Genomic DNA, 72,089 nt, shown 5'->3' with positions numbered 1-72,089 from the left:
TGCAGGGACCATTTCTGCCATTTTTTGAAACTTTGCTGAATCTGATACACCGTAGCGTAGCGCGAGCCCTCCTGCCTATGCTGTCACGCTACGCGAGCGCCTCATCTGGGCAGAATGTGTGTTTTCAGCAACAGTTCGTAATTTCAGGGGCCAAACTTGCAATTTCTTTGTGTGGTAACCAAGTTACCACCTCTCCAAGGCTTTGCACCTGCTCCTAACACTTGTATGGATGAGATTTATTCCTTAATGGCTAAACAAAACACTTGTTGTGATCCTATGAACTTCCCTCAAGTATAAATAGCCAACACTTTCATTGTTTCATTTGCTCATTCCTCATTTCCTCTCTTCACATCTGCTTTGGAGCTCTCTCTCAAGCATTTGGGACTTGTCTTCTTTGTAGAAAAGATAGCAAGGACTATTGTGAGCCTTCTTTCATTCTTTTTTTCTTGCTTTTTCCTTATATAGTGCAGAAAGTCAAACAGTTTGGCCAACAGTTTGACTTTCGGTTTTGACCATCAATTGGTCAAGTCAAAGTTCAATTGAACTTTGAAACGTGTTTGTAATCACGATAGTTATAATCCTTCGCGATTATAACCGCTGATTACCACGTTATCTAGTTGTAGTGTCGAGTCAAAGTTTCGGTCAAAATGCGTTTTAGCACGCATTTTGCCTCGGAACTACTTTAGGGTATCAAAACACTTTGTTTTGATACCAAATCAGTAGGTTAGACATGTTTTGACATGTCTAACTCGACACTATTAGTTTGTGCTTGTTTAGGGTCGTAAGATAAGCGGACTAAACAACCGCTTATACTTCCGAACCCGACCCGTTTGGTCGATCGTTAGGATCCGACCAAGCTTAGTTAGTGATCATAGTTGCATAGGGAATAACCACTGAGGTTATACCTTATGATCACATAGGATTGGTTAGTCATTTGCTTGTTAGCTTGTATGCCCATAGGAAATGACCAAAATACCCTTTTGAAGCTAAAATCCGTATTTTGCCTATGTGAACATATTTTTGACAAGTAATCTGATTTAGTAACATGTTTAGGGATAATTGGGCATGTAAGACTTGGCATAGCACATAGTTAACCATCCGAACATAGTTTTACGCTAACGACGCCTTATAGTAGCTTATGTTACCATAACGTGTCGAAACGGGTCAAAAGCACTTAGGTAGGCCTTTCAATCAGAATGTAGGGTCTATTAAATCATACCATATGAGTTCAATTACTCATTTGATTTATAGAACCTCATTCTATCCTATCTCCCGATTTAGGTCCGGTTATTTACATAGTTACCTATATAGGGTGCCGTTTGATTCCCTGATCACTCTAGCTTTGCTTGGTTGTTGTTCAAGACTTCTAAGCACCCTCAGGTGAGTACATAGTCCCCTCTTTTACTGTTTTCAAACTGTTTTGGGGTGGAACACATGTACCTACTTGATACTTTCATGTTTCCCATGTTTTTATATCATATACTTACTATGTTCAATAGTACATTATTAGTACACGATTTCATTGTGTTTTGCTATGTATGTTCACGTAACATGCTAGCACATTGATTTCCATATACTACATTTTGTCTCATATGCTCATCCAGCATATGGACACATTGTTTTACATTTTGAACCGTTGTAACCATATGATCATTTGAACCGTTGTAACCATTTGATCATATGAACCGTTGGTAACCATTTGACTATGTGAACCGTTAGTAACCATTGATTATGTGAACCGTTTATAACCGTTGACTAGATGATCCGTTGGATTATGTGAACCGTTTGTAACCATTTGACTATGTGAACCGTTAGTGACTATTTGACTATGTGAACCGTTTGTAACCGTTGATTGACACGAACTGTTTGAATCTGTTTGAACCGTTGGGTTAGGGAAGTGATTAGGTAACGGGGCGGGTATAATGTGTTAAAAGCATGGTGGATACGCCGCTGGTACTTCCTATATATAAGTGCTTTTAATACATTATATATCGTTGCGTTATCTAGATCACTTGGGCAATGGTAAACAAAACAAAGTTGTAATACAAGGTTTTCCAACAATATATTATACTATTCGAGTTTTATTCCATAAACGATTTACAAATCTGGATTTAATTAAACAAATGTTTTGGGGTTAAGAATCATGGCTACGAGATTTTTTTTTTTATGAAATATAACCAATTTGATTTGAGTTGGTTATTTGTGTCGCAATACTATACTTTTCAAAACAAGGTTTTTAAATAAGTATTGCAATATGTAAAACGAGCCATGAATCTGAAACTCATACAAAACCTATGTACTCGCCGGCATTTTTATGCTGACGTACCTATTTTCACATGTGTTTCAGGTACATTAGTTGATGGCATTTGATGATGATATTGGTGTATTCTCACATAGGAATGGACAAGGCCTTAGCGACTTTAAAACTTGGAGGATAATAGTTGTACTTATCTAATTTGTATCAAAACATTTAGTTCAATAATTCAATAAAACGAAACTATTTATTCCATGGTTGTGAAACAATGATTCTGTTACAACACTCCCCGACGTTTCCGCCACGTTTTGTTGTTTTACGTGGTCGGGGTGTGACAGAAAAGTTGGTATCAGAGCCAATGGTTATAGGGAATTAGGTTATTAGTAATGCTTTGACCTAGACTATAACCTTCCTAGGACCCTAACGCGAGTTTACTTGCGTTTAGTCATAAAACAATACCGTCACTTATCCTTAAGTGACAACCACAATAAGAACATAAATTGATCTGCCTTGAAAACTAATCATCTGTTCTAGGATGATTTATTATAAGGTTTTGAACCCTTCCAGTTTGACTCATATTTGGCTTAGTGCCTTTTGAGTTTTCAAACTCGTCAAAGTTTGGGTCTAAATAATGTGAACACGTGCAAACTGGAAGAGTGGATGCCTGTACCCTGGGTCTTCTGTCTAAGGCTAGAGTGTTCGTACAAATCCGCAGTATCGGACCAGTCACTCTTACCTGGGAACTCTTGGGGTGAGTGTCCACTTATAGGCGAGCATGTCTTCGCGATACATTATATTGACCCGCTTACTTTGATTAGTCACTGTCTCATTTGTTTGCCTTTGGTAACAAACAAATGGTCACAATCTTCATGTGTTGTCATTCTATTTTGGCTATCTTTTGCTTGTTTCCTCCTATGCCTTCCATTGTCTTCAAGATGCCTCTTCATCGCAACAACACCCAAATGTCCGAACCAGGTGCTGCAACTACCTAGTAAGTAGGCGTCGTACTCCAGAGGACCGTTGTTTTAGCTATCACCATGACTCGCCTCAGGGATGAAGCCGTATAAGGGAACTGCTCCTTGGTGCAATCAATGCCACCGTCATCACCCAAATCAAATACCCTGTTTCAAATGTACCCACGGTGGACGATGGGGACATTTGGTTAACATCTGCCGCTTTGCGATCAAAAGCAAAGTTGTTACCAATCCTGCTGCTACTCAACCTTCAAATTCTGCTTCATATGTCGCCTTGGCATATCTAGTGCCTCAACCTCATGAACTTTCTACCTTGTGTATCGACGTAAGCACGCCTAGTGCAAGGTGTCGGAACACCTCTCGTTACACAAATTCCAAAATCCATGTAGGATCTTTCTATCCTCATAATTAGATCCTTGTGGATGGGTATCGTTCATCGGAGCCCTTAATTGAATTCTTTGTATGATTCAATACGTACATTACAATTCAATAAGGACAAAGCCGAATTCCTATTAAGATTTTCCTATCTTCATAGATAGATTCTTGAAAATGATTAAAGTGCCAAATGAAATCCACGGATTGGATTCCTGGTATGCTTTAAGTATCCGCGTTCAAAGATAACAATTTAAAGGCCAAATTAAACAATTATGTGATTATATGCTTATGTTCTCCCTTTTATGTTTTTGTGATCCAATTTTGTTATCCAAATCCTCGTAGAATGTTCCATATCTTCGTATAAGGGATTCATAGTAGGATATCCAAAGGTACTATCTTAAATCCTTAATGGACTTCTACGTTGGAGTTGAGTCCCTTGGGTTATGAAGTACTATTCCATAATTAGACCCCTTGAGTGGTCTAGTTAAACAGATTGATCCAAAATTCTGGTTAGGAATATCATGTGATGATATAGCTGAAAAGACTCCTTGAGTGGTCTAATTAAAGAGATCTTTTGTTGATCTAATTAAAAGGACCCTATGGTAGTCTAGCCACACTCATCACAAGTTTGATTTTTCTTCCCCTACACATTATGAAATGAACTGTGCAGACTGTGCAAGGAATTACGTAATTATGGAGGCCTACATAATTATGGAATTTAGTGCACAGAAACCACAGCGAGTTTTGTCATGTGCCTTGAGTGAACCTTGTTCATTTCCAATTCTGATGAAGCACCCGTTGAAGAAAAATGAACTAGCTACTCATTTTTCACTTCTGAAAGAATATCCGTTGATGGAAATGAATATCCGTTTGTTTAATCCTTCATTTCCGTTCTGATGAAGAATCCGTTGAAGAAAATGGATCAACCATTCATTTTCGCTTCTGAAGAATATCCGTTGATGGAAATGAATATCCGTTTGTTTAATCCTTCATTTCCGTTCTGATGAAGAATCCGTTGAAGAAAATGGATCAACCATTCATTTTCGCTTCTGAAGAATATCCGTTGATGGAAATGAATATCGGTTTGTTTAATCCTTCATTTCCGTTCTGATGAAGAATCCGTTGAGGAAAATGGATCATCCATTCATTTTCGCTTCTGAAGAATATCCGTTGAAGGAAATGAATATCCGTTTGAATATCCTTTTCATTTCTGTTCTGATGAAGAATCCGTTGAGGAAAATGGATCATCCATTCATTTTCGCTTCTGAAGAATATCCGTTGAAGGAAATGAATATCCGTTTGAATATCCTTTTCATTTCTGAATCTGAGGAAGCATCCGTTGAAAATGGATCATCCATTCATTTTCGCTTCTAAAGAATATCCGTTGAAGGAAATGAATATCCGTCTGATTATCCTTTTCATTTCCGTTTCTGAGGAAACATCTGTTGAAAATGACTCCGTCTGTTCATTTTCGTTTCTGAAGAATGTCCGTTAAGGAAATGATAGGATTATGCTTTGCATATCTCTAGGGGTTATTTGACACAAAGTCACAGACAGACTCCTACGAATAAATTTCGGGACGAAATTTCCTAAAGTAGGGGAGACTGTGACACCTGTGTCACTGTGACCGTCAAACAAATGCCAAACCAATGAAATTTTGTATTTCATACTTGGGAATTGTGAAAATATGTGTATCATTTGCACATATCAATTCTTGTTCGATTTCGGGCTTTAAGTCGCTTTCTGGAAGGTTATACACGATCTGATGCGTAAATATAACCAGTTTAATGCAACAAACACTCCGGAATAGTGACATAGGCTTAACATACCTTAAATAACCTTTACATAACTTAGAAATAAGTTTTGGATGGTTTGGTATGCCGAAATCAAGTTTATTCGATCGCAGGGACTATTTGTGTCAAACTGCGAAACTATACCGATTCGTATGGTGTCGAACAGTCCGGAACTTGATCATAAGTTAAACATACCATATATAACCTAAATATGGCTTAGAAATAAGCTTTGATAGGTTCGGTGTGTGAAAACATGCTTATATGATCTTACAGGGACTAAAAGTGTCATAAACGGCGTAAGTTTGCATTTTCGCGCATATCTTACGTTCTGGACACATCTGGACATCCAAAATTTTTGTACACACTAAAATATTTTTGTTTTAGTGATCGCCATGCAAAAATTCCATTCGTCGCTTAATTTGGATCGTTTTCGCGTCCGTTCGAGTTTCGTCGTAAATAACCGAACAACGTGACCGTACGACCAAACGAACCGACATCCGAGATATTTTTGAGCATGTTTTGAGTCCCCTATGCTTTAGCTTCATTTTAGAGCCTTGAAATGAGGTTAACGGGGTTTAAACGCATCGAAAAAGGCTTTAAACACGTGCAGGGACCATTTCTGCCATTTTTTGAAACTTTGCTGAATCTGATACACCGTAGCGTAGCGCGAGCCCTCCTGCCTATGCTGTCACGCTACGCGAGCGCCTCATCTGGGCAGAACGTGTGTTTTCAGCAACAGTTTGTAATTTCAGGGGCCAAACTTGCAATTTCTTTGTGTGGTAACCAAGTTACCACCTCTCCAAGGCTTTGCACCTGCTCCTAACACTTGTATGGATGAGATTTATTCCTTAATGGCTAAACAAAACACTTGTTGTGATCCTATGAACTTCCCTCAAGTATAAATAGCCAACACTTTCATTGTTTCATTTGCTCATTCCTCATTTCCTCTCTTCACATCTGCTTTGGAGCTCTCTCTCAAGCATTTGGGACTTGTCTTCTTTGTAGAAAAGATAGCAAGGACTATTGTGAGCCTTCTTTCATTCTTTTTTTCTTGCTTTTTCCTTATATAGTGCAGAAAGTCAAACAGTTTGGCCAACAGTTTGACTTTCGGTTTTGACCATCAATTGGTCAAGTCAAAGTTCAATTGAACTTTGAAACGTGATTGTAATCACGATAGTTATAATCCTTCGCGATTATAACCGCTGATTACCACGTTATCTAGTTGTAGTGTCGAGTCAAAGTTTCGGTCAAAATGCGTTTTAGCACGCATTTTGCCTCGGAACTACTTTAGGGTATCAAAACACTTTGTTTTGATACCAAATCAGTAGGTTAGACATGTTTTGACATGTCTAACTCGACACTATTAGTTTGTGCTTGTTTAGGGTCGTAAGATAAGCGGACTAAACAACCGCTTATACTTCCGAACCCGACCCGTTTGGTCGATCGTTAGGATCCGACCAAGCTTAGTTAGTGATCATAGTTGCATAGGGAATAACCACTGAGGTTATACCTTATGATCACATAGGATTGGTTAGTCATTTGCTTGTTAGCTTGTATGCCCATAAGAAATGACCAAAATACCCTTTTGAAGCTAAAATCCGTATTTTGCCTATGTGAACATATTTTTGACAAGTAATCTGATTTAGTAACATGTTTAGGGATAATTGGGCATGTAAGACTTGGCATAGCACATAGTTAACCATCCGAACATAGTTTTACGCTAACGACGCCTTATAGTAGCTTATGTTACCATAACGTGTCGAAACGGGTCAAAAGCACTTAGGTAGGCCTTTCAATCAGAATGTAGGGTCTATTAAATCATACCATATGAGTTCAATTACTCATTTGATTTATAGAACCTCATTCTATCCTATCTCCCGATTTAGGTCCGGTTATTTACATAGTTACCTATATAGGGTGCCGTTTGATTCCCTGATCACTCTAGCTTTGCTTGGTTGTTGTTCAAGACTTCTAAGCACCCTCAGGTGAGTACATAGTCCCCTCTTTTACTGTTTTCAAACTGTTTTGGGGTGGAACACATGTACCTACTTGATACTTTCATGTTTCCCATGTTTTTATATCATATACTTACTATGTTCAATAGTACATTATTAGTACACGATTTCATTGTGTTTTGCTATGTATGTTCACGTAACATGCTAGCACATTGATTTCCATATACTACATTTTGTCTCATATGCTCATCCAGCATATGGACACATTGTTTTACATTTTGAACCGTTGTAACCATATGATCATTTGAACCGTTGTAACCATTTGATCATATGAACCGTTGGTAACCATTTGACTATGTGAACCGTTAGTAACCATTGATTATGTGAACCGTTTATAACCGTTGACTAGATGATCCGTTGGATTATGTGAACCGTTTGTAACCATTTGACTATGTGAACCGTTAGTGACTATTTGACTATGTGAACCGTTTGTAACCGTTGATTGACACGAACTGTTTGAATCTGTTTGAACCGTTGGGTTAGGGAAGTGATTAGGTAACGGGGCGGGTATAATGTGTTAAAAGCATGGTGGATACGCCGCTGGTACTTCCTATATATAAGTGCTTTTAATACATTATATATCGTTGCGTTATCTAGATCACTTGGGCAATGGTAAACAAAACAAAGTTGTAATACAAGGTTTTCCAACAATATATTATACTATTCGAGTTTTATTCCATAAACGATTTACAAATCTGGATTTAATTAAACAAATGTTTTGGGGTTAAGAATCATGGCTACGAGATTTTTTTTTTATGAAATATAACCAATTTGATTTGAGTTGGTTATTTGTGTCGCAATACTATACTTTTCAAAACAAGGTTTTTAAATAAGTATTGCAATATGTAAAACGAGCCATGAATCTGAAACTCATACAAAACCTATGTACTCGCCGGCATTTTTATGCTGACGTACCTATTTTCACATGTGTTTCAGGTACATTAGTTGATGGCATTTGATGATGATATTGGTGTATTCTCACATAGGAATGGACAAGGCCTTAGCGACTTTAAAACTTGGAGGATAATAGTTGTACTTATCTAATTTGTATCAAAACATTTAGTTCAATAATTCAATAAAACGAAACTATTTATTCCATGGTTGTGAAACAATGATTCTGTTACAACACTCCCCGACGTTTCCGCCACGTTTTGTTGTTTTACGTGGTCGGGGTGTGACATAATATAATTGAGCTTGTGTCTAGTTTGGGATGTGCGGGTAGGCTTGATTCGGTTTCGGGTTCCTTTGATATTAATTGTACCTAATTGTCGGTCTACTAGTGGGTTCTCATCTAGGGAAAGTGGGGAAATTGAAACCGCCAATAATAGTATAAGGGATGCCGTTATAAGCTAAGATCGTTAGAGTTTTTGGTCATTATCTAGTTGGAAAAGAAAAAAAAATGAAATAAACGAGCTAGAAACTAAATGAAAGTAGCCATTCCTATGTAGTCTGTGGTTGGGGATAGCGACTCTACAGCCGGATTACCGCTAGGGTGTGTGAAATCGACCTTGCAAAATAAATAAAAAGTACCGAAGCCTATGTAATCTGTGGTTGGGGATAGCGACTCTACAGCCGGAATGCCTCTGGGTTAGGGAAAGCAACGTCTACGCTTGTAAAAGAAAAAAGAAAAAAATGAGAAAAAGTGATGAAAAAGAAAAAAAAAATGGAAAGAAAAGATTTGATTCTAAACTCTCTTGATCTTGGTATAAGGCGGTTAGGAAATAACCCAGTGGTTGTTCCTTTTGTCCTATAAGCTTGAGGGGGGATTAGGTGGACTTGCAATTCTTAGCGTGAGACCCTAGGTAGATTGACCATACTTGAACTAAAATCACATGATAAGGGCTTGGAACCGGGTTGGGTTTAAGAGGATCGATATGCTTGCAATCGCGGCTAACACGAGTTTTGGTTATAATAAAATAACTTAAGCTTTTGTCCCGATCGATTATTCCGTCTATGATTCCGTTTTGCATAATTCTTTTTCGGGGACGAAAAAAGATTAAGTGTGGGGATATTTGATGTAGGGTAAAATACACATATTTGTCCCGTATAGATTGTATAATTTTTGTATAGTTTATTTTTTATTTTTATTTAGTTTTAGTGTTCTATTATATTATTTTGTGTTTTGGCAGGTCCTGGTGCAAATGGAGCAAAAACGATTAATATGGAAATAACCAGCCAGTTGGGCAGAGTGGGGCGCCAGACCACCAGTTACTAAAGTAAAATTGCAACAATTTTCTGTGAGTGGGCCAAAGTCACTATCTCTATTTCATTTATTGGACATCAGGAGAAAGTGGGTCATAAAAGGCATTAGAGCCATTCACGTTCACAACATTGTTTTGGCCTTTTGAAACAACATAGTGGATTGATATAAACAAAACCTAATGGAGAATTAATTGATAAAAAAAGTTGGACGCACAACTTGGGGGGTTGGCTGCGACTAAAGACAAGAAATAAAAGAGACTATATTATGGACGTGAGTCCATATTTCTTGGGCCGCCCATTAAGGAACATTCAGGCCATGCATAATATTAAATCGAAAACTTGAGGGGGAAGGCGGCATACATTATATTGGGAGAAAATAAAAGGAGCCGCACATCTATAAGAGGAGAAAAAACATCAGACGGCAATTAGGAGAGGCTTTACGAACAGAAGTCAGACGGCGGAAGGTGACCAACAACAGGAGACGAATTTTAGAGCATCTTTGGCGAGGTTTTGAGCCACGGAATCGTTGGTTGAAGCAAGAGGCTTGGAGAGCAAGGAATAACCGGGTTTTGCCATTCGGTTTCTTTTATTTTCTAGTCTTTTGTTTTGATTCAATGAATTCATTATTTGAACCTTGTTTGATTATTTGAGATTTTGTTCGCTATGATTATTGGCTAGACTTTTCGTACTACCTAGGCTAATGACTATGGCATAATAAAGTTTGGATTTTTATTCGGTTTTTGTCGTGGTTGTGGATCTTTCTTGTATTGTAAACGCTATGGTAGTTTATCTTGGTGCGTATGCGTGCTTGTGATTATTTGATTATTGTCTATTGCTTCATTCGATTCTTGGTGACGGTCTTTATCACATAATAGAGTCGGATTAGGGTTCTTGATTTAGGTGAGTGTCTATATCACATAATAAATCTCTAATCCTTTAGGGTGAAAATCATGTAAGTAACCTTAGAAACAATATTCGGTAATTAATTAAAATCAAGTGTGCTGCTAGACTCGTCGCGGAAAGGCTCGAGGATATTAATAGGTCTCGGTGTAGTTATAAGGAATTAACATCCCATTGTCTATTAAGCCAAGATTAAACCCATAGCTGCTTTAGACGTTCGCGCGGCAAAGTAGAGCGTCTTACATAAGCACTTTCAAGAAACTAGAGGACGGAAAAGAAATCTAGAAAACCGGTGAGTTTAACATCCTAGGTAGTGCCACAAGAATCGCCTTGAGAGTGTTTGAGGGGCTTAGTGGTGTCTTAATAGGTTTAGCATTTAAAGATCCCGGTTCCACACCACAAAATCATCGAATAGAAATCCATTCTGAGTTTAGCTTGCGTCTAGCCTAGGTAGTTCCTTCATCATCCTTGAGTTCAACCTTCGTGTGAGTTCGTGTCTAGTTCGTCTAGTTAGTTTGTTTTTAATTATAATTTTAGGATATTTAGAAAACCCCCCATTCAAATAAACAATTAGTTAAAGTCCGTGTCAGTCTAAGTCTAGATAGAGTCGTTAGCGTAATTTAGTAGAGTCTCTTGGGTTCGATACTCGGACTTCCTTAGGCTATACTGCATCGATCGGTACACTTGCCGGTCGTGTGGTTTAGGGTTTAGAGAGTCTTAGTTTTATAAATTTAAAACTTAGAGAGTCTAGAATTAGGGTAAATTTAGTTAGTTTTAATTAACCCATTTTCAGCACATCAGTATATCTTAGTGGTTCCATGCATTAAACTTCCATACTGATCAGGCATGGACATAATCTATGGGACGCACTGGGATACGCCAATCCTCATATGGCGCTTTTGTCAAAAATAGTTGGCATTCGCAGTTGATAGAAATCAAAGAGAAAAGAAAATAATTTAAAATAACATATATTGTTGTACTTTATTCAAAGAAAGAGTACTCTTAGATTTTACAGAAGGATTTATTGCCGATAATAGAAGAATCGGTTACCATGTTTTCCTTGGTAACTCATGTCTTATACTTAGCATCTGAAGCTCTTATGAGTAACATCATAAGATTGCCAGGCTTATGGTCTATGAGAGACTTATTATTGCCTGCGTAAAAAAGGACACTTAGCAGAATTTATCATTGGTAAATGATAAGGAATGTACTTGATGACATCATGTACTGCCTCTTGGCATTCATCAGGTGAGTTCAGACATTTCCTTTCTTAGCCTTTCCAGACTTAGCTGCGCCTTCTTTGGAAACTTAATGGCATTTAGTTCTGATGTGGCCTTTCTCACCACAGTCGTAACCGACTGCATTCTTTATGTCCCTACATTCATGGGACTGATGACCAGTTTCTTTGCAGATGCACACTGCTTTGGTCTTTATCCTATTCGACAATGTTCCCAGTGTCTTTTATAGCAGTTCTTACATACAGGCTTCTTACTGAACTTTCGTCAGTTCTTATTAAGCCCGTACTTGCTCTTTTTCTTAGATTTCTGGGAGTTATCCTCCTTCTTTGGTTCATCCTTCACATTCGAAATGTGAACAAAGCCCTTTTCATGAGCAATTGGGTGTGATTTTGAATGAAATTTAGAGCGAGAAACATTCGGCTCTTTGAACTGTTTCATGACCTTTTCCCTGGCCTTTCAAACTGCTGCGTCAATCACAGTTTGGAGATTAACTCCATTAATATTTAGGCTTACGTTTGTAGTATTATTAGCTTTTGTCTCCTTAATAGAATCGCGACTGTTTTCTACCTCATCCGAGTTTTTCCATACTCGAAACGTGGTACTAATCACCAAATTTAACAATTATTAGTCATCATCCTGATGACCTAACATAAATCAGCCACAGAATCCATAAACCGTATAGGCTATTACTTTCCAAACATTCCTAATGAATTTTATTTGAATGTATATCCATTACATTTAGCCTAGGTCACAAAAGGACCATTAATGGCACTTAAGGTTTGGAGCGAGTCCATTACCTGTTTGACAGAGGATCATAATGTCACAACTGTATTTGTCACAAGGACGATTATGAGTAGCTCGATGTCTTGCCTTACATGACTTTTATTATATATATATATACATATGGCATAGAAGCCCGTCGCGAGGGACGAAGAAAGATATGGCATAAAGCCTAGTCATGAAGGACATAAATGATTTTACGGCACGAAGACCTCGTCTCAAAGGACATTATAAGATATGGAACTAAGGCCTGTCACGGGGGACATTTATCAATTCTGGTACAAAAGGCATGTGACTAGGAATGTTAACACTTAATATGTTAACTTGTCACGAATGACAAACTGTAGCACATTAGCTTGTCATGAATGACTTTAAAATATAACTCCTTGTTTTGTCATCAAGGACATTAGTTTATAAGCCGCAATCTTATTGGATTAGGGGCTTCCAGGTTTGAACATAGTTCTTCACCTTTGGACAGGGAGTCATAGACTACAACTGTCCTTGTCTCTAAAGACGACTTATTTGGCACAAAGGTAACCCAATTGACATCACTAATGGATGTTCATATATCATCATTGCATTTGATGATATTAGTCATGATAATACTGATCATATAGACTGTTAGGGTTGGGTATAACCCACCACTTTGTACAGGGGATCATAAAGACCACCGCTGCCAAATTAATAAACACCGATACCATCAGCTCTGAGTAGCTCGCGGCCGCCCGCCTCCCGGGGCAGGGGTTTGGGGTTGCGACAGAAGGTGGTATCAGAGCTACAGCCACAGAAGTGTTCTGCAAACACCAAAATTTTATCCAGTTTCTTAGGAAATAATCTATGTGATGACATGCATATCTCTATATTATTGTTTTGTGTTATTTGACAATTTGTTAGTTTACAGTATGAGTGATCAAGGTCCATCGGACGCCTATCGTCAATTGTCTAGTTTTCCTAGAGATGAATGAACTTCTTCCCAGCCAACTCCTTTGGGGTATTCACCTGATACAGAAGAGGGAATTTTCATATTTAAGGCACAATCTGAAGAACCATTCCCTACCAAAAAGAGAGGATGGTTCAGTCTTGGGAGCACACGAGCTTAGGAAGAGAATGAGGAAGTTGCAGCAATAACAGGCTTTAGCAGCAGCAAATAGGGAGATGAATGCCCAGACCCAAGACATAATCAATAGGCGATTAGCTAACTTTCACATACTAGCTACCACTGCCGCAGACCCAAACTTAGAACAAATCATTGCACCACAGCCACTACCACTGTTTCCAACTCAACCCATGGAAATAGAACCTAACCCAGGAGACCGGATTCCCATACCCGCCTTCAACCCAAACAAAATCCTAGAGTCCTAGCACCAAATCCTCTAGCTTATGACCCATGGAATGATGAACATAGGGATTATCGAGAACTTTACCCATAGGAGGAACTCATACCAAACCCTGTAGCACCATACCCTAACCTTGACCCTCTAGATCCATATTGGGATGCTGATCAGTATGTTCGAGAAATGCTTGAAAACCCATACCCATATGGAGAACCCGTACCCCAGTACCCTGACCCAATACCACCACCACCACCACCACCACCACCCATGAGTACCGAAAATGTGCAGAAACTCCGCACTTTTGGTGAGGAGTTAGTAGATGAAGGAGAAAGAATCAGAAAGATAGTGGAAAGGCTCGTTTGGAAATACGACGAGCGCAATATGCAGTACTGGATGAACCCCTAGTGATAATAGTAATAATATATATATGTATATATATATATATATATATATATATATATATATATATATAGGATTAGGATCATGAGTGAACAACTTCTTGAGAGTGAACTGAGTGAACTAATCTTGGCCCTTGATCATTTTTTAGATTAAAAGGGTAAGATTGACATTAGTCAAGAACTTTTAATTAAAATCCCTTAATTTTCTCCTCTCTTAACTCTCTCTCTCTCATTTTTAATTATTTCTCTATTATTTTAATATAAAAGATTGAAGGGCTAATGGTTTTTTAAATAAACCGTTATGTTCCTTTTAAAATTAAATATTAAACCTAATTAAATTATGATTTTTACCATATGTGTATACATGTCAGTATATACAAGAGTTATACACTTGTGTATTATTAAATCTTGTTTTCACGGGTTAGTATAAACCAGATTTATACACTTGTGTATTATTCAAGTACATATGTGTATACGGGTCGGTATATACTAGACGTATACACCTATGTATTATTGAAGTACATAGTGTATACATGGCCTGTAAATGAACTGAACGTTCATGAACAGTTCATGAACATGTTCGGCGGGAAGTTCGTATATGTTCGTTCATTTAATAAATGAACGAACATGAACAAAAATATTTGTTCGTTTAACTAAACGAACAAACATGAACACATGCTTTGTTCGTTTATGTTCGTTTATGTTCGCGTATGTTCGTTTATGTTTGTTTGTTCATGTTCGTTCTATTAAATATCAAATAAAATTTCAAATATATATTCGATTTAAAACCCAAATATATATATATATATTTTACTTTTTTAAAATAGTTAAGTAAGGAAGGGTTTAAATGAGAACACCTATTTTTTTGTGAGAACCATGAGAACAATTCTCAGCCACTCATTTATATTCTCTTATGTTTAATTAAAAAGGTTAAATTGGTAATTATGTTTAATCTTATTCCACTATCATACACTCACCTTTCTGATCTATCTTTCATCTTTCAACCACCGCTCTTCCAATCTCTCCCTCCTTCTCTCCACCACCGTGCCAGATTCATCCAATTCCCATATTGAATTCACAACTTTCAAGATCTAACACAACAAACAAACAAACCAACCATCAACATAAATTAACCCTAAAAACCCAATTCCAACAAACAGGTACATAATTTGTAAGCAATTCTTCCAGATGGACTGTTCATTGCGACCCATTCAGTCGACAAACCAGAGTTATTCCTCAAAGCAACCACATTTATCACTTGGGTTCACACAAAAAAAAATTGTGCACTGATATAGAGTTTCTAAACCCTAAAACAGCTCGTATCACTCGTCACCATGGTGAAAGGAGTTTGGTGTAAGAAAGAAGAAGATCTTCCTCATATACGCTACTATAAACACTGGTCACAACTGAAAGGTATTTTAAAAGTTCTCTGATTGATAGCTTCAACTGAAAATTTGTATATGATACGTATTGATGTTGTCAACAAATTGGGTATTTGAAGCATTTGGTATTAATTTTTATGTGTCTGTCGAAAATCTCTTTGAATGTAATGAATTGTTTTGATTTTTTTGTTGAATTTAGGATTTGTTAGTGCTTGACGTTATAAAAGTAAAGCCTAATATTTAGTTTTTACATATAGTTCACAGTTGGATGAACTGTTTTGATCTCTAGTCTTGTTTGCTGTAAGAAACATTTTTTTTCTGTTTTGATCCTCTCGAAGGAGCTAGTTGTTGGTTCGTTGATTTTGACCCGCAAATTTGGAGTAAAAAATAGGATGATCAGGTGGTTAGTTGGTGTGTAAGCAAATTTTGTTTGATTTTGATGGGTCATGAAATTGTCAAGAGGTTAAGTGTTTGATTGATTTCTAAGATTACACTTTGTGATTTAGATAGAAATTTGAGAGATTTAGTATGTATGTCGAGATCCTCCCTGCATATTTTCATGTCCCCTATAGGCATTTGTTAATCAATAAAAATAAGAAATGAAATCAAGGTATTAGATTTTCAGAAATTAATGTATTTTAAACGAGAAAGTGACGTACCCTCTAAATCTACTTCAAAAGTTTTACACCAATGTGTATATGATGGGACCAAAAGTCTCACCACTTGAGGTTACACCTTACTACACTATATAACTTTTAAGAACTGAAAGTGAGAGAACTTATGTTCTGTTATATTAATAACTAGTTAATCTATTTGTTGTGCCTATGCATGAATCCAGTAGTCTATCATTGAAGTTTATTCAACAAGTAACTGGCCATGGTGGAATCAGTAATGCCCACACACCAAATCCACTAGCTTAATGTTCAACATTTTTCTTTATTTTATCCATAGTAAATGTTAGTTTTTATGTACACAATCACTACAATTCCTATTTATCCTTATTTTATTTTTAGTTAAGTGTCATAGTTGCTCAGTTGCATTCAAATAATCTTCATGCTATTTGTTTTATAATGCAATATGGTTTGACATGTTACGCAACTCCTTCAGTTGTAAAACGTTATTTATGAAAAAATCCTCGACTTCTAATTTACTTTAGCCCCCTAAAAAGTTGATCTGTCCCTTGACAGGAGATAAGGCGGGGTAAACGCTGGCTAGGGGATGTTTGATACTGCAAAGGAGGTGATGTGTGCTTATGATGCTTGGGCAATGCGACTAAAATGGTCAAAATCTAGGACCAACTTTAAGATACCAATGGTGTTCCCATTCCCATAGTGGCGAAGCTTGAGATTTCTGACTGGGGGATCGAAAACGTATATACCCAAAAATTTCTATAAAACAGGGGGTCGAAAACGTATATACCCAAAAATTTCTATACGAAAACTACATACTCTCCACTACTGAGTGAAAAGTTCGGGGGGTCGGCCGCCCCTCCCGCCCCCACTATCCTTCGCCCATGCGTTCCTACATCGCCGAAAATAGAAGGAAAAGATGAATTCTAGTGGTTGTAGTATTAACACTAGCAACAAGTGTCAACTAGTGACTTCAGTGGGTCAACTCTTTAGTACCAATGGTTCAACTACGATAATGAAGATGATGAGGCCTAACAGTACCACCAACCAAGCAACTAGTCATAATGATGTAGAAATCGATATTAATCTAGGTGGCCCTTTAAAAAACAGGATAACAAAACAGTTTGTACACCTTATTAATTCGATGCAATTACTACTTACGTCTTATGTTTAATTTGTTGGTGGATTCCACATCTTTTTATATTTTATATGTACGTGTCAATTTATATTTACATCACATATTTGTGTATGTTTTACATATGACTAGCTGAATTACAAGTGTGTAAATTGTGCCCTGTTACATATTTGTGTCTATTTTACATAGGGCAGCTAAATTACACGTGTAAAGTGTTGAGTGTTATATTTACGCTTATTTTTTAATTATTATGATTTACACATGTGTAAACCTTTATATTTATGCTTATTTTTTTAAAGTATTATGATTTACAATTGTGTAAACCTTTGTATATATGATTTACACATGTGTAAAACTTTATATTTACGCTTATTTTTTTAATGATTATGATTTACGCATGTGTAAACCTTCATATTTAAGCTTAATTTTTAAAACCATTATGATTTACACATGTGTAAACCTTCATATTTGTGCGTATTTTTTAAAGTAATATGACTTACACATATGTAAACATCCGTATGTATGATTTACACATGTGTAAATCTTCGTATATATGATTTGTCTTCTGTGTAAACCTTCGTAATTATGCTTATTTTTTAAATTTATTATGATTTACACATGTATAAACCTTCATATATATGATTTACGCATGTGTAAACCTTCATATGTATGCTTACTTTTTTACAATTATTATGATTTACACATGTAGAAACCTTCATACAGATGAATTACATATGTGTAAACCTTCATAGTATCATATTTATGCTTATTTTTTAAAGTATTATGATTTACACATGTGTAAACCTTCATATAGATGAATTACATATGTGTAAACCTTCATATTTGTGCTTATTTTCAAAGTGTTATGATTTACACATGTATAAACCTCCATATTTATTCTTATTTTTAAAAAATATTATGATTTACATATGTATAAACCTTCATATCTATGCTTATTTTTAAAGTACTATGATTTACACATGTGTAAACTTTCATTTATATGATTTACACATGTGTTAAAACATGTGGAAATCCCGGTACCGAAACACAATACCAACACAATTCCCCTTATCACTAAAAGCAGTCACATTGGAATTCCCTGATTTAATTGCATCAATGATTACAACTATGGATCAATTACCACAACCAAATGATTTACACATGTTAATATTGTAATATTTATTTCATTTGTAAACTAGAATCTGTTGTAACATCAAAATGCAACAATGCATTTCAAATTCTTAATAAGTACAACTATACTTCTGAATACTAAAGCCACCAGATTAGCTGTAAAGTTTCTAAGTTCCCAGTGGTTATCAGTTAACTTATTCCCCAAGCTTTTTGCAACTAGGCATGTCATCACAGACGACATCAGTTGGTGCAGCTGAAAAACAAGAAGCAATTAGATACTGCAAGCAAAGCCTTTGTTAGGACCGGTTTGACTCCGAAACGATTGCATAACCGATCGTGTGACGTGCGGAATCCGTACACGAACGTGACCGAACACACAAGACGTAATCTAATCTGTGATTCTATTGAAGAATATGAAATCGTACAAAGCACCTGAATCACGATGTCACTTTCTCTCTCTAGTTTCTCTCTCTAGGATCCAAGCTCTCCAAAGTCTTCAAATGACCAAAGTGACAAAAGTTTCTAATGCTAACCCTAACACATCTATTTATAGGCCAAGGAATAAGGAGGTTCTCCTTATTTACAATTATGCCACCTTGCCTTTTAGTAACTAGATATTACACTATAAGCACTAAACTTCTTATGTTTCTACTACGAACGGAATTGACGGAGGCGATAAACATAAATGCACCAACAGACTCCCCCTTGGATATTGCCGTAGTCAATCCGTAGTCAAGCTCGTAGCTACTTGTCTTTCTCTCTCTGAGTCTTCTTGAAGCTTTAACACGTCTTCATCAACGTAGACTCCCTCTTGCTCGAACAAAATCCCCGTGGATCTGTCTTCAGCTTCAGCTCCCCCTTTCAGTAGACTCTTTTCTTCAGGCTCCCCCTTTCATCAAGCTTCCGTGCTTTTGGGATCGACACCTGGCTTTCCGATTACAAGCTCTTAGAGGATAGTTTCCTGGCTCTTTGAATCCACGCTTCCGTTTGCGTGGAGCTCGTCTTCAGACTCCCCCTTAGAATCGGCTGTCGGGATCGTAGTCTGGTACAACATCTGCAATTCTCAGACATTTATAAGTAACAATGTTTTGATCGTGTAATTGTCCAGGAATTGTAATCTGGCTCTTTTGAACTTTCTAAAACACTCCCCCTATCAACAATCTTTATTGATTTGGTAGTATTTAAGTATCTAAAATCGAAAACTGGCTCTTTTACAGATTTTAACAGTATAAGCATCCAAATCATTCACGGTTAATCATCCAAGTCCAACTTAATGACCTTGGAGATATCACAAACTGTTTTTGAATTTTTGATTTTAAAAATTCAAGTTTCAAATTAATGAACTTGTTTTATTTTCAGAAACACAATCAGCATACTTAGATTTTGAAACTTAGCATTCAGACATCGGTTGTCGAAAATAAAGCAGAATCAAAATCTTTTTGATTTTTTCTGAAACATAAAGCAGTAAAGAAATATTTACAAACATATTTACAGACAATAATTTTTGTTTGAGTTCGTGTCAGAGGATCATATCAGTTTATGACAAATCACTAGTACCGTTGAGCTTTAAACACTTTAAGTTCTAAACGATTCACTTAGATTGCCAGTATACTGATCCACTTAAATTTTCACACAAACTTCAATTGATTCGAGATACGAGATTAGTGTTTTAAGGACTTAAACTTATTCATGTGTACCACCTCAGAATATACTCCCGTATCCAGATCCCAATATTCAGTTTTACAGGTGAGTATACCTAGATGATACCTGTAAGGGGTTAGATGCGAAACCGTGAGAGCTCAGGTCAGAACTTCCGTTTAGCAGAGAGATGACGGTTCGACTTTAGGTGTGTCCCCTTTAGAGGATCTTTTCTTCAACAGCAATGATTATCAATTTTATTGTTTCATCATTTTTGCTGAGGGCGATGCTGTATTTCAAGCAATGCGAAAAGTATTATTCGGGGATTAGGTCAGAACTTCCATTCAGCAGAAGTCCCGGAATAATACCCCAGATATCACTAAGCATAAAGACCTAGTATCTCAGAAAGAGGGGTCTTTCAAACAAGATTTCGGGGGTTACCCATATATCCGAGAGATGTTCCCCACGAGATAAGTAAGTTTGAAATTTAGGTTTATATCTTGAAAACAATCTACTAGGCGTGTAAAAATCTACTGGCATATCATCAGTGAGACCGTTTATCACATTTACACATCTCATTTCTTTAGCGTACTGTGATTGTCTACTGATGTACTATCATTTCCTCTTTTTACACAAAACTCTTTATGAATTTTATCATGTTTTTGGATTTTTCAAATTTTCTAATGTTTTTGGATTTTCTGAAATTTTCTTACTCCCCCTAAAATTCAAAACATTTAAAGAAAATTTGATAACCGGATACTGATAACTTTGTCTCGCCATCCATTTTCTGCCTCTCATGCACTGATTTGCAGAAAATATAATGTACCCCCATGATTTACAACACATTGATTTTTACAGTTTGAAAACCGTTTTTCAATCTTGTGAAATTAATCATGTTTGTTTCGCCGTAAGGGTTTCGGCATATTCAATTAATATATTTTTGAATTTTTGCATTTTTGACAAATTTAAAAACAAACATATTTTTGATTTTTCAAAATTTTGACAAAATAAAAACATACTTTTGGTTTTTAAATTTTTTTAATTTTTGGGGTTTTTGAAATATGGTTTATTTATGTACAGAAAAAACAAATAAACTCCCTGTTTCAACCAACACAGGGTCCAGCAGCCTCCTCTTCTCGTTGTGTCAGGCTGCTCCAACTTTCATTCTCACAATCTTTGATTTTGTTGAGCACCTGCACATTCAAAAATTCAGTCACTTGAACAATTTAGCCCAGGTCTGTTTGACCTTAGGCATTTCAACACAATATGCTTCATTCAACTTCGGAAAATCTTTGTCGTTTTGTACAAAGACTTTTTCAATTTTAGCATCGTCTACCGAAGTCACTTGTTTCTTACCACTCCATGTTTGACCTTTAGGATTACCTCGTTTATAAAAATGTGACTCTTTTTGAACATTTGGACTCTGAACAACAACTTTTGGTTTCCAAAACTGGTTTGGTTTTGTTGCATCAATAGTTGTTTTCCAACTTTGTGTTGTTCTAAATTTGGGAGTCACAGGTTTCCATGTTTGTTGTGAGTCAGCCTTTGACATTTTCGGCTTCCAAATTTGCTTTGAATCAAACTTGGTTGACTTCTGATTCACAACATCAGACTTCTTTTTCGTTTCAACACCAACAGGTTTCAGATTTGGACACTTGTGTGCAAGATGTCCTGTTTGATCACATTTAAAGCATGTTCTCTTTGAGACATCTTTGACCTGTTGTTGTTGCTTTTTCTGAGCATAGAACTCTTCATTAGACTGTCGTCCAAATTTGAGTTCTTTCTCTTCTGCTAAACTTGTTCCTTGAACAAAATTCATCTTTGTTTGATTATCTGGAACTTCATTTCTTTTCCAATTTTGTTTCTTCTTATAACCTAACCCAGCCTTCATGTTTTTCTTCTTGTAACCAGGTTTGTTATAAAAAGTTTTGTGACCTTTTCCAGCAAACTTTGAAATCTCAGACTTTTCAATTTCAACCATCTTGAAAACTTTATCAACCTTTTCTGAAATCACATTCTAAATCGGGAAAACAACATCTAAGAATAATTTGTCCGATCCAATCATGGTATAAACCAATCCTTTTGAATCTTCATTCAAAATTTTCTCGGATTTTGTGTTTTTTAGATATCCATCATGAAAATTACCTTCATTTTCATCCTGTGATTCAGAATTACCTGTATCAACCGACTCTTCTTTCAAGACGCTTTCAACGACTTTACCTACCACCTCTGAATCATGAGAATCATCAGATTTGGAATAGGTTACGTCAATGTTGTCTGGCAATTGATCTACCAGGTTGAAAGCTTTTTCGACCTTTTCTTCATCATAAAATGCAAACTTTTCCGGTGGTGGAACTTGATGAAACTCTGAGCCAATGCCTTTCTTGTTTTGCTCAGACTCACCATCTCCCGGTTTTATATTGAAAATACGTTCAAGCACATATGATGACACATGATAACTTTTTAACTTGTTGTTGTCCTGTTCTAAATCAGCAATCTGTCGCTTTAGCTTAGCAACATCCTCAATATAGGAATTAACAACACCTTGTTTTATTTCATACATTCGTTTAAGCTCTTTAGTTCTTTCAGAAAGATAATTCATTCTTGATTGAGCAAATTTCATTTCATCTTTCACTTTTTCATATGACTCTTTTGTAATGTGATATGCCAATTTCATTGAGTCATATTCTTTCTTCATTTCTTGACAAACATTTTCTTTTTGATCACATTCTTCTGTCTTTTCAAAACATTTTCTTTTTCTAACTTTTTACATTTTTCTGAAAGTTTTTCATCATTTTCTTTTAAAACTTTTTGTTTTTCTAGCATTTCTTTGCATTTTTCTTTGAAAATGTTTTCAATTTTTGTGAATTCAAGATTTCTTGTTCTGAACTTCTCATCTTTTTCAGTACAAGCTCTGCACGTTTCCATGCATTTCTTGCACTGTTCAACGATTTTGATTTGAGTTTCAGAATTAGAATTTACCTCAGTGATTGGCACTTTGGTGTTTATAGCTGCCTCTGTCTGCTTTTGATCAGCATCATTCTGCTTTTCTTCAACACTTACTTCATCACCAGCATTACCAGCTACCAAAATCTCATCCTTTACTTCTTCTTCTTCTTCTTTCTTCACATCTTCTCCAATCTGCTGTTCTTCAGTAACAGCTTTCTCAACTTCTTCATTTTTGATTCCCTTCACAACCTCAGCTTCAACAACTTCTGTGTTAACCTCTTCATCAACCTTCTTCAGATTGTTCACCATCTCTTCAACACTCTTCTTCATTCTCTCTTCATCCCTTTTTCTTAGACACGATAACATGGCATATCTGATTTCTTTTTCATGTCTTTTTGCATATCTGTCAACTTTCAACACATTTCTATAGTACTCGGCTCTTAAAGGAATTATGAGAAGAACATCTTCGAAGATTATGTCTTTCTTTGGAACAACTGGTTCTCCTTCTCTATTGAAGTAGCATTCTTTCTTCTCATCCCATCTCCTGTTGCTGACAGCACTCTCATATTCTTCTTGCATATCATCCATTCTGTTCAAAACAATGTTTCTTTCACGATAAGTTTTCTCACTCAAAATCTCTTCTCGAGTTTTCTATTTGACCTCAACAACAACATTTTCTTCTTTGTTTTCAGCTGTGTCTTTGTCTTTGTTATCTTCTTTAATTTCAGCAACAAAAACAAACTTTCTTTCCTCTGTTATAGCCCTGCCATGAGCTGTTTTTCGAACATTCTCCAAACGATCTTCTTCTGGGAAAATAGAGCTCCAGTCAAAACCTTCATCATCTTGAATTACAAAACAAGCTCTTGATTTCTCTATGGGTTTATCTTCGATCATTTCCGGCTCTTCTCTGCTTCGGTGGTATATTGCCTTTCGATAGTAATCATCATTGAAAGGTCTCTCCATTTCAGCAGCTTCAGAATTTCTACATTCTCTCTTGAAATGACCCTTTTGCTTACATCTGAATCAGGTCACTTTGGATTTATCGAATCCAAGCTTCGTTGACGGACCACCAAGAGATTGTTTCCCGGTAATCTCCATGTATCGTTGAGCTCTGCGAATACAACTTGCCAAACACCAGCGGATGTCAATGCGTTCCATCTCTTTCGGATCAATCTGGTCGTAGTCTTCTTTGGTTAACTCTGAGTTTCCAATTTTGCCAGCTACAAGACCTTCATATGATTCCAAAACCGATGCAAGAAAGCTCATTTGTTGTTTAGCTGCATTAATGCTCATTGCAGGAGAATTCTTCAGTTTTAGAGCAATGTTACACAGTATCTCCTCTGCTTCTTCAGAACTTGCTTTTGAAGCCGATGAATGATAACCTGGATCATAACTTGATGAGCTCTTCTCTGGCTCTTTTATCCTCTCACCACTGAATGCTGTCTTTGGTGAACTATCAACTTTCACCGAAGGTAAACTACCTTTGTAGTACAGACCAACATTCTGTTGATGCGAAGAACTGCTCATCTTGTTCTGTTTCTGCAATTTAAGCTCATGAGTTTCAATCTTTTCAAATAATGTATCAAGAGAAATTGTTTCATACAAAGCATCATTTTTCAATATAAAAACAAACGTTTGCCACTGATCTGCTCGTGGTAACGCTTCAATCACTTTGTCAATAATTTCCTCTCTTGTTTTCATAATCTCAAAACGTTCAAGTTCAATTTTTAAATGACAGAATCTCTCTATCATTTGCCTCACAGACTCTCCTTTAATGCTATCAAACAGATCAAATTCTTTCTTTAATAAAGCAATTTTGTTCTTTTTAATATGTTTAACCCCCTCAGCTTTAACTCGTAAAGCTTCCCAAACAGATTTTGATGACCCATCATGGTTAAGCAATGCAAAAATGTCATTTCTAATTGCCGACTGGATCAACGCAATCATTCTCTGTTCGGCAGCAAACTCAGATTTATCTTCTCTGGATAACTTCTTGAATGAAAGTTCTTCGCCTTTATCATCTTTTGGCCATTCTTATCCAAACTCTAAATAGAACCAGCTTTCATGAGCATACGCTTTCGCCCAGTTAAGAAACCATTCTTTCCACCATGTATAATCCTCAATCACTACAAGAAAAGACCAGTTTTAGCGGCGACACCTTTAGCGGCGACAGGCCATTTGTCGCCGCTATTGGTCGATCCGCGTCAAACCCAACCCCAGCCGTTGATCATTATTCTGATCTAACGGTTGGGGATAAAAGAGGCAATACCGGCGACGCGTTAGGGTTAATAGCGGCGACACCCTGTCTCCGCTAAAGGTAGGTGTCCCACTTTAATCCCCAGCCACACAAATCTTATCCTGGTTAACCCTGGTTAACCCAATACCGGCGACAAAAGGACCAGTAGCGGCGACAAGGCGTCGCCGGTAAAAGTCTTTCCGTAAACTCCCTATACAGCGCCATTTCTTCCCTCCTTCTTCACTTTTTCCCCCAAACTCTTCACCTTACCGCCGGAGAACCGCCTTTTTTCACCAAATCGGTTAGTTTAACTTGTTTTTTTGTTAAATCTCTTCTATATTTTGTTATCTACATGTTATAGACTTTAATTTTTGCTCATTTTTGTGTATACTTATGTTTATGGAAGAAAATTCGGATCACCACCATCACCTCTCCGGTCACCACCATCACTTCTCCGGTCACCACCTCGTCTCCGCGGTCTATATCTACTTGAAAGCTTGAAATTACGGTTAGTTTTATATGAGTTTTTTCAAAGTTTAGATATTGTATAATTTTTTGTTTAGTTATGTAAATGTATATGTAAGAATATATGTATGTATGTAAATGTTTGTGAAAATGTATAATGTAGGTGTATTTGGTGAAAATGAGTATATGTAGGTGTATGTATTTGTGTATGTAGGTGTATGTAAAGATGTATATTTGTATGTAAATGAATTATTGTTTGTTTTAATGTATAGTGTAGGTATATGTTAGTATGTCAAATGTATAATGTAGGTGTATGTAAGCATGTATGTGGGAATGTAAGTGTATGAATGAATGTATGTATGTAGGTGTATGTTAGTATGTTGGTGAAAAATGTGTATGTTAGTATGTATAATTTTGACGACTTATGTTAGTATGTATAATTCTAAAATGTGTATGTTAGTATGTATAATTTTTAGTTTAGGATGTAAATATGTTTAGAAATTGTATAATTTTTAGTTTAGGATGTAAATTGTATTGTTTTTAGTTTAGAAATTGTATAATTTTTAGTTAAATGTATAATGTAGGTGTATTTGGAGATATATGAAACTCTATTTATTTGTGTATTTAGGTGTATGTAAGAATGTATGTGGGTATGTAAGTGTATGAATGAATGTATTTATGTAGGTGTATGTTAGTATGTTGGTGAAAAATGTGTATGTTAGTATGTATGTTTGTATAAAGTATGCAAATGTGTATGTAAGGATGAATGTTTGTATGTCAAATGTATAATGTAGGTGTATTTGACAAATATATATTAGTTAGGAAATGCCCGCCAAAATTGAAATCATCATTTAAATCATAACGAACATAGAAGTATAATGTAGGTGTATTTGACAAATATATATTAGTTAGGAAATGCCTCTTTATATTAAAATCATCATTTAAAACATAACGAACATAGAAAATACCCGCCAAAATTGAAATCATCATTTCAAACATAACGAGCTAAGAAAACACCCAATCGAAATTGAAATCATGATTTAAAACATAACATTCCGCCCAAAATTTAAAACAATCATTAAGAACATAACAAGCTTAAAAAATTGTGCCCGTGTTTGAATTAATCATTTTAAACATAGCGAGCTTAGAAATACCCGCCCGAAATTGATTTAGAAATTAATTTCGGGTTGTCCCCGTTTATCTTGGGACTGCTTTTTGAATACTTTATCTCATTTAGGATGTGAATGTGTATTACATGATTGTTTGTTTAAGAAGGATTCGGTTATCATTTTCTCTTTGCTCCTCGGGTATATATATCATTACATATATACTTGGGAGCTAAGAGGAAATGCTGCCGAATTTTTCTTAAACAAACAATCATGTAATACACATTCACATATGAGATAAAGTGTTCAAAAAGTGGGTTTAGCAGCCTACCCTTGTCTTGTTAATCCTAAATTAGATTTTCTTTCAGTTGCATAATGCCTATCGATAAAAGTTGGATTGATTCCCCACGTCATTCACCTCACTACAAGCAAGGACTCGAGTCATTTATCGAGATGTGTGAAAGAGTGATAAAAAACCACGATGAAGTTAGATGTCCGTGTACCCAATGTAAAAATTCCGGCTTAATAACTATGGCAGAAATGAAATACCATTTGCGTATTAACAGTTTTTGGAAGGAATACACTTCGTGGACCTATCACAGGGACACGACTCCAATTGCACAAGTAAACGATGTTGCGCCACAAGACGGTATGGTAAACGTTATTGAAGACATTAGGGGGGAGCGTATGGAAGAAGATACATACCTTAACCAAGAGAACTCGAATGGAGATAGTAGCAGTGTTGTTGATGATTTTGAAGACCTGATAAAGGAAGCTAAAACAGAATTATATCCTGGTTGTACTAAGTTTTCTTCTATCGACTTTTTAGCAAAGCTTTTGAATATAAAGGATACGTACCATTTTCAAAATGAAGGAGTAGATCGACTCCTCTCGTTGTTGCGAGAGTCAATGCCAGAAGGCAACAAGATTCCCCCTTCGTATTATGTAGCTAAGAAGACATTTAAGAAGATTGGTTTGGCATATGAGATGATAGATGTGTGCACAAATGATTGTGCTCTCTTTTGGAAAGAAAACGAGTCCTTGCAAAATTGTCCCGTTTGTAATGAGAGTCGATGGGTCGTTAAAGACACAAAAGGCACGAAGGTGGCTCGTAAGGTGTTACGATACTTTCCTTTGACGCCTAGACTACGACGTTTGTATTGTTCAAGGCACACAACGAAAGATATGATATGGCATAGTACCGGACGATCTGAAGATGGGACTATGCGTCATCCAGTTGATGGATCTGCATGGCAAGACTTTGATAAAAAGTACCCAAACTTCGCGATGGAGCCACGAAATATTCGCTTAGGGCTTGCAGCTGACGGTTTTAATCCCTTTAACAACGGTAGTGGATCCTCGACTCATAGCACGTGGCCGGTTATACTCACCACATATAATCTGCCTCCCTGGCTATGCATGCGAGAGTCCACATTCATGTTGACCTTGTTGATTCCTGGCCCTAAATCACCGGGGAAAGACATGGACGTTTTCCTTAGACCGTTAGTGGATGAGCTTAAGCAATTGTGGCAGACAGGTGTACGTACTAAAGACGCAGCAACAAACACATACTTCACAATGAAGGCGGCGTTGTTATGGACCATAAATGACTTTCCAGCCCGTAGTAGCCTATCAGGTTGGAGCGGACAAGGCTACATGGCATGCCCAACTTGTAACCAAGACACTCCTTCAATACGTGTAACTGGTAAATGTGCTTATGTTGGTCATCGCCGGTTCTTAGATGCCAACCATCCTTGGAGAACAAGTCTCGACTTTAACGGGAGACCCGAGACACGAGACCCTCCGAGACAGTTTAGCCCAGCTGACATAGAAGCTCAACTAGGTCGTTTAATTAATCGTCTACCAGGCAAGCATCCAGATTTTCGAGGTAGGAGGATAACCCGGTCAGATTTCGAGTTGAACTGGTCCAAAAGAAGCATATTTTTTGACCTTGAGTATTGGTCTTCTCTGCAGCTGAAACATAACTTAGATGTAATGCATATAGAGAAAAATGTGTGCGACAGCTTGCTCGGTACTCTTCTGATGAACGATAAGAGCAAAGACACGCCAAATGCGCGGTCCGACTTGGAAAAACTAAACATTCGGCCGTCACAATGGCTGAAACAATCGGGTGGCAAGTTCTTAAGTTCCCACCCAAAGTACTCATTCAAGTCCGATGATCGAAAACTTTTTTGTCAGTTTATAAAAAATGTTAAATTACCAGATGGGTTTGGATCTAATATCAGTAAGAGGGTGACAGATAACAATGCTAACATTACCGGGTTGAAATCTCATGACTGTCATATCCTCATGCAACGTTTGATACCGATTGGGGTTAGAGGGCTTTTGACTAAAGATGCATCTACACCAATAGTAGACCTTTGTATGTTCTTTAAGCAACTTTGCTCTAGAACACTATCGGTGGATGATATGAAGAAAGCAAAGGATGACATTGTTACCATCTTATGCAAGTTAGAGATGATCTATCCACCTGCGTTTTTTGACATTATGGTTCATTTACTTGTGCATTTACCTGATGAAGCGATTGCGGGTGGTCCAGTAGCTTTTAGATGGATGTATCCATTTGAAAGGTACATGAAAAAACTAAAGAACTATGTTAAAAACCCGGCAAGGCCTGAAGGTTGTATAGCTGAATGTTATGTGTTTGAAGAAGCTTTAACATTTTGTTCAATGTACCTTAAAGATGTTCAGACTAAGTTCAATCGCCCAGATAGAAACGATGATGTCGTTGTTGAAAAAAGAAAGTTATGGGTGTTTGAGTCCAAATGTCGTTATGTTGGCGCAAGAAAGGAGAAATATCTATCATTCATCGAAAAAAGCAAGATGGAATGGTTTGTCCTCGAAAACTGCGCAGAAGTTAGGGAGTACATGAAGTGAGTGCTTCTATCTTTAACATTTCATAATCTGTTAATTGGTATTTTTCGTTCCTTTCTTATATTTGTCATCAGTGTAGTGAATTCAAACATACACATCCCCATGATGATCTTAAAACCAAATTTCCGGGATGGTTTCTCCATAAGGTATAATACATATATAACACTTATTACTCTATACTTGCTAGGTAATACATATATAACAAACATTATTACTATATATTTGTTAGGTCCATTCGATGAAAACACAAAATTCTCCAGAATTCCACCCGGAGTTGTATGCTCTTTCAATTTGTGCGAAAATGACTGCTTACACTTACACTGCTTGCATAGTCAACGGTGTTAGGTTTAAGACACTTGAACGTGATGCAAAATGCGCAACGCAAAACTCTGGGGTGGAAGTGGTTGGAGAGAACGGTGTGAAATTTTATGGCCAATTAGAAGAAATTATTGAGTTGCGTTATACAAATGATTATTCCACTGTCCTATTTCGGTGCAAGTGGTTTGATACTCAAAGGGGTGTAAACCATGACAATAATATCACCAGTATAAGCACTGAACATGAATGGGACAAAGACGATCAACTCATATTTGCTTCGCAAGCCAAACAAGTGTTCTTCATCCAAGAAACGTCTCGAAACCAAAAAAATAAACATAGGTGGGTAGTCGAAAATGTTAATCATCGAAGAATTTGGGATTGGCCATTAAGTGATGACCGCGTCAATAAGGTTCAAAATGTTGGCAAACGCTTAGAAGATAGTGACGTTGTTAACAACAACTCTTCATCTGACTGTCCACTTGTCATTGACTTGACCCAATACTTTCAAATTGGATCTTCTCATGTTACTGCGGGTGAGCCTTCAATTGAAGTTGATCCCCCAACGGCCACCGTCGATGAAGTGTTTGAAGTCGAGACTGATTCTGATGAGGTCGAGGCTGATTATGATGAGGATGATCCCGATTATGTGGAGTCTGACTAAAAGAAAAGTTATTGTAATGTTTATTGATTTGTAATTGATAAACACTTGTTTGAAATATTTATTTGAATTTGAGTTACACTTGTTGTACTTTCCCTTAATTTGTATTAGATACACATGCTGTAACATTTGTAACTTTATAGAGATTATGTTTTCGATACTGTTGATATTCGCGTATCTGATGGCTGATGTGGCCCCCTGGGGACATGGGGGTGACGGCGCTGGTGATCCACCGCTTCCTCCTGGTGGATTTCGTGGCACACACGAGACGGACGGTAAGTCTTTTACTAAATTATTTTGTAGTCCTTATATTTTATATATTATAAATGTTGTTACTAATTATTTTTGTTTTAATTGCAGCGGTTCCCCCGAAGAGGGTTAGGGGGAAAGAAAAAAAACGAGAAACTAAGGCGTCTGGTAAAAGCGGGGGGGGGGGGGGGGGGGCTGTATCGCTTACGTTTGACAGGCAGGTGACGTATACCCCTGTTGGTAAAACAAGGGATATGTTTTCACGGGAGGCCGGCCTGTATATGTGGCGGTCCATCCCCTTCGATAAAATTGGATGGGATAACGTTGAACAACATTACAAGGATGCCCTCATGAACCACTTACGGGTAAATAACTTATATGCATAAAATTTTATCAAATATTTAAGCACATGCAAATCTAATTTATATTTGATATTTGATATTTTTTATTTAATTTGTAGGAAAATTTCAATTTTGATGAAGTGGAACGTGATATAGAGGCCAAAAACTTGACGGGTGGCATTAGGGCTGTGCTTATGAAGCGGTACTCTGACCGCAAGTACGATGCTAAAAAATTATTTAAGAGCAAGGGAGGTTACGATGATCTTGAGAGTGCAAGGGCATTCCATCCCAAGGATATGCCCTATGATAACTGGTTGAGAACCATCGAAGGTTTCCGGGAAGAAAAATATATTAAAAGAAGCAAGGCCAACACACTAGTACGCGAGAAACAACAATTCCCATACCGTGGGGGGACATCTTCGTACGGTAGCACCGCCTATAAAAATGTAATGTTTTATGTATGTGTGCGTGTGTGTAAGCTTTTGTTTATTTAATGTCTAATCTAAGTTTAATGTTAAACAGGATATGGATTGGGTACCTACGTATGCTAAAACCCACACGGACAATCAAGGGAATTGGGTTGATCCGGTTGCTGAACAAAATTACGTAAGTATTTCTTTTAAGTATTATTTTCTATAACAAATATATATATATATACACACACATATATTTAATCATCTTCGTAAAATACAGCGGAACATACAACATGCCACTAGTGAATGGAGCGGTGAGGGTCCGCCAATTGCCCCGTATCAGGAAGCGTTGGGTGAGCGGCGAGGATGGTACCGCGGGATGGGGCCTAAACCTTCTTCCAACACGTCCTCGCACTCGTCATCTAACATGTCGTCTTCGCAAGCTCGGACGCAAGAACCCTTTTCCGAGGTAAACTGCGCAATTTAAAAAATGACAAACGAACGCATGTTTCCTTGTTAAATATATGTTGGTAGCGTTAATTAATATGCTAATATACGTTTTGCTATCTATTATTGTAGGATTTTGTTAACAGCTTGTTCCAAACCCCGTCATTTTTGAACCAACTTAACAACTATCTTGCTTCACAAGGAAAAGGAAAAGGAAAGTCAAAAGACTACGATTCTGACAACTTATTCGATAATGAATCCGACGATGAACCCGACGATAACGATGACGATGAGTGACTTGTTTTTAATGTATGCTTTGGATTTAATTAAACGTTGTAGGATATAATGTACGACTTAAACGTAGTTTTTAATTATATTACCTTTAGTATATGTTGATTATGTTCATTGCGTATGCTTGCGTTGTTTGAAAATAGGCAGGTTTTGTTTTTTTGGCCGTAAAACTGGCTGGGCAGCTGTATATACAGCTGCTGTATTAAAAAAAAAACAGACTTTTAGCGGCGACACGTGTCGCCGCTATTGCTCTTCTCCCTTTACCGACGAAAGTCAATACCGGCGACACTGTTAGCGACGACAACTGTCGTCGCTAAAAGTGCAGCATCAATACCTGCGACAGCAATCATTATCGGCGACAACCGGTCAATAGCGGCCCAGCAATACCGGCGATGCTGTACCGGCGACATGTCGCCGCTAATAGTCAATAGCGGCGACAAAAGGGGTCAATACCGGCGACACCCGTCGCCGCTAAAGGTGCCCTGTTCTTGTAGTGAATGCTTTCCAGAGCTGATGGTTTTGAGTGTGTTCCGTAGAAGTTATCATGCTTGATGTTCTCATTGATCGTTTTTGTTATTGACTTTGGTGTGACAGTTGATGTTTCAGACGAGTCAGATGTAAACGCGTTGTAGAACGTGTTGTAAAACTCTTCAGCCATGATGCTTTCTCCTCGAATCACCTGAATCACGCAAACAAACAATTAGTTCAAGAATTTATTCAACAACTTGAATCAGACAGAAGGTTGATCGATCGGACAGTATGCTGGTCGATCAGACGGGTTGCTGTTCGATCGGACAGGGATGCTGGTCGATCGGACAGGATGCTATTCGATCGGTCAGGGGTGTTGTTCGATCGGTTGGCGTTTTGTCTTGAATAGAGTGAGTTGTCCGATCGGTCGGGAAAGTTGTTCGATCGGCTGGCGCTTCGCGACAAAAAATATGTTGTCTGTTCGATCGGACAGGGGTGCTGTTCGATCGGTTAGAGTGTTCGATCAAGTGAGTCAACAAAAGTAAACTTGTTGTTCGATCGGTTGGGCTAGCCGAACGGTTAGGCTAGCTGATTGAAAACACTACACAACAATGAACTTGAATCGGTTGGCACTTCAAACGACCCGCTGTTCGAACAAAAACACTACACGACAAATATGTTGTTCGATCGGCTTGCACTTCAACCAATGGCACTAAAAGACAAATCTTCACCGATCGGCTAGAATGATGTGCTGACCGATTGAAGTCACAAAACGACAAATATCTTTGAGTTGGCCGATCTGGTGGGACCTGATCTATGAGCTTTGACACAAAACGACAATGTCTTTAATAATTCACAAATTTGATTGGGCCGAAAAACCCACTAACTCGACAATCGTTAATTGCTCAAAGATTATGATTGGGCCACAAAAAAATGGCAGACAATCTATTGCGGACAAACATCAACTACACATTTATCATTGGGCCGCTAAATCTCGTGATGCTTTGATTGGGTCGTATCTTGTTCACATGCAAATGTAACAATGTTACACAATTGATGGCCGACAAAATAAACTAAACACTTGAATTTAATTGGGCGGCTATTCTTGTGACGATGACAGACCTTTAATACACAATCACATGGCCCGATCAGTTTTGATGTCACTTTATTCACTATTTAAATCTCATTGGACCTTCAATTTATTGAACAACACAATCAGCACATGCTACATGACAGATATCATTTAATGATTTTTATGCAAATTGATTGAGCTTATCAATAATGTGGCCGACAACTTTGATAACTTTCAAATTCTTATTGGACCTTTGCTTTAATGATCAGTTTGAAGTTAGTTTTTATTAGGCCGAGATATAAGAATTCACATGGGACGATAAAGTTGACTGACAATGTTGACTAAATGAATGGAACAGGGTGAGGTGTCATAAGATGTTTTGCTAACCGATCAGTTTAGTTTGACAAGTCAACACTTTAAATGACAGAATTGCAGAGATGCACTGGAACGAACAGGCGGTTCGATCGAACAGCGTGTTCGATCGGTCAGTAAGTCAACAAGGTCAACCCTATTAAATGCTTCTCTTAAAATGTTGCAGTGTAATCGATTAGAGTGTTCGATCGAACAGTGTGTTCGATTAGACAGCAATCAACAAAAGTCAACAACTTAAAAATATGTGGTGCAATGGAACGGTTAGTCTGTTCGATCGAACAGGCTAGCCGAATGGTTATGCTTTTGCTGTTCGATCGAATAGGCTGGCCGAACGGCTGGTGACGAACAGTTCAGCAAAATCGATCACAAAAACTCAGATTTCTCCCAAACGGCTTGGAATTTTGACCTGAAAATTTGTAGGTTTGTAGATCAGATACTTTCACACAACATATCAAAAAATCAGCAATTTTTAACCGTAAAAAGTCGTTTAATTTTGCGAATTTCAGTTAAAAACGTGAAAAAAATGTAAGAGTGAAGAAATTTGACAAATCTGAATGAAATTTGGATCTGATTGTAACAACTCGAGTTTCCAAGGTCGGAAATTGACAGGGTCGGAAATTGAGGCGTATACTAAACGGTCAAACGAGCTGGCCATCATGTGTCCAACTATGGTGGACCCTCCTATCAAGCGTATTGAGTTGTATCTCAAAGGGCTAGCACCAGAAATTCAAAGTCATGTGACATCGGCCAACCTTGATAATATCCAGGATATTCAACGTCTTGCTCATCGCCTCACAGATCAGGCAGTGGAACAGAACAGACTGCCTAAACGTATCAGTGCTACCGATGCTACTACTTCCGCTACTCCCGGTGACAACAAGCGGAAATGGGATGGGGATTCCAGCAAAGGTTCAGCTACAGCTCAGTCTCAGGTTCAGCAGCGCAAGACTGATAACTACCAGAGCCGTGGTCAGCAATCTTCGGGTAATCAAAGACAGGGTGGATATCGAGGAAACCTCCCAAGGTGCAACACTTGCAACAAGCACCACAATGGCCAGTGCAACAAGGGTCGTTGTCAGCGGTGCCTCAAGATGGGTCATGAGGCTAAAGATTCCAGGAGCTCACGACCTGCGAATCAGAACCAGCAACAACATCCACCTGCTCCACGAAACCAGCAACAGCAGCGAGGCAACAGGGGATGCTATCAATGTGGCGCTGAAGGCCACTTCAAACGTGACTGCCCCCAGTTAAACCAGAACCAGAACAACAACAACAACAATAATCAGGGCAATGGGAATAACAACGGGGGAAACAAAATGGCAACGACGCTAGCGGTCGTGTGTTCGTGCTGGGGCATGGTGACACAAGGAATGATCCTAACGTGGTTACGGGTAAGTTTCTTCTCGACAACTTTTATGTTACTGTTTTGTTTGATTCGGGTGCGGATACCAGTTATGTGTCTCTAAAAGTCAGTCAAATGTTAATACGTACACCAACACCCTTAAACACCAAACATGTCGTAGAATTAGCTAACGGTAAAAGTTTAGAGGCCACACACGTAGTCAAGGGTTGTAACATCGTCTTAGCGGGTCAGACTTTCTCCATCGATCTCATCCCTATAGTTCTGGGTAGTTTCGACATCGTCATTGGTATGGACTGGTTATCTCAACAACAAGAAGAGATCTTATGCAAGGAGAAGATGGTTCGTATTCCCCGTTCTGGTAAAGAACCTCTCGAAGTTCAAGGTGACAAGAGTGGTGCCGTGGTTGGCATCATCTCCTTCCTGAAGGCCCAGAAGTGTTTGCGAAAGGGTCACACTGCTATTTTGGCACTCGTTACAGACGCATCGACGAAAGAGAAGAGATTAGAGAATATCCCAGTTGTACGCGATTTTCCTCAACTGTTTCCTGAAGATTTACCTGGGCTATCGCCTCACCGCCAGGTCGAATTCCAAATTGAACTAGCTCCTGGAGCAGCACCCATAGCTCGTGCACCGTATCGCTTAGCTCCAACTGAACTGGAGGAACTGTCCAAACAACTACAAGAACTCTTGGATAAGGGTTTAATTCGTCCTAGCTCTTCGCCTTGGGGAGCACCAGTATTATTTGTGAAGAAGAAAGACGGTACCTTCAGGATGTGCATAGATTATCGTGAACTGAACAAGGTGACAGTGAAGAACCGCTATCCTCTTCCACGTATTGATGATTTGTTCGACCAGCTGCAAGGGTCGAGCTACTACTCGAAGATTGATCTGAGGTCAGGTTACCATCAACTGAGAGTCCGGGATGAGGACGTCTCCAAAACAACATTCAGAACTCGCTACGGCCACTACGAGTTTCTAGTTATGCCATTCGGGTTAACAAACGCACCGGCAGTCTTTATGGATCTTATGAACAGAGTGTGCAAACCCTACCTAAACAAGTTTGTCATAGTCTTCATCGACGACATCCTGATCTACTCTAAGAGTCAGGAGGAACACGAGCAGCATTTACGACTTATTTTGAAGCTCCTTCGAATAGAACAGTTATACGCCAAGTTTTCAAAATGCGACTTCTTGCTTCGTGAAGTCCACTTTCTAGGCCACCTGGTAAACAAGGATGGGATTCATGTTGATCCATCCAAGGTAGACTCGATCAGGAACTGGCCTGCACCACGTACACCAACGGAAATACGCCAATTCTTGGGTTTGGCAGGTTACTACAGACGGTTCATCAAAGACTTCTCAAAGATTGCACAACCGCTTACACTACTGACACAGAAAGGTGTTACTTATCGTTGGGGTAATACACAAGAAACGGCTTTTCAACACTTAAAGGATAGACTCTGCAGCGCGCCTATTCTTTCATTGCCAGAGGGCACAGACGACTTTATGGTCTACTGCGACGCGTCAATTCAGGGTCTTGGTTGTGTATTGATGCAACGGGAAAAAGTTATTGCCTACGCTTCGCGCCAACTTAAGATCCACGAACGGAATTACACTACACATGATTTAGAGCTGGGAGCGGTTGTTTTTGCGCTTAAGATATGGCGACATTACCTGTACGGTACCAAGTGCACTATCTACACCGATCACAGGAGTCTCGAGCATATCTTCAAGCAGAAGGAATTGAACATGCGTCAACGTCGATGGGTTGAGCTACTTAATGATTACGAATGCGCCATGAAATATCATCCAGGCAAAGCCAATGTTGTGGCTGACGCTCTCAGTCGAAAGGATATGGCACCTAGACGCGTACGGGCACTACAACTTACTATTCAGTCTAGTCTTCCTGCACAAATACGAGATGCTCAGGTAGAAGCATTGAAACCAGAAAACGTCAGGGCTGAAGCCCTATGCGGCTCAAGACAACGATTAGAACAAAAGGAAGACGACGCCTATTATGTAACGGGGCGTATCTGGGTCCCATTTTATGGCAACTTACGCGAGCTTGTAATGGACGAAGCACATAAGTCTCGCTACTCGGTACATCCAGGTTCGGATAAAATGTACCACGATCTCAGAACTACGTATTGGTGGCCTAGCATGAAGGCTCACATAGCAACTTACGTCGACAAGTGTTTGACCTGTGCGAGGGTCAAGACAGAATATCAGAAACCATCAGGCCTACTTCAGCAACCTAAGATACCACAATGGAAATGGGAGGAAATTTCCATGGATTTATTACTGGCCTACCTAGATCTCTGCGTGGTAACGATAGTATTTGGGTGATCGTGGATAGACTCACTAAGTCTGCACACTTCTTGGCTATCAAAGAAACAGACAAGTTCTCTACTTTAGCAGACATCTACTTGAAAGAAGTGGTTTCGAGGCACGGAGTGCCAACCTCTATTATTTCGGATCGTGATGCACGATTCACTTCAGAACTGTGGCAGGCAATGCACAAAGCTTTTGGCTCACGATTAGACATGAGCACATCTTATCACCCTCAGACGGATGGGCAGTCTGAGCGCACTATCCAGACTCTAGAAGACATGCTTCGGGCATGTGTTATCGATTTCGGCAACAGCTGGGAAAAGCATCTCCCGTTAGTGGAGTTTTTGTACAATAACAGTTACCACACCAGCATTCAAGCCGCTCCATTCGAGGCATTATACGGGAGTAAATGCCGATCACCTCTTTGTTGGGCGGAGGTGGGTGATAGTCAGATCACAGGTCCAGAAATGGTAGTAGACGCAACAGAAAAGATTGCACAAATACGACAATGCATGGCGGCAGCTCGTGACCGTCAGAAAAGCTACGCTGATAGGCGCAGGAAACCGCTCGAGTTCCAGGTTGGGGATCGAGTGCTACTCAAAGTCTCGCCCTGGAAGGGTGTAGTTCGTTTTGGCAAACGAGGCAAACTCAATCCACGTTACGTCGGACCATTCGAAATCATAGAAAGGATAGGCAAAGTGGCCTATAAACTGAACTTACCAGCAGAACTCGGTGCAGTTCACAACGTTTTCCACGTGTCGAATCTGAAGAAGTGTCTGTCAGATGAGACCCTCATAGTTCCTTTGAAGGAGCTCACTATCGACGAATAGTTACATTTCGTCGAGGAACCTGTTGAAATCACGGACCGGGATGTTAAGGTCCTCAAGAACACCAGAATACCACTTGTTCGAGTTCGTTGGAACTCCCGTCGTGGCCCAGAGTTTACCTGGGAACGAGAAGACCAAATGGAACTCAAATATCCCCAGTTATTCCAGAACAATGCAACCACTACTGAGGCTGAAGCTACTACAGAATTTCGGGACGAAATTCCAAATCAACGGGGGGATGATGTGACACCTCAGGAAAACTAGTAAACGATACAACTTAACTAGCTTCCCCAGTAACCGCATGCTAAATTTCGGGACGAAATTTCTTTCAAGTTGGGGATAATGTGACAACTCGAGTTTCCAAGATTCCTTAATCGCATTTATTGCACGTTAACCGTTTAATTGTTTACTTACACGACTTATTGCTTTGTAATTGTATACGTTGGATTATATGAACTATATGCTGAGATGTTGATTTGATGTGTTATCCATGCAATGTGACCAAAGTGTTTATCATGTATACTGTTGAAAAACTTAAACTATTAGACTTGAACAACTCGACGAAACACAAGTGTGTTTCGCCATAACCCACACGACGAAACAGGTGTGTGTTTCTTCACACACATCTCGACGAAACAAGCTGTTTCGCCGGCCCACGATTCGCCGAAGCCCATTAAGGTCCCAGTACGGTAGTTTGTGTATATTAACGTGAACCGACTCCTGTTTCACACCTTTGGCAAAAATAAGAAACCCTAAGAGCTTTCTCCGCTGTGTGACGGCAACAACCATCTTTCACCATCATTTTTTCCCTCTCGAATCCTTAGTTGTTCATCTCGAACCGGTTAGTATAAAAACCCTACTGTTCATATGTATCTGTTAATTGATGCCTTTGTGTGTTTAGGCTAGGGTTGGTAAACAATATGAATCCGGAATCATGATATCGTAATATATGTGATGATTGTTCTTGAGTGCTTGATGATTTCGATGTATTTGGTTGATAATTTGACAATAATAGGATCTATTTTATCGGCTACAATTCTGGTGTATCGAGGTTGGACTGTTTGTTGATGATGATCAGATGAAGATTGATAGTGTTGATTATGTGATTGTGCTCTCATGTAATGGCTAACTCTTATGCTAGATGTTGGTTTTTGTTTGGAAAATAATGTGATTAAATGATGATTACTGTGCTGAGTAATTACTGTATGATTGAGGATGTTGATGACGGCAGTTAGGGTTTCTGGGTAATTAACTGATATACTACGTAACTGATACTTAATGACGAAACATAGGTAGCGGTGAAACAGTTGAGTTTCGCCGAAACCAATCTTGACGAAATCGGTATGGCGAAACAAGTGTTTCGCCGAAGCCATTCATGATGAAACAACCATGACGGAACAGAAGTGTTTCGTCGGGAGGGTTCACGGCGAAACAGGGGGTGTTTCGTCGAATGGGTAATCTGCACAGTAACCTAATTTAACTCTGTTAAGTGTTAACTGGATTGATTAACTGTCGATAAGTGTGAAGCATAACTTGTATGAACTTGAATATGTGCTTTGTGCTAGTTGGTGATTACTGATTCAATATCCACTATGATTATGCTTATACGTGAATCTTGTGAATTAAAACTGATTTGGTACACATGCGTACTTTAGGATTTGATTGATTAACTGTGAGCACATACTTTAGCATACCGAGCCAACCAAGGTGAGTTCACACTCTTGCCAAGGCATGGGATTCCCGGGATAGGGAATGGGATTGAATGATTACTTGCACTTACATTGTTATTGGGAATTACGGATCACTGACCTCGTTAGGGGAAGGTCACTTATAGATACTGCTAGACTAGCAATACAAATACTACTCTTCGCACACATGCCTGGAATGGCCGCGATACGAACACGAATCTTCGCACACATGCCTGGAATGGCCGCGATACTAATACTAAACTTCGCACACATGCCTGGAGGGTCGCGATACAAATATAACTAGTCTACAATACATGGGAAACTCCCACTAATCATCGCAAACATGCCTGGAGGGCCGCGATACAAGTATATATGATACACGGTTTATAAATAAATATACGATTTACGAAACGAACACTATAACTAAACAACCAACTGTGAACTCGCTCAACTAGTTGTTAACTCTCTGTTACATGCCTTGCAGGTCGTTAGGTACACATGGAGTTTGCACAGGGAGGCGCGGTCATTGTGGACATGGATCATGGATGCGTTGTTAAACATTTATGACATTTCAAATTTTATACTTATGTTGGGTTTACATTTATGCTTCCGCTAAACATTGAAAATACTTATGTTTTAAACACCTTTCATATTGGTTTGGTTGAATTACAGTTACTATTTACATTGTTCAATATGATTGGTGGCTTGATCCTGGTCAGTCACGCCTCCAAGCGGTGGTACTCCGCGTGTGGATTTTGGGGGTGTGACACTGATTTTGATGATTTTCTGTGCGTAATCATGCGTTTGATCCGTGCAATCGAGCTCCTGCTCTGATACCACTTGTTAGGACCGGTTTTGACTCCGTAATGATTGCGTAACCCATCGTGTGACGTGCGGAATCCATACATGAACGTGACCGAACACACAAGACATAATCTAATCTGTGATTCTATTGAAGAATATGAAATCGTACAAAGCACCTGAATCACGATGTCACTTTCTCTCTCTAGTTTCTCTCTCTAGGATCCAAGCTCTCCAAAGTCTTCAAATGACCAAAGTGACAAAAGTTTCTAATGCTAACCCTAACACATCTATTTATAGGCCAAGGAATAAGGAGGTTCTCCTTATTTACAATTATGCCACCTTGCCTTTTAGTAACTAGATATTACACTATAAGCACTAAACTTCTTATGTTTCTGCTACGAACGAAATTGACGGAGGCGATAGATATAAATGCACCAACAACCTTTCAACACACAACCTCAACTATACTTACATATGGTTCAATGTGCAGGTATGGATTATGTAGAAGACTTCTCACAAGGCGCATTAAAGCAAAAAGAAGTTGGAAGTTGTTTAAATTACGAGTCACCTGAAATCATCATCAGTTATGAGGGATCGTGGTTAAGACCTTGCTTTAAAGACAGATAGATGCACAATAAGACGATGTAAAAATTGCAAAACAAATACCTCTTCAGCAGTAAATTATATGAAATAAGGAACCAAAGGATGGAGTCCTGCATCAGTCGCCAAGCTCAACAGCGCTTTGTTGAAAATAACTGAGTTTGATCGACTTACTGTGAGGTCCGTTATCTTTTCAAAGTAAAGCTGCACCATAACCAAAAAGCTGCAAGTTACAACACAGGGTGGGATCATGTGTTGATAACAACAATACCTGAAGCTCTATCGAGAGCACATGTTTTGATACTTTTACGTCTAAACAATCATTGTTTGGTTCAAACAAACTATCAAATTCAGGCATATTTTTTCCAAAAATGAGAACTATGGATCAATCACCACAACCAGAACAATTAATATAAAACTTCAGATCTAATATTTACCTTGAAGCAATCAGTTTATGAACACATCACCTCTCTTCAAGTTGTGCCTGCAAAAATCATGCAAACAGAGAATCCCTATCTCTATCCTTTCTACCTCTTCTCTTATCAAACTCTTCCCCGTCCTCCTCCTCTCTCCTCAACGCCTCCCCTAACTTCTCCAAATATGCCTCTGCCACTCTCTTCCGCTTCTCCGTCGTCGTCTCCTCTTCCTCCGATTTAATTCTGTCACGACGCCGCCACATGTTTGTCGTTGTACACCTCAGAATCACAACTTTTAATGTCGTCCAATTTTCAAAGAACACGTCTGGTTATCCGGTATAAACCGCTTGAATTTATGTATGTTATTTTCGTCATCTGCCTTGTCTCCAGCGTCGACCTTGGGGTTGTGAGCTACTCAGGAAAAATGTAATTTGGGGATTTACGACTTATGAGATGTAAGGGATTTTATGTGTTTTTACTATAGTGCCCTTTCTACTCTTTTATTTTATATTCCCTTCTGATTTAAACCCACTTTAATCTTAGCTCTTAATTTAGGATAATCTATGGATGGAAATTGTTCTTAGTGTTCTCATGAAAATCTTTGTTCTCAAGATAACCCTCCCCTAGTTAAGTATATAAATATAAATATATAATAGTCCAAATTTTAAGAAAGCAATCACCTATTACCATTTAAGTAAAACAAAACCTAGAAATTTTAGGCTATAGACTATAGTTTGATAAACGTCTAATCTTTCATCATCAGTCGTACACGACATAACCCCACCAAAGTATTCTCTCTTCTTTTCTTCAGCGATTAGTAACCGGTATATGTAGTTTTTTATTTTTATTGATGTTCTACTTTGGCCCTAAAATACACATTACAACAAATCCACGTATACATTCATGAATATGTTGAGTACTTGATTGTTTACTTTTATTGATGTTCTACTCTACTCCCTAATATACTTGTTCTTCTACTGGATTTGAATTAAAAATGGTTCAGTTCATATGTCATTCTAAGACACACTCAAATAGCAACTTAAATACTTAATAGCTGAGTTAAACTTGATAAATTTTATTATTATGTTGTACGTAAATCAGAATTACAGGACACATTATATAAGCATGTGTATGTTAGTGGCAGATCCAGGGGTGTTTTGGGGGTTCCCGGGAACCCCCTCGGTTTGGAAAAAATGAAAAAAACCAGTGGAAATTTTGTATAATTTAAAGAAAAATAGTGAGAATTAGTGAAAATATACTAAAAGGAATCCGGTAAAAAATTTTTTGGATCCGCTACTGATGTATGTATAATATTTTTATACAGCGTCGGCTCAACTATTTTGGTGGCCCAAAGCGAAATAAAATCCGGGGCTCTTGCAACTTTTCTAAAGAAAGAATATTATAAATCAATACTTTCAGGATTTTGTAATCCATTTAAATCTAGATAGCTGCCATTCTTATTTAATAAACAAAGATTAGTAAGGTTTTTGTTAGATGTAACCTAAGATGGTGAATTTCACCATTAATGAAATTAGAGGTGAAGTGTGCTGCTCTGATTTCAACCATGGAGTATATAGGAATTATGTGGGCTTGTAATAAGCAAAGAATAAAAACAAAAAAGCACTTAAGATAGTCTCGAAGCTCTGATCCATTTAGAACTTATAAGGAAAAAGAATAAAAACAAAAAGAGCACTTAATAAACAAAGAATAAAAACAAAAAAAAGCACTTAAGATAGTTCTACCTATTTCATGTTGTTACTAGTTCTAGTGTATTAAGTATATTGACCATTAAGCGTTTTTCCTGTTAGGTTATCAATAGAGAAATGTCTCTACCCCGTTCAAATGATACAGAATTTCAAGCAAGCGCAGATACTTCAACTTCGAAAAAGGCGCCTAATAGCGATGATGTTATTGTAGTTAATGATGAAGAAGAAAATCTCAATGATGAAGAAAATAATGATGAAGAAGTAAATAATGATGAAGATAATGCCCATTACACTAAAAAGAAAAGAAAGAAGACATCAACTTCTTGGGTTCATTTTCGCACAATAACTAATGCTGATCAAAATGAAGTCCGTCAATGTATACACTGTGGTGAGAAATTTAACAAGTTTAAGGATGGAACCACCACACCATTAAATAGACATATAAAAAGTATTGCCCGAAAGTAAAAGCCGCAAGTAAAGGACAAATGAAGTTAAATATTTCTTCTGGAAAAGCATCAGGTTCCTTCTTAATATTTTATTTGATTTTTTTTCTTATTTAGTGATATTAATAATTTTCTTGAATAACATCAGGTTCTTCATCAGTGGTGAACAACTGGAAGTTTAGCAATGCGAGGATGAGGGAGGTTATTTCTCATATGATCATGGTGCATGAATTGTCATTTAATTTTGTTGAGTATGAGTTGTTCAATGTGATGATGGAGGAAGCCAATCCGGAATTTGAGAAGATCTCTCGTGCATCAGTTCAACAAGATTGTGTTTCTAGTTACAAACTTGGAAAGAAAAGAATTCAAAAAATGTTGAATACTGTTAATCGTGTGAGCATCACAACTGACATGTGGACATCCGTTCAAAATATCCATTACATGGTAGTTACATGCCACTTTGTAGACTCGGATTTTGATATTCACAAATGCATATTGAGTTTTGTAGATATGCCTCCGCCATATTCTGGAGTTCATATCTATGATTGCTTATTCAAGTGTTTAAAAGATTGGAATATTGAGATGAAGGTGGCTACTTTGACTGTGGACAATGCTAAAACTAATGATGTGGTGGCTAGAAAGTTGATGGATAATTTAAATCTACAAAAAAGACTTCGTCTTGATGGAAAGTTGTTTCATGTGCGATGTTGTGCGCATATTCTTAACTTGTTGGTTCAAGATGGTCTATCGGAAATTCAAGATATAATTCACAATGTTCGTGAGAGTGTGAAACATGTGGGTGCTTCTCTGGGGCGATTACATCTCTTTAGTGAGCTCACTAAACAATTACAATTGAAAAAAACATCTTATCTTGGATGTCAGTACTCGGTGGAATGCAACATACGCAATGTTGTCTATGACTTTGGAGTTTAATGAAGTTTTTGAGAATTATGTCGATCGAGAAAGTACATACACCAAATTACCAAGTGGTGATGATTGGAAAAAAATGTAAAGATGTTTGCTCATTCTTGTCCCTTTTCAATGAGGCTACCAAAATAATTTCATGTATTAGTTTATTCTACTTTATCTCTCGCTATTTGTTATACAATATATTTATAAGTAATTGTTTTTTAATCTTGTAGGTTCTGAGTATCCAACTTCTAATTTATTTCTCATTGAGTTATACATTATAAAGAATGCATTGGATACTGTAGCTTTCGAGGAGAATGATTGCATGCGATCTATGGCATGTAAAATGAAAGAAAAATTTGACAAATACTGGGGCTCTACTAATCTGTTGATTTCTCTGGGTGCTGTTATGGATCCAAGATATAAAATGGAACTAATTAAAATATCTTTCAAGACAATTTATTCTCTGGAGGAGGCTAAAGAAGAAGTACAAGTTGTTAATGACATTTTAGAGGATTTGTTTAATGAGTATATTGAGGCACATAAGGAATCGAATGTTGTTCAAACTGGTGGTGCAACTACTGGGAGTGGAAGCAAGATCAGAGCTGTTCTTCTAAGAGTTCATCATGCTTCATGACTTCTCGATTTGGTGATGGTTTGAAATCAGGTAGCGCTATGTATGCTCAACATATTAAAAGTCTTGATACTGTTGAACGTGTGAAGTCAGAGTTAGCCACTTATTTAGAGGAAGGAGTGTACATTTGTGAGACAGGTGCAAGTTTTGATGTTTTGGGATGGTGGAAAGAGAATAGACTTAAGTATAGAATTTTGTCCAAAATGCAGCTGATATCCTATCTGTTCCAATAACAACTGTTGCTTCTGAATCGGCTTTCAGCGCTGGTGGCAGGGTTGTTGAGCCACATCGTTCTTGTTTAGGAACAGAGATGGTTGATATGCTTGTTTGTGGAGCTGATTGGTATCGTCATTACTATGGACTACATAAAAAGAAAATCAAGGTAATTTGCTTATTCTTTCAACTATAGTACCATTTTTTTGTTACTATTGGTCTAGAAATAATATATATTTTCGTTGTTAATTGTAGGAAAATTGTAGGATCGTTATTGACGATCAAATGAGTCAATCAGAGGTGAAACACCACTGTTTATGCAGCGGAAATACACAAACAGCTTGAATCAAAGAGAATGGAGTAGAATAGAATGCAGATCACTTTAAACACGTTTTCTCATTAATACTTCTCAGAAAATTTCGGCAGCAGTTCGGCTACGCATTCGACATTCGGTGCGAAATGAGATAACACAACTACTATATATAGGGGAGCTGATTTTGCTCCAAATGACACAATGTCATTTCGAGCGGAATCAGCCCTTTACAACATAAACATTACAAAACAACCCCTATACTATACATAATTCACATATTTGACCCCTAGACCCTATACAAGCTTGACTAAGACTAAGACGTAGGCTTTAGACATTCGTGCATCAACAAACTCCCCCTTGGATACAGCCGGAGTCTCCAGTCTTGACTTCGGGTCTTCAGAGTGACTTGAAAGTTTCATCACGCTGCTTAGGCTTTTTCCTCAGTAAGTTCCTAAGCCTGTCATTCTCTTTCTTCTTTCTCTTATCCTCTTCGGCCTGTTTCTTCATCCATTTTCCTCTGTTTGCTTCCAGTTTCTTGCGTTCACGTTCAGCTTTCTTTCTTTCCATCTCTTCAAGCGACCACCATTTAGAATTACATTTATTTTCAGAATTAATGCCTTTCTGAAAACAAATAGATACAACTTGTTGGAACTGCATCGCTTGTTCACGGTCTTCAGACTGAAAATGGATCTTGTTTATGAATAGACATTCAATATCCTTGGCCGAGCAATTGACTAACCACATTGGGTCGTAAACATGTATAACTCTTATCTCACTTCCAGCTCGATAACTGATGATAGCCTCAGTCGAGATGCAACTGTATACCCAGCCCAAGAAGCCTTTGTAGAAATCCTGCTCCATCTTTGGCACTGGTATATTCTTCATCGTCTTCGGCTTTTTAACGTTAAGAATAGTCTCTTCGACCCCAGTCACTGGATCCACTCTTGTAACTCTTTTCGGGTAATGCGGCTTCCAGTGTTGAAAATTCTTCAACGATTCAAACTTTATGTATCCCCACATTGCAACATCATTCTTTCGAACAGGATACCCTAAAGTTCTTACTTTCGACAGCTCCTCAACATCCCACCATGGTAATGACATAATATCATATAGACGTTCAACTCCAAACTCCCTTCTGATCGCATAAGCATTAACATGAGGCAGGAAACCCCAGCTAATGATTTCACCAAGTGAAATGCTTCGATCTCTCTGATAATACTTCAACGGCCTTTTGAATTTTCTTTTGTGACTTTCTTTAAACCACTTCTGCCGTTCTTCCTTCTGCATATCCTTAGGAGTACCATCGAAATTTTTGTCTTTTAAGATCTCAGCCACTTTCCTTCTCAACTCATCTCTATTCTCTTCAGTAAAGAATTCCATCAGAGTAGGATACTGAGAGGTATCTTCACTTACACTCTCATCATCTGTACAATCTTCAACCTCAACCCTGTCATACATATCAGCATCCTCTACATATTTGTACTCGTATTCTGGTTGGTGGTTGATGTCGAACGCATTTAATTCCTCTTCAAAATCAAACTTGAAGTCTGGATCCACCATACGTGTCATTTCTTTTATCTCATCCAATGTATACGTATGTCTGTGTTCACCTTCCTCCATATCAGTGTCTAATCTCAAGATTAACTTTTCAACATGTTCAACATTTTGATCATTACCATGCTCCCCCTTTCCTTCAGCTTCCCCTGTTTCTTCGTTCACACTATCATTCAAATAATCATCAACATTTCTTTCACTTGACTGTTCAGTCACTTTGATTCCCATACCATCCTGATCATCATCATCGTCATTGTCATCATCGGAACCATGACTGCTAGCAGAGAAAACTTTTTCATCATCGTCATCTTCCTCATCTTCATCACCCTCTTCATCATCATCCTCCTCATCATCTTCTTCATCGTCATCACCAGCAAGATCTTCCAGTGATACATGTTCTTTAAAGATTGCTGATACGGAGGATATAGGAACTGGATTCTCAATAACTAGAGATGGAACAATTGAACTTTCAGTAACTGCCACACTGCTTTCAGCACCCTTTCCCTTATCTTTCATCTGTTCATCAATCTCAGCTTGGCGTTTAGCCCTAAGCTCTTAAACTTGTATTTCTTCGAATATTTGCTCAATCGACGTTCCAAGCATATTCTCAACAACTTTGTTCAACATGTAGAACTTGTGCTCTTTCAATGCTTTCGCAGCCTCAAGCTCTTTGTTTTTCATCTCGAAATACTTGTTCTACTCATCTCTGCGAGCCTTTTCTTCTTCCAACTCAGCCACTCGCACTTTCAGGAAATCAATCTCAGTCTGATCTGTATCAGTCTTCTTCAGTAATGCTTTGTTGTCAGACTCCCATCGCTTTACACGTATTTCGAGAATCTTTTCACGATCAGCTACTTTCTTACTTTCAGCTGCAACTATTTTATTTTCATTCAACACATCATCCATCTTCTTTTCTATCTTCTTTACTTGTTCATCATTTGCAAAACCAAAATCTCCAATATCTTCAAGATTATCCGGAGGAATATGAAGACCCTTGTGACCAGAAGAACTAGGAGTTAGTTGAATTTGAGTGAGTGGTGGTGTTTGAAATATTTCTTGGGATGTGAATAAGGTTTGTTGTTGTGGTGGTGAGATATGTAGTGGTGAAAGATGTAATGGTGAAGGTTGTCTGGGTGGAGTTGGTTGTTTTGGAGGTGAAGGTTGTCGTGGAGGTGTTTGATGTGGTGGTGATTGTATTGGTGATTGATGTGGTGTAGGTTCAGGTGGTGGTGTTGGTGGTTTACTTGGTTCTTTGGCCGATTTCTTCTTCAGAACAATCTTCGGCTTTGTAATCTTTGTAGTAACTTTCTTAATCTTCGGAGATACAATCCTTTTTCTTGCTCCGGCTTTCTTTTTACCACTCGAAGGTGATTGAGATTCAGAAATGTGCTCAGGAGATGGTACGTATGCAGCATCATCTTTCTCCTGTCTCTTCCTCTTCCTTAATTGTTTCTCTTTCTCTATAGCTTCTTGAATTCTTCTTAGACGTTCAGTCTCATCTATCTCATCATCAGAAGAACTCGAAGAGCTTGTAGTACTTTTATTAACATCATCACCTTCGACATCATCAATAACCTTCTCTTTCTCAGCTTCCACATTAGCTGCTTGCTCAGTCACTAAATCATCAACATTTAACATCACTTGATCAATATTAGCATACGGATCTTCTTCCACATTTACAACCAGTTCCTCAACCTCAGGCTCATCAACCAACAACGTCTTTGCCACTTTCTTTTGCTTTTTCTTTGGCTGTGATGATGACCCCTCACCTGTGACAACTCGAAATTTAGAGCCTTTCGTTGTAACTTGCTTGTACATTATGTGACTAGCTGCCCGGTTAAACTTAATGATAAACGTGAACCTTTTTATGTGATAAGTGCTTTGTTATGTGTGCATTTGTATATATATGTGTACGTGTTTTATGTGAACCGAGAACCCAACCCGAGAACCAAGAACCCGACTCGAGACCATGAGGTCTCGAGTGTACAGTAATCGGTTTTGGGCCTTGGGCCGAGAACCTTTGGCCGGTTGGGCCTTTGGGCCGTGAACCCCCACTCGAAACCCACTAAGGGTGCACACTTGGAACTTGACTATATATACACCACCTTAGTTAGTTTTTACCATTTGTTGAACATTAGAACACACACACACCCTCCTACTTCTCTCTCTAAACCTAAGAACACAAACACTTCATCATTTTCGGACCTTTGAAGTTTGGATCGGCTCACACTCGAATCGGCTAGAAGCTTCACACACACCTCACCAAACCGGTTAGTATCCATGATGTTTTGACTTATATTTGTTGTGTTTGTGCTTGAATGGATGTATGCATGAGATGATGCTTAGTGTTAGGATTTACATGATGATTCTTGATGTGTATGATGTTCTAATGTGTATAATGTTGATAATCGGCTAAAGGGTCTTGACTTCGGACATATATATAGCATGATGGATTTTGGTGTTTTGTGTTTGAATGAGGTTGAACTATTTATGTTGATGAACATGAAACCGAGTTACATATGTCATATATTCGGCCTAGTATAGAACCGAGCCTATAGTGTTATGTTAGATAAATGAGATTGTTAACCATGATTATGCTTATGATTGATGCAAAATGTGTTAGAATAAGGTTGAATATGTGATGAATGTGTTTGAATATTTGAAGAACACTTTGAATGATAGTTGAAGATTGAAAACCCTTGTGATTTTGATCCATCTTTGACTAATAGCCTGATTAGGAAATATGTTAGTGGGATTCTATTGGTTATTTCCGGATTTGGGCCTGATTATATTGTACCACTAATCTGACCACATCTGCATCAACACGTGAACTTGAAAACGACTGCTACCGACTCGCAATCACCCGGTTGCGACTCGCAACCACAGCGTGATGACTCGAGACCACGCGGTTGCGACTCGCAACCATAACAGGACCAGCCGAGACCACAGGTTACGAGTCCCGTTGCGACTCGAGACCTCAGCATGATGAACCGAAACCATGGTTGCGACACCGGTTGCGACTCGCAACCCTCCATGATCAACACACAGCATGACTCGAGACCATGCTTGCGAGTCCGGTTGCGACTCGAGACCACACTTATTGGGCCTTAGTTAATGGGCCAGACTGATGGGCTTCTGTGTTAACCGCTTTTACGTGTTTGGGCCTAAGTAGTTGGGCTGAACTTGTGAACCGTATGTGCTACTGTTGACTGTTAATTGTTACTGCTAAACGTGCTTGCCAAACGTGTTGAACATTTGTGCACTACTTGGTTCGAATCTGATTTTACGTGATATCCGTGTTAGGACGTTATTGACTACTTGCGACTTGATTGACTTTCTGTGATTAACTGCCGAGCAAACCAAGGTGAGTTCACACCCTTTACAAAGCATGGGATTCCCTGGGATGGGAACGGGGTTAAGGAACGTGGATTCCTCGTCTACCTTGGGTAGTACGTCAGTGGTTCAGGAATGTGATTCCTCGTCCGGATGGACGGATAAACGTACTAGACTAAAACTCTATCACGAAGTCCCTCCTTTTTGTATCGACTAATCGCCGGGCCAATGGCGAGCGGGTCATTAGTTAGATAGCGCTATTTAGGTCTGACAAGCCTCACACCGTGCCGCAGAGGACGGGCGTGAACTAATGGATCTGGGGCACGTCAATGATGATAGACATTGATGTTTTCAGGGCACATAAACATGACTACAGTCAGCAATCGATACGGTAACGAGTCTAGTATACACATGGGGTAGCCCCCACGGCTGGAGAGCCAGATGATGTACATGGGGTAGCCCCCACGGCCGAAATGCCTGATAACTACATGGGGTAGCCCCCACGGCCGGAGTGCCGGAGTAACAGGGAACGAACATGTCACGTTTTTAAACTATGGGGTAACCCCCACGGCAGGATGCCAGATAAAGTAAACTGTTTTCGAAACAACTAAAACGAACGCCCACCCGTGAACTCACTCAACTAGTTGTTGACTCGTTACTACATGCTTTGCAGGACCATAGGTACTCAGTGGGAGCTTGCATGGAGGAGGATCGTTGTGGGACAGGGATTGCTACAAGACTATGTTAAACTTGAAACTTTTGGAACTTATGTTATAACTTTAAACTTATGCTTCCGCTTGCAACTTAAACTTATTTGTTTTGGAACACCAATCGTGATGGTTAAACTTTTATAACTACTTATATGCTTGTTCAGTATGATTGGTGGCTGGATCCTGGTCAGTCACGCCTCCAAGCGGTAGTACTCCGCAGGTGGGATTTTGGGGGTGTGACAGATTGGTATCAGAGCCATTGGTTATAGTGAACTTGGTTTTAATAAAGGAGAAACGTTTTTGTTAAAACCAGACTATAACCGGTTTAGTGCTCAACGGTCCACAACGACACTTCGCTCCTCATGCAAGGCTCGACGCTTTAGGTAATATGATGTATGTATATTGCCTACTTGTTAGTTACGTAGTACATTGCTCATGGTATGCTTGATTAGTATAGCTACTGTTGTTTGAACACGTGCGTGCTTACTCTGTCCTACTATCGTGCTTTCGCGAACCTCTCTCACACGTATTACTCTTATTATGAAGAACCATGTCTGGACGCGTTAACATGACACAAGCCCAGTTGACGGCTTTGATCAACGAGCGAGTTGCCGCAGCGCTTGCAGCTGCAAACGCAGGAGGTATATCCTGCAGTCCGAAATTGTTCTAGGATCATTTGGATCCTACTCTCGTGAACCAACCTTTGTGTTAAACTCTGTCTTTCTTTCACATACCTTAGGTCAGTATGCTCAGGCACCGGTGTGCACTTTTAAGACCTTTATGGACTGTCGACCCACGACTTTTAGCGGAACTGAAGGAGCAGTAGGTCTCCTACACTGGTTTGAGAAACTGGAGTCTGTGTTCGAAATGTGCGAATGCCCTGAAGCGCGCAGGGTGAAGTATGCTACTGGTACTCTCGAGGGTTTGGCTCTCACGTGGTGGAATGCCCAAGTGCAAATGTTAGGGTTGGTTGCTGCCAACGCCACCCCATGGGAAAACTTCAAGGAAATGATCAGGGAGGAATACTGCAGTCGTGACGACATTCACAAACTGGAAGATGAGTTCTACAATCTTAAGATGTCGGGATCAGAAATTGAGGCATACACTAAGAGATCGCATGAGCTTGCCTTGTTGTGTCCTACTATGGTGGATCCTCCCTACAAGCGAATTGAACTCTATCTCAAGGGCTTGGTGCCAGAGATCCAAAGTCATGTGACTTCAGCGAGGTTGACTACTATCCAGCAGGTTGTACAGTTGGCTCACCGTCTCACTGACCAAGCGGTGGAGCAGAACAAGTTACCGAAGCGTATAGGTGCTGCAACTACTTCTGGTGCTTCTAGTGGGGATAAACGGAAATGGGATGGAACTTCAAGCAGGGGTTCAACTTCAGTGCAAACTCAGTCTCAGCAGAGAAAGACGGACGATCACAAGAGCCCCAGTCAGCAATCGTCCGGTGGTCAAAGTCATGGTGGATACAAAGGAAATCACCCCAAGTGCAATCGTTGCAGCCTACACCACAGTGGGCCATGCACCAGGGGCAACTGTCATCGATGCAACAAGCCTGGTCATGTTGCAAAGGATTGCAGAAGCGCATACCCCGTCAATCAGAATCGTCAGCAACCTCAGCAGAACCAGCGACAGCAGCAGGGTAACAACAAAGGGTGCTTTCAGTGTGGAGCTGAAGGCCACTTCAAGAAGGATTGTCCCCAACTGAATCAGAACAACAACAACAACAATCAGGGGAATGGTAACAATGGGAACAACAACAACAATGGTGCTAGGGGACGAGTGTTCGTGATTGGTCAAGGTGAAGCAAGGAATGATCCCAACGTGGTGACGGGTAAGTTCCTTCTCGATGACTTTTATGTTACAGTCTTATTTGATTCGGGTGCCGATACTAGCTATGTGTCACTAGAAGTCAGTAAGATGCTTAAGCGTATTCCTACACCCCTGAGCGACAAGCACACTGTAGAGCTAGCTAATGGTAAGAATTTGGAAGCCTCACACGTAGTCAAGGGTTGCCAGCTTATTCTCGCTAACCAGACCTTCGCCATCGATCTTATTCCTATTGTCTTGGGTAGTTTCGACGTTGTCATTGGGATGGATTGGTTATCCCAACACCGAGCAGAGATTCTTTGCAACGAGAAGATCGTTCGTATTCCTGGTTTAGGTGGTGAACCTCTCATGATACGTGGCGACAAGAGAAGTGCTGTTGAGAACATCATCTCTCTTCTTAAAGCCCAGAAATGCTTACGAAAGGGCCACACAGCGATTTTGGCTCTAGTTACTGATACCACAGAAAAGGAGAAGAAGCTAGAAGATTTTCCCGTTGTACGCGACTATCCTGAGGTATTCCCTGAGGAATTACCTGGTCTTCCGCCCCATCGCCAAGTCGAGTTTCAGATTGATCTAGCTCCTGGAGCCGCGCCTGTAGCCCGTGCACCTTATCGTTTAGCGCCATCAGAGTTGGAAGAACTCTCCACGCAACTACAAGAACTCTTGGATAAGGGTTTCATTCGTCCTAGCTCATCGCCTTGGGGAGCTCCAGTGTTATTTGTGAAGAAGAAGGATGGTACCTTCAGAATGTGTATCGACTATCGCGAACTCAACAAGGTGACTGTGAAGAATCGTTATCCTCTACCGCGTATTGACGACTTGTTCGACCAGTTGCAGGGGTCGAGCTACTATTCAAAGATCGATCTGAGATCGGGATATCACCAGCTGAGAGTTCGGGAAGAGGATGTCTCTAAGACGGCCTTTAGGACTCGATATGGGCACTATGAGTTTTTGGTCATGCCGTTTGGGCTGACGAACGCACCGGCAGTTTTTATGGATTTGATGAATCGAGTGTGCAAACCGTATCTGGACAAGTTTGTCATAGTCTTTATCGACGACATCCTGATCTATTCTAAGAGCAAAGAGGAACACGAACAACATCTACGACTTATTCTGGAACTCCTTCGGAAGGAACAGCTTTACGCAAAATTCTCGAAATGCGACTTCTGGCTTCGAGAGGTCCATTTCCTAGGGCATGTGGTGAACAAGGATGGGATTCACGTTGATCCATCCAAAGTGGAATCTATTAAGAACTGGCCTGCACCTCGTACACCAAAGGAAATTCGCCAATTTTTGGGATTGGCAGGTTACTACAGGAGATTCATTAAGGATTTTTCTAAGATCGCGCAACCTCTCACCTTACTAACGCAGAAAGGCGTTGTTTATCATTGGGGAAATGCACAAGAGTTAGCTTTTCAGCATCTAAAGGATAGACTTTGCAGTGCACCTATCCTTTCATTGCCAGAGGGCACAGAAGATTTTGTGGTTTACTGTGATGCATCAATTCAAGGTCTTGGTTGTGTATTGATGCAACGAGATAAAGTCATAGCCTACGCCTCACGACAACTTAAAGTTCACGAGAAGAACTACACGACACATGATTTAGAGCTGGGAGCTGTTGTTTTTGCACTTAAACTATGGCGGCATTACCTGTACGGAACCAAGTGCGCCATCTACACCGACCACAGAAGTTTAGAACACATATTCAAGCAGAAGGAACTGAATATGCGGCAGCGACGATGGGTCGAGCTGCTGAATGACTACGAGTGCTCTATCAGGTATCACCCGGGCAAGGCCAATGTAGTGGCGGACGCCCTGAGTCGAAAGGACACTACGCCTAAGCGTGTAAGAGCTTTACAACTCACGATCCATTCTAGTCTACCTTCGCAAATACGAGCTGCTCAGATAGAAGCACTAAAACCAGAGAACGTTAGAGCTGAAGCTCTACGCGGGTCAAGACAACGCTTAGAACAGAAGGAAGACGGTGCTTATTATGTAACAGGACGCATTTGGGTCCCACTCTATGGCGACTTACGAGAACTTGTGATGGATGAAGCGCACAAATCTCGCTACTCGGTACACCCTGGTTCGGACAAGATGTACCACGATATTAAAACCACGTATTGGTGGCCTAGTATGAAGGCCCACATAGCAACTTACGTCAGCAAGTGTTTGACTTGTGCGCGAGTCAAGACAGAATATCAGAAACCTTCAGGCCTACTCCAACAACCAGAGATACCACAATGGAAATGGGAGCAAATTTCCATGGATTTCGTTACCGGCCTACCTAGATCACAGCGCGGAAACGATACTATATGGGTGATCGTGGATCGACTCACAAAATCCGCACACTTTTTGGCAATCAAGGAGACGGATAAGTTCTCCACTTTAGCAGAAATATACCTCAAGGAAGTTGTTTCGAGGCACGGGGTGCCCACTTCTATCATCTCTGATCGAGATGCACGTTTTACTTCGGAACTGTGGCAGGCAATGCACAAGTCTTTTGGCTCACGTCTAGATATGAGCACAGCGTATCACCCACAGACGGACGGGCAGTCCGAGCGAACTATTCAGACATTAGAAGACATGCTTCGCGCTTGTGTAATCGACTTTGGCAACAGCTGGGAAAAGCATCTGCCACTCGTAGAATTCTCGTACAATAACAGCTACCACACCAGCATTAAAGCTGCTCCGTTTGAGGCATTGTACGGACGTAAATGCCGGTCACCCCTTTGTTGGGCAGAGGTGGGGGATAGTCAAATCACTGGTCCAGAACATGTGGTAGACACTACTGAGCGGATTGCTCAAATACGACAACGCATGGCGGCCGCTCGTGACCGTCAGAAGGCATACGCCGATAAGGGCAGGAAACCACTTGAGCTCCAGGTTGGGGAGCGGGTATTACTCAAAGTTTCACCCTGGAAGGGTGTGGTTCGTTTTGGTAAACGCGGCAAACTCAACCCACGGTACGTTGGACCTTTTGAGATTCTTGAAAAAATAGGCAAGGTGGCCTACAGACTGAAATTACCAGCAGAACTCGGGGCAGTTCACAACGTTTTCCATGTGTCGAATCTGAAGAAGTGTCTGTCAGATGAGACGCACGTAGTTCCTCTGAAGGAACTTACGATCGACGAACAGTTGAAATTCGTCGAAGAACCTGTCGAGATCACGGACCGGGATGTTAAGGTCCTCAAGAGCACTAGAATACCTCTTGTTCGAGTTCGTTGGAACTCACGTCGCGGCCCAGAGTTTACCTGGGAGCGCGAAGATCGGATGAAACAAAAGTATCCCCAACTGTTTGAGAACAGTACAAACGCTACTGAGGCTGAAGCTACGGAATTTCGGGACGAAATTCCAGATCAACGGGGGGTGGATGTGACACCCCAGGAAAACCGGGAAAACCTTGCAACCTAACTAGCTTCCTCAGTGAGTGCCATCAAATTTCGGGACGAAATTTCTTTCAACTTGGGGATGATGTGACAACTCGAAATTTAGAGCCTTTCGTTGTAACTTGCTTGTACATTATGTGACTAGCTGCCCGGTTAAACTTAATGATAAACGTGAACCTTTTTATGTGATAAGTGCTTTGTTATGTGTGCATTTGTATATATATGTGTACGTGTTTTATGTGAACCGAGAACCCAACCCGAGAACCAAGAACCCGACTCGAGACCATGAGGTCTCGAGTGTACAGTAATCGGTTTTGGGCCTTGGGCCGAGAATGTGACACCCCAGGATAACCGGGAAAACCTTGCAACCTAACTAGCTTCCTCAGTGAGTGCCGTCAAATTTCGGGACGAAATTTCTTTCAACTTGGGGATGATGTGACAACCCGAAACCTAGAACCTTCGTTGTGTCTTGATGCGATATACTTGTACGTTATGTGATTAGTTGAATGATTAAACTTAATGATAACGTGAACTTTTATGTGCTTTGTTTTGTGTGCATTGTATGTATATATGTATGTGTGTTATTGTGAACCGAGAACCCGACACGAAACAACAAGGACCCGACTCGAGACCATGTGGTCTCGAGTGAACCATAACCATTAGGCCGGTTTGGGCCTTTGGCCGGTTGGGCCATTGGGCCGAAAACCCTTAGCCGAAACCCATAGGGTGCACACACTTGGAACTTTGACTATAAATACACTACCTTAGTTAGTGTTACCATTTTGTTGAACATTACAACACACACTCTCCTACTTCTCTCTCTCACCTAAACTCTAGAACACAAACACACTCCATCATTCTTGGATCTTTGGACTTGGATCGGCTCACACACACACCCGGTTGGAAGCTTTTCACACACCCTCGAAACCCATAACCGGTTAGTGTTCTTAATGCTTTGTTGAATGTTAGTGTGTTCATGTTATGTTTGTAAGATGAGATTATGTGACAATATGTTAAGATGAGTTATACATAATGTTTTGAAAAGAAATCGGTTCATGAATGTTTCTTGAACTATACATAAATATTTGATGATGAAAATGGGTTCATTGTATGTTAAAAAGGGTGAATGATGATATTGGTTGCACTTGGATTAGATCCGAAAAGTTTGGGTGTTTATACTAAGAAAATCGGCTAATGAATATGTTTGTCAAGTAGGATGCATGCTAGTAAAATTGTATCTTGATAGTTGTTCATGATTTTGGGTGAATAAGTGGTTAATATGTTATGAACTTGTTGAATATGTGTTTGAATATGTGAAGAACACTTTGAATGATAGTTAAGAATGTGAAAACCCTTGTGATTTTGATCCATCTTTGACTAGTAACCTGATTAGGAAAACTGTTAGTGGAATGCTATTGGTAGTTTCCTGATTTGGGCCTGATTATAATGTACCATTAATCTGACCATATCTGCATCAACACGTGAACTTGACAACGACAGCTTACCGACTCGCAATCACCCGTTGCGACTCGCAACCACAGCGTTACAACTCGAGACTACGCGGTTGCGACTCGCAACCATAACAGGACAAGCCGAAACCACAGGTTACGAGTCCCGTTGCGACTCGAGACCTTAGCATGATGAACCGAGACTACGGTTGCGACACCGGTTGCGACTCGCAACCATCCATGATCAACACACAGCATGACTCGAGACCATGCTTGCGAGTCCGGTTGCGACTCACTTTTGGGCCTAAGTTAGTGGGCCGAATTTATGTGCTACTTTTGATGTGTTACTTGGGCCTGTTATCACAAGCCCAACTGTTTGGGCCTTACACTTAGACTGTGGATTGTGTTTGAATGTTAACTGTGAACTGTTACTGATTATACGTGATTGCCAAACGTACTGAACATTTGTGCACTACTTGGTTCGACTCTGATTATACGTGATAACCGTGATAGGACGTTATTGAATACTTGCGACTTGATTGACTTTCTGTGATTAACTGCCGAGCAAACCGAGGTGAGTTCACACCCTTTACAAAGCATGGGATTCCCTGGGTTGGGAACGGGGTTAAGGAACGTGGGTTCCTCGTCTACCTCGGGTAGGACGTCAGTGGTTCAGGAATGTGATTCCTCGTCCGGATGGACGGATAAACGTACTAGACTAAAACTCTATCACGAAGTCCCTCCTTTTTGTATCGACTAATCGCCGGGCCAATGGCGAGCGGGTCATTAGTTAGATAGCGCTATTTAGGTCTGACAAGCCTCACACCGTGCCGCAGAGGACGGGCGTGAACTAATGGATCTGGGGCACGTCAATGATGATAGACATTGATGTTTTCAGGGCACATAAACATGACTACAGTCAGCAATCGATACGGTAACGAGTCTAGTATACACATGGGGTAGCCCCCACGGCTGGAGAGCCAGATGATGTACATGGGGTAGCCCCCACGGCCGGAGTGCCGGAGTAACTGGGAATGAACTGGTCACGTTTTTAAAACTATGGGGTAACCCCCACGGCAGGATGCCAGATAAAGTAAACTGTTTTCGAAAACAACTAAAACGAACGCCCACCCGTGAACTCACTCAACTAGTTGTTGACTCGTTACTACATGCTTTGCAGGACCATAGGTACTCAACTGGAGCTTGCATGGAGGAGGATCGTTGTGGGACAGGGATTGCTACATGCTATGTTAAACTTGAAACTTTTGGAACTTATGTTATAACTTTAAAACTTATGCTTCCGCTTGCAACTTAAACTTGTTGTTTTGAAACACCAATCATGATGGTTAAACTTTTATAATTACTTATATGCTTGTTCAGTATGATTGGTGGCTGGATCCTGGTCAGTCACGCCTCCAAGCGGTAGTACTCCGCAGGTGGGATTTTGGGGGTGTGACAGATTGGTATCAGAGCCATTGGTTATAGTGAACTTGGTTTTAATAAAGGAGAAACGTTTTTGTTAAAACCAGACTATAACCGGTATAGCGCTCGACGGTCCACAACGACACTTCGCTCCTCATGCAAGGCTCGACGTTCTAGGTAATATGATGTATGTATATTGCCTACTTGTTAGTTGCGTAGTACACTGCTCATGGTATGCTTGATTAGTATAGCTACTGTTGTTTGAACACGTGCGTGCTTACTCTGTCCTACTATCGTGCTTTCGCGAACCTCTCTCACACGTGTTACTCTTGTTATGAAGAACCATGTCTGGACGCGTTAACATGACACAAGCCCAGTTGACGGCTTTGATCAACGAACGAGTTGCCGCAGCGCTCGCAGCTGCACACGCAGGAGGTATATCCTGCAGTCCGAAATTGTTCTAGGATCATTTGGATCCTACTCTCGTGAACCAACCTTTGTGTTAAACTCTGTCTTTTCTTTCACCTACCTTAGGTCAGTATGCTCAGGCACCGGTGTGCACTTTTAAGACCTTTATGGACTGTCGACCCACGACTTTTAGCGGCACTGAAGGAGCAGTAGGTCTCCTACACTGGTTTGAGAAACTGGAGTCTGTGTTCGAAATGTGCGAATGCCCTGAAGCGCGCAGGGTGAAGTATGCTACTGGTACTCTCGAGGGTTTGGCCCTCACGTGGTGGAATGCTCAGGTGCAGATGTTAGGGTTGGTTGCTGCCAACGCCACCCCATGGGAAACTTTCAAGGAAATGATCAGGGAGGAATACTGCAGTCGTGACGACATTCACAAACTGGAAGATGAGTTCTACAATCTTAAGATGTCGGGGTCAGAGATTGAAGCATACACTAAGAGATCGCATGAGCTTGCCTTGTTGTGTCCTACTATGGTGGACCCTCCATATAAGCGAATTGAACTCTATCTCAAGGGCTTGGTGCCAGAGATCCAAAGTCATGTGACTTCAGCGAGGTTGACTACTATCCAGCAGGTTGTACAGTTGGCTCACCGTCTCACTGACCAAGCGGTGGAGCAGAACAAGTTACCGAAGCGTATAGGTGCTGCAACTACTTCTGGTACTTCTAGTGGGGATAAACGGAAATGGGATGGAACTTCAAGCAGGGGTTCAACTTCAGTGCAAACTCAGTCTCAGCAGAGAAAGACGGACGATCACAAGAGCCCCAGTCAGCAGTCGTCTGGTGGTCAAAGTCATGGTGGATACAAGGGGAATCACCCCAAGTGCAATCGCTGCAGCCTACACCACAGTGGGCCATGCACCAGGGGCAACTGTCATCGATGCAACAAGCCTGGTCATGTTGCAAAGGATTGCAGAAGCGCATACCCCGTCAACCAGAATCGTCAGCAACCTCAGCAGAACCAGCGACAGCAGCAGGGTAACAACAAAGGGTGCTTTCAGTGTGGAGCTGAAGGCCACTTCAAGAAGGATTGTCCCCAACTGAACCAGAACAACAACAATCAGGGGAATGGTAACAATGGGAACAACAACAACAAAGGTGCTAGGGGACGTGTGTTCGTGATTGGTCAAGGTGAAGCAAGGAATGATCCCAACGTGGTGACGGGTAAGTTCCTTCTCGACGACTTTTATGTTACAGTCTTATTTGATTCGGGTGCCGATACTAGCTATGTGTCACTAGAAGTTAGTAAGATGCTTAAGCGTATTCCTACACCCCTGAGCGACAAGCACACCGTAGAGCTAGCTAATGGTAAGAGTTTGGAAGCCTCACACGTAGTCAAGGGTTGCCAGCTTATCCTCGCTAACCAGACTTTCTCTATCGATCTTATTCCTATTGTCTTGGGTAGTTTCGACGTTGTCATTGGGATGGATTGGTTATCCCAACACCGAGCAGAGATTCTTTGCAACGAGAAGATCGTTCGTATTCCTGGTTTAGGTAGTGAACCTCTCATGATTCGTGGCGACAAGAGAAGTGCTGTTGAGAACATCATCTCTCTTCTTAAGGCTCAGAAATGCTTACGAAAGGGCCACACTGCGATTTTGGCTTTAGTTACTGATACCACAGAAAAGGAGAAGAAGTTAGAAGATTTTCCCGTTGTACGCGACTATCCTGAGGTATTCCCTGAGGAATTACCTGGTCTTCCGCCCCATCGCCAAGTCGAGTTTCAGATTGATTTAGCTCCTGGAGCCGCGCCTGTAGCCCGTGCACCTTATCGTTTAGCGCCATCAGAGTTGGAAGAACTCTCCACGCAACTACAAGAACTCTTGGATAAGGGTTTTATTCGTCCTAGCTCATCGCCTTGGGGAGCTCCAGTACTTTTTGTGAAAAAGAAGGATGGTACCTTCAGAATGTGTATCGACTATCGCGAACTCAACAAGGTGACTGTGAAGAATCGTTATCCTCTACCGCGTATTGACGACTTGTTCGACCAGTTGCAGGGGTCGAGCTACTATTCGAAGATCGATTTGAGATCGGGATATCACCAGCTGAGAGTTCGGGAAGAGGATGTCTCTAAGACGGCTTTTAGGACTCGATATGGGCACTATGAGTTTCTGGTCATGCCGTTTGGGCTGACGAACGCACCGGCAGTTTTTATGGATTTGATGAATCGAGTGTGCAAACCGTACCTGGACAAGTTTGTTATAGTCTTCATCGACGACATCCTGATCTATTCTAAGAGTAAAGAAGAGCACGAACAGCATCTACGACTTATTTTGGAACTCCTTCGGAAGGAACAGCTTTACGCAAAATTCTCGAAATGCGACTTCTGGCTTCGTGAAGTCCATTTCCTAGGGCATGTGGTGAACAAGGATGGGATTCACGTTGATCCATCCAAAGTGGAATCTATTAAGAACTGGCCTGCGCCTCGCACACCAAAGGAAATTCGCCAATTTTTGGGATTGGCAGGATATTACAGGAGATTCATTAAGGATTTTTCTAAGATCGCGCAGCCTCTCACCTTACTAACGCAGAAAGGCGTTGTTTATCATTGGGGAAATGCACAAGAGTTAGCTTTTCAGCATCTAAAGGATAGACTTTGCAGTGCACCTATCCTTTCACTGCCAGAAGGCACAGACGATTTTGTGGTTTACTGTGATGCATCAATTCAAGGTCTTGGTTGTGTATTGATGCAACGAGATAAAGTCATAGCTTACGCCTCACGACAACTTAAAGTTCACGAGAAGAACTACACGACACATGATTTAGAGCTGGGAGCGGTTGTTTTCGCACTTAAGTTATGGCGGCATTACCTTTACGGAACCAAGTGCGCCATCTACACCGACCACAGAAGTTTAGAACACATATTCAAACAGAAGGAACTGAATATGCGGCAGCGACGATGGGTCGAGCTGCTGAATGATTACGAGTGCTCTATCAGGTATCACCCGGGCAAGGCCAATGTAGTGGCGGACGCCCTGAGTCGAAAGGACACTACGCCTAAGCGTGTAAGAGCTTTACAACTCACGATACATTCTAGTCTACCTTCGCAAATACGAGCTGCTCAGATAGAAGCACTGAAACCAGAAAACGTTAGAGCAGAAGCTCTACGCGGGTCAAGGCAACGCTTAGAACAGAAGGAAGACGGTGCTTATTATGTAACAGGACGCATTTGGGTCCCGCACTATGGCGATTTACGGGAACTTGTGATGGATGAAGCGCACAAATCTCGCTACTCGGTACACCCTGGTTCGGACAAGATGTACCACGATATTAAAACTACGTATTGGTGGCCTAGCATGAAGGCCCACATAGCAACTTACGTCAGCAAGTGTTTGACTTGTGCGCGAGTCAAGACAGAATATCAGAAACCTTCAGGCCTACTTCAGCAACCAGAGATACCACAATGGAAATGGGAGCAAATTTCCATGGATTTCGTTACTGGCCTACCTAGATCCCAGCGCGGAAACGATACTATCTGGGTGATCGTGGATCGACTCACGAAATCCGCACACTTCTTGGCAATCGAAGAAACAGATAAATTCTCCACTCTGGCGGAGATATACCTCAAGGAAGTTGTTTCGAGGCACGGGGTGCCCACTTCTATCATCTCTGATCGAGATGCACGTTTTACTTCGGAACTGTGGCAAGCAATGCACAAGTCTTTTGGCTCACGTCTTGATATGAGCACAGCATATCACCCGCAGACGGACGGGCAGTCCGAGCGTACTATCCAAACACTAGAAGACATGCTTCGCGCTTGTGTAATCGACTTTGGCAACAGCTGGGAAAGGCATCTGCCACTCGTGGAATTCTCGTATAATAACAGCTACCACACCAGCATTAAAGCTGCTCCGTTTGAGGCATTGTACGGACGTAAATGCCGGTCACCCCTCTGTTGGGCAGAGGTGGGGGATAGTCAGATCACTGGTCCAGAACATGTGGTAGACACTACTGAGCGGATTGCTCAAATACGACAACGCATGGCGGCCGCTCGTGACCGTCAGAAGGCATACGCCGATAAGGGCAGGAAACCACTTGAGCTCCAGGTTGGGGAGCGGGTATTACTCAAAGTTTCACCCTGGAAGGGTGTGGTTCGTTTTGGTAAACGAGGGAAACTCAACCCACGGTACGTTGGACCTTTTGAGATTCTTGAGAAAATAGGCAAGGTGGCCTACCGACTGAAATTACCAACAGAACTCGGTGCAGTTCACAACGTTTTCCATGTGTCGAATCTGAAGAAGTGTCTGTCAGATGAGACGCACGTAGTTCCTCTGAAGGAACTTACGATCGACGAACAGTTGAAATTCGTCGAAGAACCTGTCGAGATCACGGACCGGGATGTTAAGGTCCTCAAGAACACTAGAATACCTCTTGTTCGAGTTCGTTGGAACTCACGTCGCGGCCCAGAGTTTACCTGGGAGCGCGAAGATCGGATGAAACAAAAGTATCCCCAACTGTTTGAGAACAGTACAAACGCTACTGAGGCTGAAGCTACGGAATTTCGGGACGAAATTCCAGATCAACGGGGGGTGGATGTGACACCCCAGGATAACCGGGAAAACCTTGCAACCTAACTAGCTTCCTCAGTGAGTGCCGTCAAATTTCGGGACGAAATTTCTTTCAACTTGGGGATGATGTGACAACCCGAAACCTAGAACCTTCGTTGTGTCTTGATGCGATATACTTGTACGTTATGTGATTAGTTGAATGATTAAACTTAATGATAACGTGAACTTTTATGTGCTTTGTTTTGTGTGCATTGTATGTATATATGTATGTGTGTTATTGTGAACCGAGAACCCGACACGAAACAACAAGGACCCGACTCGAGACCATGTGGTCTCGAGTGAACCATAACCATTAGGCCGGTTTGGGCCTTTGGCCGGTTGGGCCATTGGGCCGAAAACCCTTAGCCGAAACCCATAGGGTGCACACACTTGGAACTTTGACTATAAATACACTACCTTAGTTAGTGTTACCATTTTGTTGAACATTACAACACACACTCTCCTACTTCTCTCTCTCACCTAAACTCTAGAACACAAACACACTCCATCATTCTTGGATCTTTGGACTTGGATCGGCTCACACACACACCCGGTTGGAAGCTTTTCACACACCCTCGAAACCCATAACCGGTTAGTGTTCTTAATGCTTTGTTGAATGTTAGTGTGTTCATGTTATGTTTGTAAGATGAGATTATGTGACAATATGTTAAGATGAGTTATACATAATGTTTTGAAAAGAAATCGGTTCATGAATGTTTCTTGAACTATACATAAATATTTGATGATGAAAATGGGTTCATTGTATGTTAAAAAGGGTGAATGATGATATTGGTTGCACTTGGATTAGATCCGAAAAGTTTGGGTGTTTATACTAAGAAAATCGGCTAATGAATATGTTTGTCAAGTAGGATGCATGCTAGTAAAATTGTATCTTGATAGTTGTTCATGATTTTGGGTGAATAAGTGGTTAATATGTTATGAACTTGTTGAATATGTGTTTGAATATGTGAAGAACACTTTGAATGATAGTTAAGAATGTGAAAACCCTTGTGATTTTGATCCATCTTTGACTAGTAACCTGATTAGGAAAACTGTTAGTGGAATGCTATTGGTAGTTTCCTGATTTGGGCCTGATTATAATGTACCATTAATCTGACCATATCTGCATCAACACGTGAACTTGACAACGACAGCTTACCGACTCGCAATCACCCGTTGCGACTCGCAACCACAGCGTTACAACTCGAGACTACGCGGTTGCGACTCGCAACCATAACAGGACAAGCCGAAACCACAGGTTACGAGTCCCGTTGCGACTCGAGACCTTAGCATGATGAACCGAGACTACGGTTGCGACACCGGTTGCGACTCGCAACCATCCATGATCAACACACAGCATGACTCGAGACCATGCTTGCGAGTCCGGTTGCGACTCACTTTTGGGCCTAAGTTAGTGGGCCGAATTTATGTGCTACTGTTGATGTGTTACTTGGGCCTGTTATCACAAGCCCAACTGTTTGGGCCTTACACTTAGACTGTGGATTGTGTTTGAATGTTAACTGTGAACTGTTACTGATTATACGTGATTGCCAAACGTACTGAACATTTGTGCACTACTTGGTTCGACTCTGATTATACGTGATAACCGTGATAGGACGTTATTGAATACTTGCGACTTGATTGACTTTCTGTGATTAACTGCCGAGCAAACCGAGGTGAGTTCACACCCTTTACAAAGCATGGGATTCCCTGGGTTGGGAACGGGGTTAAGGAACGTGGGTTCCTCGTCTACCTCGGGTAGGACGTCAGTGGTTCAGGAATGTGATTCCTCGTCCGGATGGACGGATAAACGTACTAGACTAAAACTCTATCACGAAGTCCCTCCTTTTTGTATCGACTAATCGCCGGGCCAATGGCGAGCGGGTCATTAGTTAGATAGCGCTATTTAGGTCTGACAAGCCTCACACCGTGCCGCAGAGGACGGGCGTGAACTAATGGATCTGGGGCACGTCAATGATGATAGACATTGATGTTTTCAGGGCACATAAACATGACTACAGTCAGCAATCGATACGGTAACGAGTCTAGTATACACATGGGGTAGCCCCCACGGCTGGAGAGCCAGATGATGTACATGGGGTAGCCCCCACGGCCGGAGTGCCGGAGTAACTGGGAATGAACTGGTCACGTTTTTAAAACTATGGGGTAACCCCCACGGCAGGATGCCAGATAAAGTAAACTGTTTTCGAAAACAACTAAAACGAACGCCCACCCGTGAACTCACTCAACTAGTTGTTGACTCGTTACTACATGCTTTGCAGGACCATAGGTACTCAACTGGAGCTTGCATGGAGGAGGATCGTTGTGGGACAGGGATTGCTACATGCTATGTTAAACTTGAAACTTTTGGAACTTATGTTATAACTTTAAAACTTATGCTTCCGCTTGCAACTTAAACTTGTTGTTTTGAAACACCAATCATGATGGTTAAACTTTTATAATTACTTATATGCTTGTTCAGTATGATTGGTGGCTGGATCCTGGTCAGTCACGCCTCCAAGCGGTAGTACTCCGCAGGTGGGATTTTGGGGGTGTGACAGAGAACCTTTGGCCGGTTGGGCCTTTGGGCCGTGAACCCCCACTCGAAACCCACTAAGGGTGCACACTTGGAACTTGACTATATATACACCACCTTAGTTAGTTTTTACCATTTGTTGAACATTAGAACACACACACACCCTCCTACTTCTCTCTCTAAACCTAAGAACACAAACACTTCATCATTTTCGGACCTTTGAAGTTTGGATCGGCTCACACTCGAATCGGCTAGAAGCTTCACACACACCTCACCAAACCGGTTAGTATCCATGATGTTTTGACTTATATTTGTTGTGTTTGTGCTTGAATGGATGTATGCATGAGATGATGCTTAGTGTTAGGATTTACATGATGATTCTTGATGTGTATGATGTTCTAATGTGTATAATGTTGATAATCGGCTAAAGGGTCTTGACTTCGGACATATATATAGCATGATGGATTTTGGTGTTTTGTGTTTGAATGAGGTTGAACTATTTATGTTGATGAACATGAAACCGAGTTACATATGTCATATATTCGGCCTAGTATAGAACCGAGCCTATAGTGTTATGTTAGATAAATGAGATTGTTAACCATGATTATGCTTATGATTGATGCAAAATGTGTTAGAATAAGGTTGAATATGTGATGAATGTGTTTGAATATTTGAAGAACACTTTGAATGATAGTTGAAGATTGAAAACCCTTGTGATTTTGATCCATCTTTGACTAATAGCCTGATTAGGAAATATGTTAGTGGGATTCTATTGGTTATTTCCGGATTTGGGCCTGATTATATTGTACCACTAATCTGACCACATCTGCATCAACACGTGAACTTGAAAACGACTGCTACCGACTCGCAATCACCCGGTTGCGACTCGCAACCACAGCGTGATGACTCGAGACCACGCGGTTGCGACTCGCAACCATAACAGGACCAGCCGAGACCACAGGTTACGAGTCCCGTTGCGACTCGAGACCTCAGCATGATGAACCGAAACCATGGTTGCGACACCGGTTGCGACTCGCAACCCTCCATGATCAACACACAGCATGACTCGAGACCATGCTTGCGAGTCCGGTTGCGACTCGAGACCACACTTATTGGGCCTTAGTTAATGGGCCAGACTGATGGGCTTCTGTGTTAACCGCTTTTACGTGTTTGGGCCTAAGTAGTTGGGCTGAACTTGTGAACCGTATGTGCTACTGTTGACTGTTAATTGTTACTGCTAAACGTGCTTGCCAAACGTGTTGAACATTTGTGCACTACTTGGTTCGAATCTGATTTTACGTGATATCCGTGTTAGGACGTTATTGACTACTTGCGACTTGATTGACTTTCTGTGATTAACTGCCGAGCAAACCAAGGTGAGTTCACACCCTTTACAAAGCATGGGATTCCCTGGGATGGGAACGGGGTTAAGGAACGTGGATTCCTCGTCTACCTTGGGTAGGACGTCAGTGGTTCAGGAATGTGATTCCTCGTCCGGATGGACGGATAAACGTACTAGACTAAAACTCTATCACGAAGTCCCTCCTTTTTGTATCGACTAATCGCCGGGCCAATGGCGAGCGGGTCATTAGTTAGATAGCGCTATTTAGGTCTGACAAGCCTCACACCGTGCCGCAGAGGACGGGCGTGAACTAATGGATCTGGGGCACGTCAATGATGATAGACATTGATGTTTTCAGGGCACATAAACATGACTACAGTCAGCAATCGATACGGTAACGAGTCTAGTATACACATGGGGTAGCCCCCACGGCTGGAGAGCCAGATGATGTACATGGGGTAGCCCCCACGGCCGAAATGCCTGATAACTACATGGGGTAGCCCCCACGGCCGGAGTGCCGGAGTAACAGGGAACGAACATGTCACGTTTTTAAACTATGGGGTAACCCCCACGGCAGGATGCCAGATAAAGTAAACTGTTTTCGAAACAACTAAAACGAACGCCCACCCGTGAACTCACTCAACTAGTTGTTGACTCGTTACTACATGCTTTGCAGGACCATAGGTACTCAGTGGGAGCTTGCATGGAGGAGGATCATTGTGGGACAGGGATTGCTACAAGACTATGTTAAACTTGAAACTTTTGGAACTTATGTTATAACTTTAAACTTATGCTTCCGCTTGCAACTTAAACTTATTTGTTTTGGAACACCAATCGTGATGGTTAAACTTTTATAACTACTTATATGCTTGTTCAGTATGATTGGTGGCTGGATCCTGGTCAGTCACGCCTCCAAGCGGTAGTACTCCGCAGGTGGGATTTTGGGGGTGTGACATCACCCTCCTATGATTTAGGGGTAACCTTTTTGCCTCTCTTTCTCGGTTCTTTGACAAACCAGTCATCACGTGTGGTTTTGAACTCTTCAAGAACCTTTAGCTCATCAGCATAAGCTGCTTCCTTCATTTGTTCTTCATTTCTCCAGTTTTGATGATCGACTGGATCAGGATCAACATAATTCGCATCCTTTATAAATCCGAAGAATTCAGCAACTATCTTTGGTTTAGGATGGTTTGGGTGATATCTCGCAAGCTGCTTTAGTGAATCGTTGCTCATGTGTGACTGAACTAACAAATCATTCTTCAAATCACGTTCAATATCAGGATATGGATGATCAATCAACATCTGCACGAATCTTGGATAAGTCCAAGTCCGACTCTTTGTTGTAATATTCTCGACCATGTAATAAAAAACAATATCCGAGAAGTTGTATTTCTTGTTCAGAACCAATGCAGTGGCCATATTCATCTGGTAATCACGCATTGTATCGTATCCTCCTTTGCAGTGACTAAGTGACTTCAATACACAATGAACAATAAATTTGTAAGGTTTCTGGAACTTTGACTTTAAATAATTTCCAACGTTTAGAGCACCCACATATCCCATCCTTAGCATGCACCCCTTGACCATTCGTTCAGGAAATTTTGTTGGCGAGTCTTCTTCGTCTGGAAAATTCACAACCTCACGAATGGGAGCCTCTGTAACAGCAATTGTTTTCTTTTCATTGTGATGCTTCACAACCGAATTATCACTTTGTTTGCATGCTTCCAGAATCGTTTAATGTGTGACTTGTACATAGGACGTTGATCCGTAAAAGCTTTCTGAATAGGTATTCGACCCATGAACTCCAGAATGCTGCTGAATTTTGCCAACTCTGTATTTTTCTTCACATCAAGGTCACAACAACTATTGTGAAGTGGATCAAATATCACAAAACTCATTTGGGGTGGAATCAAAACATGTATTTTGGAGCGGAATTAAATGGTAAACTTTGAGCAGAATCAGAAAGATGACCTTTGAAGCGGAATTAACTAAACCTATTCAATTTCAGGTGAAACCACAATGAACCTTACAAAAATCATCAGATCATGAAATTGAAATGGTTTACATGTTAATCTGTTTATTCCGACAATGGGGTTATGTTTTGATTTTATTTTTGACCCCAAACAAGCACTAGATCTACACCTGAACATCCTGTGTTTCGACAAACATCAACTAACACTAGATCTGTCACAATTAACACCCAAATACATGATCTACACTCTAAATCGACAACAGTGATATGTTCTATTGTTTAGATTTATCAGATTAAAACCCTAAAACTAAGTTTTGTTCATGACAGATGCCGACAGTCCAGAATATGCATGATATATACAGATTGGAGCCCAAATCTACCTTGCCCATGTTTAATAGTTGTGATTGCCAACTATAAACACAAGATTTAACTGAAACCGGGCAGCAATTCGGTAGGAAAACGATGATGTAGAGGTTTCGCTCGAGATCGCTGAGAGAGAAACTTGGGGCGAAATAAGAACAAGTGACGTTGGAGCGGAATCAGATGGCCTTATATAGCCTATCTGATTCCGCTCGAAATGGTCTATGAGTCTCTCAGGCGGAATCAACAATGAAGCTATGAGCGGAATCAGAACCTGAAGCAGCTATGAGCGGAATCAGCCTTTAATGTGAAACTTGTATTTTCGAGCGAAATCAGTTTTGACTTTTCAAAATTTTTCAATTTTTCAACATTTTTAGATTGTTCACTGACACACCCAGTTAACCAAGTCCAAGTTAACGACCTTGGTCAACTGTTCAGCCAATCAAGTCCAATTTAATGGCCTTGGTTGA

At 40.3% G+C, this 72,089-nt stretch overlaps 3 protein-coding genes and 1 long non-coding RNA gene across 4 annotated transcripts; all 4 read left to right on the top strand.

Annotated features, from left to right (window-relative positions):
* Positions 1-25,525: 25,525 nt before the first annotated feature.
* Positions 25,526-27,680, top strand: LOC110871216. Its single transcript, XR_002553564.2, has 3 exons — positions 25,526-25,664; positions 25,770-25,871; positions 27,303-27,680. It is a non-coding gene; the product is annotated as an uncharacterized LOC110871216 (long non-coding RNA).
* Positions 27,681-27,843: 163 nt separating this feature from the next.
* LOC110870199 lies at positions 27,844-30,808 on the top strand. The gene is made up of 3 exons (XM_022119399.1): positions 27,844-29,828; positions 29,909-29,975; positions 30,059-30,808. The coding sequence occupies exons 1-3, from the start codon at positions 27,844-27,846 to the stop codon at positions 30,806-30,808; spliced, it is 2,802 nt and encodes a 933-aa protein (XP_021975091.1).
* Positions 30,809-30,986: 178 nt separating this feature from the next.
* Positions 30,987-32,552, top strand: LOC110870200. The gene is made up of 6 exons (XM_022119400.2): positions 30,987-31,080; positions 31,166-31,419; positions 31,515-31,841; positions 31,918-32,001; positions 32,089-32,277; positions 32,388-32,552. Exons 1-6 carry the CDS (start codon positions 30,987-30,989, stop codon positions 32,550-32,552), a joined length of 1,113 nt encoding a protein of 370 aa, XP_021975092.1.
* An 11,758-nt stretch (positions 32,553-44,310) lies between these two features.
* Positions 44,311-46,182, top strand: LOC110870201 (zinc finger BED domain-containing protein RICESLEEPER 3-like). Its single transcript, XM_022119401.1, has 3 exons — positions 44,311-44,569; positions 44,785-45,513; positions 45,779-46,182. The coding sequence occupies exons 1-3, from the start codon at positions 44,311-44,313 to the stop codon at positions 46,180-46,182; spliced, it is 1,392 nt and encodes a 463-aa protein (XP_021975093.1).
* Positions 46,183-72,089: the final 25,907 nt, after the last annotated feature.

The sequence above is a fragment of the Helianthus annuus genome, chromosome 8 (assembly GCF_002127325.2).
Source record: "Helianthus annuus cultivar XRQ/B chromosome 8, HanXRQr2.0-SUNRISE, whole genome shotgun sequence".
Lineage (NCBI taxonomy): Eukaryota > Viridiplantae > Streptophyta > Magnoliopsida > Asterales > Asteraceae > Helianthus > Helianthus annuus.
The sequence above is the reverse complement of the archived record's forward strand: the minus strand, read 5'-3'. Positions and strand labels throughout refer to the sequence as shown.

Excerpts from the sequence above, each read along its gene's own strand:
- LOC110870199 (XM_022119399.1), top strand. The coding sequence starts at position 27,844 with ATGCCAGAAGGCAACAAGATTCCCCCTTCGTATTATGTAGCTAAGAAG. Across the intron at positions 29,829-29,908 it reads GAAGTTAGGGAGTACATGAA|TGAATTCAAACATACACATC; the intron begins GTGAGTGCTTCT and ends TCATCAGTGTAG. Across the intron at positions 29,976-30,058 it reads CGGGATGGTTTCTCCATAAG|GTCCATTCGATGAAAACACA; the intron begins GTATAATACATA and ends TATATTTGTTAG.
- LOC110870200 (XM_022119400.2), top strand. The coding sequence starts at position 30,987 with ATGGCTGATGTGGCCCCCTGGGGACATGGGGGTGACGGCGCTGGTGAT. Across the intron at positions 31,081-31,165 it reads TGGCACACACGAGACGGACG|CGGTTCCCCCGAAGAGGGTT; the intron begins GTAAGTCTTTTA and ends TTTTAATTGCAG. Across the intron at positions 31,420-31,514 it reads CCCTCATGAACCACTTACGG|GAAAATTTCAATTTTGATGA; the intron begins GTAAATAACTTA and ends TTTAATTTGTAG.
- LOC110870201 (XM_022119401.1), top strand. The coding sequence starts at position 44,311 with ATGTCTCTACCCCGTTCAAATGATACAGAATTTCAAGCAAGCGCAGAT. Across the intron at positions 44,570-44,784 it reads TCAAAATGAAGTCCGTCAAT|GTTCTTCATCAGTGGTGAAC; the intron begins GTATACACTGTG and ends GAATAACATCAG. Across the intron at positions 45,514-45,778 it reads AAAAACATCTTATCTTGGAT|GTTCTGAGTATCCAACTTCT; the intron begins GTCAGTACTCGG and ends TTAATCTTGTAG.